Below are 72,089 nucleotides of genomic sequence, written 5' to 3' on the forward strand. Positions count from 1 at the left end.
CTGCAAACCCCCTGTCCCAGCTAGGTCTGTCACACTTCCCCCTTGAAAAGTTGACTAACAAGGTCCCAGACCTCCAACTAGTTTTTGACCTGCATTAGTCAGGCAAAGTGAACTTAAATAGTCAGGGCCAGATTCACAAAGAGATACGACGATGTATCTACAGATACACCATCGTATCTCTGACTTAGACAGGTCCTATCTATGCGCCTGATTCATAGAAGCAGTTACGCATAGATAGGGCGAAGATCTGACAGGTGTAACTGTGTTACACTGTCGGATCTTGTTTTTGAATTAAAAATGGCGCCGGGGGCGTTCCCGCTGATTTACACTGAATAATATGTAAATCAGCGAGATACGCAAATTCACGAACGTACACGGACCCGACGCTGTGTTCTTACGTCGTTTCCGTAGCGCGGTACCCGTCGTATACTTACCCTTTCTAAAAGCAGGCGCAGCCAATGTTAAGTATGGCCGTCGTTCCCGCGTCGAATTTGATTTTTTTTTACGTAGTTTCCGTAAGTCGTTCTCGAATACGGAACTACGTAGTTTACGTACGCGTCGCAACCACTGACGTCCTAGCGACGTCAGTGGGAGCAATGCACGCCGGGAAATTTCGCGGACGGCGCCTGCGCATTTAAATCGGCGCGGGAACGCGCCTGATTTAAATATGACACTCCCCTAGCCGCGGAATTTGAATTCCGCTGGGGGATTTAGGATCCGCCGTCGCAAGTTTGGAGGTAAGTGGTTTGTGAATTAGCCACTCGCCTCCTAAACTTGCGGGAGCGGATCTTAATTCACGTAGATCGAGCGGATCTATAGATCCGCTGAGCTACGTGAATCTGGCCCTCAGTCTGCATTATCGCCATTCACCATGAAAAATAAGCAATACATGTTGATAATTCTGTAAAATATGGCAGCCATGGATTTTGTATTCCCAACCCCCAAACTTTGAAAAAATGATTGCTAGGCCACAGCTTCCCTCACCCCTTCTCTACTTTTAAACTTCTTTTACATCCACAGCATCTAAATTGACCATTGTGCCCTCTAATTTGGGGAACCTTACTCAGTCTACATCAGGGGTGTCAAACTCAATTTCATCACGGGCTGCATCAGCATTATGATTGCCCTCAAAAGGGCCGGTTGTATCTGTAAGATTAGATGTCCAGCATATCCCCTCCCCTTACATTAGCTGTCAAGAGCCCCCCACTATCAGAAGTTGAGTCTCCCACTCTCTCTTATATCACAGTGCACCCCCTTACCTTATGCTGCTGCTGGGAAGAAGCTGGATTCATTGCTGGAAAGCAAAAAGTAAGGGTCTGGAGGAGGAACAGAGGAGGGCTGGAACTCTCTGGCAGCTGCAGAAGAGGTGTGAGGGCCACATGAAATGACCTGAAGGGCCGGATTCGGCCCTCGGGCCTTGTGTTTGTCACCTGTGGTCTACACACTGCATTCACGTTTATATGATATAACTTCTTCTCTACTGTCGAACTGTAGAGATAATATTTCATGTTCAGTCTAAAAATTGCTACATTTAACAAACTTTTATAATATCAATTTTTTCCCCCTGTACGATTTGTTCGCATAATCTGTGCAATAAACCTACTTATAAAAGAAAATTAGATTCACACATTTAGTTGAAAAAATATTTAATTGCAGTTACAAATATTTAATCAAATCTACAAAATGAAACCTTAGCATACCAAATTGTGCCCTACTGTTTTAGGTTAACTTCCAACTGCTTCTTTTTACAACGTAAAAAGAATAATTCATACATAATTCATTTTTAAAACAGTGTATTTCATGGCCCCATTAAGGTTGGACATTGCACTTTAGTCCCTTTCATCTGTTAGCAGCCAGTATTTTCAGGTATCTGTATTATTATAGAGCCAAATATGATAAAATTGTCTCTCCAATACAAAATTTGTTGCAAAAGTTTAAACAGGGAGTCCTTCCTGGGCACTTTTCATTGTGCTCTATGGGTATCAGGGCAAAAACTGCAGCAGAAGCTATTTTTTTTTCTGCAAAAAACATAAAGCATGTTGCAAAGTAATCAGCAACACATTACTCAGTGTACCTTATATTATATGGGTTTTCCCATGTGGATCAAAGCACATAGGGGTTGATTTACTAAAAATTTGAGTGTGCAAAATCTGGTCTAGCTGTGTGTGGTATCCAATCAGCTTCTAACGTCAGCTTGTTCCATAAAGCTTTGACAAAAAAAAAAAAAAAAAACCGAAAGGTGATTGGTTTCTATGCAGAGCTGCACCAGATTTTGCACTCTACAGTTTTTGTAAATCAATTTCATAGATTTACACAAGGCTTTATGGTTCTGCAGCATTTCCTTCCCCCATGTGCCCCAACAAAATAGACACTGCAGGGATTCCTCAATTAAACTGCTTTGTCACAAAAAAATAAAAAATTATTAATCCGCCTTTTTAGCCGTATTATTAAGGATTTGGTGTCGTAACCTCATAAGGTCGAAAAAGAGATTTCGTCCCAGGACTTCTGATGCACATAAGACTGCTCCATTGAGCGCTCCGGCAAATCCACAGCATAAGACATCTTGACCTGATACAGAAAACAGAGGGTGAACTTAGAGCCAAATATATACAGTATACATACACACCCCATCTTTTTTTGGATATACTGTATCTCTTCTAGAATAAAATTTTACAGTTTTATTGTTGTCTTGGGCCTTGTACGCACTAGACAAAAGTCATTCCTGCTAAACCGGCTGACGTTTGGCATTTGTGTACAGCTAGCAAATTTAGGATTTAGGCTGAATCTGGAACTCAAACTCATGACGAGGTGTTTGTAGACACATCCCCTTACATGCTACATCACTGAGTGAGTGGATGAGGGACCCCTTTAAAACAAACAGTACAAGTCAGCGGCTGGATTTGATCCTCTGCATTCTTAGCACTGTGATATTACCAGCTTTTGCACCACAAGGAGGCTAAGGCAGGCCATAGATTGTGCAATTTTCTTTCCTTCCACCACAGGTTACTGTTGGTGGGTAATCTCTCCTGCAGCGCAATTGTGTTCTGCCAGTGGGGAGCCATCCCTGCCAGCAGAAAATAATGATTAGTGTTGCTGGCTATATTAAATCGATTGACATAAGGTGTTTCAGGCCCCCTCTTGACTTAACAACCTCTCTGCACAACTTCACATATATAGGAGTTGGTCACATACAGAGAGGATATCTACATATATCTAAGCGGATCATATGGGTGAGCCAACGCTTTGAGACTCTATCCAATTATCTTTTGGTGATTAGATGTGGGCTTTATTTTGAAACCTTTTATCTTTTGATTATAGGCCCTCTATCGCCTACTGGGTATTTTCTGTCAGAACCCTTAGAAAACAGGCCTCCCTAATAGGGATATCTGCTACATCCAAACATTTTAGGTTGGTATGTGTGAACAGCCTACTAATATAATCTTTTAACTGACTCATACCGGTACTTAGTAGGTTTTTTGTTTCCCTCTCAGTTGGGAGAAACGCTCCTTTATGACATCTAGTCATAGCACTTCAGGATCAGGCCTACAGTATATGCACTTGGTAAGTGTTACTTACATACAGAGTGGCGTATACTCAAAACTATAGATCTTTGAATGTTTGTTCAGTCTTGTGGAGTCTCCCATATCCTTGGACCTACCAGGCAAGCCTATATGTGTCCGTGTACGTGTTTTGTTTGTTGTGGTCTGTCTCTCTTGGATATGTAATAAAATAAAATTACTCGTATCTATATAAATATATACCGCATGTAATACTTATACACAATTCTTTGTTTCTGTTTTTAAATAAACCAGCACCTACCCAGTATTTGTCCTGAGGAAGCTAATATCTAGTGAAATGCGTTGACAATCAAATGTGAAGGGGTTATTGGATCAAATTCTTCTACTTTAATATGATATGAGATATCTTTGTACTTAGATCCAACCTTCATAACTGCATTATTGGGTAACTGGTAACCTGTGTCCATATGGGGTGTTGAATGTATGTTTTTTTTTCAATTTTTTTAATCATGTTGTATTAAAATTATATGTTTGACTAAATTCTCCTCTCATGTGTGCCCACAAAGTCCACTTTTTTAACAGATCAACTTCAAATCTTTGATCCATGAATGGCTGGATTTTACAATTGTTGCCAATACAAATATCGCAAAAGATAAGAAATAAAGAGCAAAAAAAATATATTATATATGGAGCCAGCATCATCTTCTTTCTCCTGACAGTATGGGCGGCTTTAATTAACATGAATAAAGCTTGGGTCACAGAGAGCTTCTGTACACCATCTGCGGATGTCACTAATTGACCAATGTGTGCTTACACTTTTGTTGTTGCAGGTGCTGCTTACACCCATGTAAAAATGAATGCTGCCACAAAGACCTGACACTGCATTTTTCCTGGCACCTCTCCACCTTCCTATAGCAGATGAGGGTGGTGATGAGGGAAGGAGTGGCCAGTAGGTGGTGATTCTGTGGGTAAGCGCTAATGTCAACCTTGCCATTACACTACCCACAACACATCTACCATGTTTTAGTGGTCAGCGATAGTCTCATTACCATCTACACCCATCACCATCATTTCCATTACCTCCCCAGGCCAAGGCTCTATTGCTGACCTTACCTACAACACCACCTTCATCTTGTAATGAGCTATTGCCAGCTACATTGTAGTACCCCTTGCCCTCAACACCACTGACAACATGCCAGGAATTGGTCAGTGGCCAACCTTCCTTTAATTCTCCTCTACCTGGAAACCCTCATACTGACAACTGACTGGTTCACAAAGCTGGTGTATTATTCCTTCTCCCAAGACAGAATAGATTGTTTTACTCAAAGTGATTTAGGCTTGGATCCCAGACTTGGATTTGGTTGCCATTTTTTATAGGGTTGTAGATAATTTTTTTTTCCAGAAGGGTGATTGGCTGTGCCATGTATTACCACATTTAGACCTTATCACTGCTGATAACACTGGCTAATGTTTACCCACCCCTACATACAAGATGTAGATAACATTTTTGGACCAGTGTTGAGGGCAAGAGTGGCCAGAAGAGGGTGGTCCTGTGGGCAAGGCTAACCAGAGGTGGGTTGGGTACAGGCAGCGCTGTGGGTAAGGATGGCAAGCTGGAGGTGGTGTAGTAGGACTATGTGGCCAGATGGGGCTGGTGTTGTGGGTAAGGATGGCCAGTTGGGGATTGTTTTAGAAGTCATTTTTTAATTTGAAAGTGTTCACGACTGTCAAAGGAGTGTGATATATGGGTAAGGATGGTCACAGAGCCTTGGCAGGTGATGGTGTTGACTACTTTTCCAAATGTGGGTGATAGATGAGGGTAAGGCTGGAAAAAGGTTTGAGTGGTGTTGGGGCTAAGGTTGGCCACGAACCCTGGCAAGTGAAGGGCTTTGCCATGTGATATTTATTTTGATGATAAAGTTGGTCATAAGAGTGGGGGGTATTGCTGCAAGGGTGGATGCAGGGCCCAGGTAGGTGAGTGTGCAGAGGGCCTTGTCATATATATTTTTGGGGTTGACCAGACAATTAATCCAGTCACAGCAAAGTTCATAATTGGCTCATGAAACCTGCATGATTTTCCGTCTGCAAAGGCAGCATGGGCTACTTTACAAAAAGAGGATCAGGTATGGATCACAGAGAACTTCCATACACCCACTGCACTTTGATTAGCTGGCATATGCTCACTTCACTTATAGATATACTTTTTCTGGTTGTCGCTGCTGTTACCTACACTCATATAAAAAGCTAATGCTGTAAAGTCCTGCTCTTTCCTGGTAACTCTTCTCCTACCCTTACCAAAAAAAAAACAAAAAAACTCTGCTATCGCTGGCTAAATTTACCCACTTAAAATGAATTTCTGCAGCTCTCATTTTTACATACTTTATTTAAAAAAACGTTGCCTATGCTTAGTGCCTGATACACCGATCAATGGATTAGGCCAATTACATCACCCTTATGAATATAATCAGTGAGCATAATGGGTACAGGTTTTAAAAAAAAAAAAAAAAAGACAAGAAAATAAGAGGCATCTCCTGAACTTACCAGTGAGGTAAAGTCCCTTTATTGGGGTTTTGGGTCTCAAGGTTGCTACAACTTCAGGGTCCATCCTGGCAATATCGTGTTCTACCCCATAGAATTCTCCCCGTGAGGCACCAAGGTAGTGGTCATTAGTGATGGGAGAACCACTAGCATAGCAATCAATCTATAAGACAAGAAGATTGTCATTAGTGAGGGGAATCGCCAATAAAGAAATCAACCTGTAAGGTGGAGGTATGGTCAGTGAGAGGGTAGGCACACAGCAATCAATAATGTACTTTTAGATCAGGCTGGCATAACAAATATACGGGTGTATTACAGGTGTACTTTGCAATTAAAAAAAAAAATTACCGTCATGCACTGTGGTGTCAACTGTCTGGTAGTGCAATACAGAAAAGGTGTTTGGGAATCATAAGACTCACTGAGCAGAAAAAGAAATGTTTTGACAAGAAAAATTGTTTACAAAGATGTAGCCAGGGGTGGACAGACAACTCATGGGGCCCCCCGGGCAATAGAAGATTATGGGGCTCCCGGGCTTACAGATGGCCACCACGCAAAGAGGCAGTGCAGAGGCGGAGCAGATAAAATCTCTGGATTTTCACATCAAAAGCATGTCGGTTTCGGACATATCAGGGACAGATGTAAAAAAAAAAACACAGATTTTTACATACTGTCCCTGGTTTTACTGAGCCTGGCAACCCTGATGGGGCCCCCTAGTGGCATGGGGCCCTCGGGCAGTGCCTGAGTGACTCAATGGTCAGTCCGCCCCTGGATGTAGCTCAACTATGTATTTAGTGGTTTCTCCGGAATTCCATTTTAAAGGACCATTCATATTGGCACATAATGTTCAAAAAGACAGAGGTCACTCACCTAAAAGTGTGAGGTGGTGAAGTCTCTTTGGTCCACATATATGTATTAAACAAGGAGACATGATGATGGCTTTTCAGTAAAACAGGATTGTTATTTTGTCAGCATAATCAAATTTACGGTAGATGTTCAATGGTTGCTTGCCCTTGTCAATTTAAATTTAATTGTCATTAAAGGACTACAGAGGGCTCTTTAATCTTAAAATACATCTAAAACCAAAGCACTTTCCATTTTAGAGAGAACACAGGTCAGGTTTTTCTTTCTGTTGGTGTCCCCGTTAGAGAGATTCACCCTCTCTTTGTCCTGGTGGCTGTTATCACCAACAGTGAAGTAAACAAAAAAAAAAAAAAAGTCGCAAAACTTTGGGTTGTCGCCAGAACAGAAATAGTGGGGAACATTTTCCAATGAGGACTAGGGATGAGCCGAACACCCCCCTGTTCGGTTCGCACCAGAACCTGCGAACACACCAAACAATTGTGTGAACTTTAGAACCCCGTTAAAGTCTATGGGACGCGAACGTTTGAAATCTAAAGTGCTAATTTTAAAGGCTAATATGCAAGTTATTGTCCTAAAAAGTGTTTGGGGACCTGGGTCCTGCCCCAGGGGACATGTATCAATGAATTTTTTTTTTTTTAAAACGGCCGTATTTTCGGGAGCAGTGAATTTAATAATGCTTAAAGTGAAACAATAAAAGTGAAATATTCCTTTAAATTTCGTACCTGGGGGGGGGGGGTGTAAAGTTAGCATGTGAAATAGCGCATGTTTCCCGTACTTAGAACTGTCTCTGCACAAAGTGTAATTTCTGAAAGAAAAAAAGTAATTTAAAAATGACTCACGGCTATAAAAAATTGTCGGCTGTACAAAAAAAAGTGTGGGGTCCCCCCAAATTCAATTACCAGGCCCTTCAGGTCGTCAAGTTCCCCCAAAAATCCACACCAGACCCCCTATCCGAGCACGTTATCTGGCCGGCTGCAGAAAAGAGGGGGGGACAGAGAGCGCCCCCCCTGAACGTACCAGGCCACATGCCCTCAACATGGGGAGGATGTCCCCATGTTGATGGCGACAAGGGCCTCATCCCCACAACCCTTGCCTGGTGGTTGTGGGGATCTGCGGGCGGGGGGCTTATCAGAATCTGGAAGACCCCTTTAACAAAGGGAACCCCCAGATTCTGGCCCCCCCTATGTGAATTGGTAATGGGGTACATTGTACCCCTACCATTTCACAAAGGAAGTGTAAATAGTTGTAAAAAAAAATACACACCAAGTCCTTTATTAAAAATAAAAATAAAAAAAATCCAGCGGTGGTAATCCACTCTCGGTCCCGGCTCCCCGCTCCAACGTTGTCGGTATCCAGCGACGGGTGATCTCCTCTCCGGTCCAGCGATGAGAAGATCGTCCGGGATCCAAAACGCAGCATTGCCGGCCGCCTGTCTCCACCAGAGACAGCCCGGCGAATGACGCTGCTGAAGCTAGTGACATTTCTTATATTGATGAGGCGAGGCCAACCGTCACGTGACCCCGCCCCCTCTGACGCAAGGGGGAAGCCTGGGTTTCACCAGTGATGTGTTTAGAAGAAAAAAAATTGCGCTAACCAAAACAACGTGATTAAATAAGTGAATATGAAAAAAGGCCGCAATAACGTGTCATAACACAAACAGTATAAGGAAAAAGAAAAATCGCGCCAATCTATTAGAAGACACTCAAAACTTTGTGTAGACACAAATAATGTAGTGAATAAATGTCCAAAAGAGAAATAATGTCCCTGTAACATATGAGATATAACACATTGGCCTGTGTGAGAGACATTCAAATCCTTAATGAAATAAACATAGTAGTGTGATATATTTAAAGTCCAAATAACTTTGAAGGTTCTTGGGACAAACAACACCCGGTGCACAAATGGTTAAGTGGGCCGCCACCACATGGACTGGGGCTTACCAGAACACATATAAATAACAGCGTTATTTAGAGATTACAGCAGGATATCCTAGGAGTATGGTCACAACACAGGATCAATAGATGTACAGCGTGTATCCTTCAATAGTAACTCCACGGAGGGATATGGTAAACTCGTACTGACAAAACTCATTCATACAATAAGACACCATCGCCACCAGCTTGTTCTCATCTCGGCCTCATCACCAGATTTCTCTTTTGGACATTTATTCACTACATTATTTGTGTCTACACAAAGTTTTGAGTGTCTTCTAATAGATTGGCGCGATTTTTATTTTTCACCAGTGATGTAGCAGAGGGTGCGTCAGAGGGGGACGGGGTCATGTGACGCATTATTAAATTCACTGCTCCCTAAAAAACATTAGTTTTTAAAACTTTTTTTTGCATTGATACATGTCCCCTGGTGCAGGACCCAGGTCCCCAAACACTTTTTAGGACAATAATTTGCATATTAGCCTTTAAAATTAGCACTTTAGATTTCTCCCATAGACTTTAACAGGGTGTTACCGCGGCTTTTCGAATTTGCCGCAAACACCCCAAATTATTCGTTGTTCGCCGAACAGGCAATGTTCGAGTCGAACATGAGTTCGACTCGAACTCGAAGCTCATCCCTATTGAGGACACGAGTTCTACTGACAACCAGGAATTCCCTCACTACCTATGCACTCACCTCCCCATAAGACCCAAATTGGATCTAGTCATGTCTTCCCTCAGGGGTGCAAATCCTTCTGGGTTCCAGCTTTTCAGGTGCTCATAGGGCTCTCACACACCTCAGACCAGGATAATCCTGATAATCACATGTGGATGGAAGCGTTTATTAAAAGAAAGTAACAACACTCACATTTAAATGTGCACAACCTCCGATGCACTCGGTCAATGCGTTTGGTATATCAGGGGTGCAAAACCTCATAGAAACCACCTAGATGTCTGTATAGCCTCAGCTGCAAATCACCATCAGATCCCAGTCTCCTTCCTGGTGGTGCGGTCACAGGCTCCGTCAGATGTGTTTTGTCACTAATCACATGACTTTCTCAAAGGATAAATCCCTTGAGAAAGTCGAGTGATTAGTGACGAAACACGTCATGGATGGACATCTAGGTGGTTCCTATTGGGTTTTCATGTACCAAACTCAGTGCCCGAGTGCACTGGAGGTTGTGCACATTCAAAGGTGAGTGTTGTTACTTTCTTTTAATAAACGCCAAGTTTATAAACAGTCGCATTCACATGTGATTATGGCCTGAGGCGTGTGAGAGCCCTATGAGCACATGAACAGCTGACACCCAGAAGGATTTGCACCCCTGAGGGGAAGGTGAGACTAGACCCAAGTTGGGACCCTATGGGGAGGTGAGCGCATAGGTTGACTGGTGGAGGGTATGTGTCACTTTGAAGTTTACCCATTTAGATACTGGAGGACTTCCCTATTGACACAGAATGAAAAGTGGGCATTAGTTAGTGCCCACAACATGGGATTGTGGCTGTCAAAAAAAACAAAAAACATTTTTTTTAGTACTATCACTTTAAGGCAGGTGTACCTTAAGCAGGAAAAACGTGTTTTCGAGCGGGAAAAACACGTTGGTTCCAGGAGTGGTACACGTGCGGGGGGCTATATAAGCCCACCGCTCTGAGGCTCAGGTCATATTTAAATTTTAAAACAAGTGTGGTGTGCTCCCGCTGAGCGAAGTTTCCCCTACCCTTCCTCATGAAGTCTCTCATCAGGAAGGTCCTAGAGAAAGCAGCATCTGAAGGCGGCGAAGAGTGGCTAAGAAGATGCCTAGCTGAACTGGAAGAGAAGCCAGCTCTCGTTCCAGAGGAAGAGGACACCACTGCGGGTCCATCAGCGTCTGAGGCAGCCTGTGTCCCACCTCAATTGCAGCCGTCTCCATCCGTGCGCCCTCAAGCCCGCAGGTCCCTCAGAAGCCAGCCGCCTGAGCGTCCGTCTGAGGAAGAGGAGGCCGATGACGTCATGACACACCCGCGCAGCCAGCGTATCAGCAAGAAGAAGAGGCCGGAATCCCCATCTTCAGTGCGCGTCACTACAGGGCGGGGAAGGTCCCGTCAATCTCCAATATTAGAAAGGCAGTGTCTTTTTCCTTTTCAGGTGTCTGCAGCGTCAGAGGAGCCCACAGCGTCACTTGTCTCCAGGCAGTCTCTGCTGGATTCTGTGACAGTGACTTGTCGTTATGGTTCCCCTATCCAGATGGTTCCTGTAAGGACTGCGCAGGCGCAATCCTTGCAGACGGAAATCTCCGAACCTCGGCCGGCATCCAGGCTCATTCCTTAACATCCCGTGGATTGGAGGATGTTAAAAAAAAGAGCCAGGAGGCCGAGCGAGCGGAGCGAGCCGTCCGAGCGAAGCAAGGACATGAGGCCGACTGGCCACTTTCCGCAAATTCCACGTCGCCCTGGATGCCGGCCGAGGTTCGGAGATTTCCGTCGGCCAGGATTGCGCCTGCGCAGTCCTTACAGGAACCATCTGGATAGCCTGAACCATATTGGCAGATCAACGGCTCAACAGCAGAAGGAATCCCCTACCAGACCAGCGATGTTACAGGACAAGATACAGAGTAGCAGGGACCCAGTGCTTCAGGCTATTGCAGGTACATCACAGGATGGTGAGTCTGCAAATCAGTCTTTATTAAATCAATTGCTAAGCTCTTTAAAGGGTCACTAAAGGAAAACATATTTTTTGCTGAAATGATTGTTTATTGGGTATAGAGACATAAAAGTTAACTGATTCCTTTTAAAAATGATTAAAAATTGAATTTAACCTATCATATAATGTGCCTCTAGTTTCACTTTCGGTTTTAAAGGTACATACATGAAGTTCCGGGTGAGAGGTGAGTCAGGAAGACTCACAGAACAAAAACAAACAAATCCAGGGCAGTGTTTTGTTTTTAAAATGAATCTGATTGGTTTTGAGGAGTTTTAGACACATAGTAATGACAGCTTAGACCACCGTGAAAATCTCCCAGTACCATGGTTATAAGGAAACAGGCAACCAGGAAGTGTGGAGATTACAGCATAATTACAGCTACTTCAAAGCAAAAACGAACAATGAGGACATGAAACCAGTACTGCAGTAAGGTAAAGGAAGCTATTTAGCTAAAAAAAAAATTTCCTTTAGTGACCCTTTAAGTAAATTAAACAAGTCTCTAAATAGCCAGAAGCAAATTCCTTTATCATCTCCAGCTAATGTATGGTCAGCTCAGATTTTGCCTGTTGTTTCTCATGCTGCAGTAAGTTCAGGGAATGTTAACTCTTTGCAGGAATCTGTTAACACTTTACCTAGTTTTTCTCAGGTTCCTGAAATTTGCTTTAAAGAGCCCCTGCCTTGCGAAATCTCTCCTTTGAGTTTTCACTTATCATCCAGTATAAAAGATAAAATATGGAAAGGCGATTTTATTGATTTATTAACTCTTCTCCGTGGGAAAGAATTTTCTGGTAAAAGTGAAAAGAGAATGGAGGGGGTTTCGGAGGACAGGCGTCGCACAGCTCCAAGGTCTTTTTATAATTGGTTACAGGCTTTTTGTATTTATTATGCGTTTATGGGCGAAAAATTTCCCGAAAAATGTAGCGGTCTATTTCAACACCTTGAGAATATCCTGGAAGCATACAGAACTTTTGGCGGTTTCGGTTGGTATAATTACGATGAATCATTCCACCAAAAAATGTCTGTTTACCCTATCCTGAAATGGGGAATGAAAGACGTGGGTTTATGGTTAAACCTCATTCTACCCCAAAATACAGTCTTTTCAAGACAACCACCGGTAAATCAAAATAGTTCATCTGTCTATAAGAAAGGTATCTGTTATGCTTTTAATGTGTACACCCAACCCACCGCGTATATACTTCAAGGCTTATTGAGTATGTGAGCATGTGTGGAGGGGTTTTACAGTGACTATTATGCATTGGATATGAGCTTCCCATGAATTGTTAAACAATTCCCCTTTTTGACCATTAGGGGGAGCGATGCTCCTAAGTACCTATGTGCAATACGCAGGAAATACTATTTGTTCACATATTAGTAGCCATATCCCTCCAGCCACCAGGAATATATTCTTTGGGTGGTTTGGGGGAAAGAAATGTGGCTATTGAGCGCCTGCATTTTGCGGCAAGAATATGTGCTTCACCTTATGCGCATGCGCGGAAGTGACGTTCCGGCCCCTCTGACAGTGAGTGCTGGAACGCATTCACTTCCTGTTTAACGATGGCATGTGTTTCAGCGCACGATTATGAAGATAGAGGGCTGGGGATAGGAATATCTCTGGATTCAGATCTATCGAGCTCTGAGGGGAGCCACTGCCTGCCTGGTAAGGATAAACTATATGTATATTAATCCTATTCACTGGTGTGTCGCTTGCCTCTGAGTTTTTGGGAAAGCGCAAAGTGTGAGCGTTTATGTGTGTATATACCGATCTACATATTTAATCTATTATATCAATGCTCACATAACTAACGAGACTGGCCCCTGAAACTTACTTCCACTTGGTGGGGAGATTCTCTGGCCACACCCCTCAAGACAAAATGACTGAGGGGTTACTGGGTGGGTCTGGCCGATCGGGGCGGGCCTGTGGCTGGGCATCTCCGCACATGCTCACTTGTGTGCATGTATATTTGTGTGTATATATATATATATATATATATATATATATATATATATATACACATACACACACACACACACACACACACACACATACTCGGGATCTTCTTGTATGAGGGAGCAACTACTGACCATTAAGGCTCTGATAAAGGAGGTTCGCCTCTGAAACGCGTATGCCGGTTTGATGTCATTTGATCCATGTTGTCACTGTGTTCGTTAGGCGATACTGTGTTACCAGATCTATTGTCTGATAAGCGCTGTCCTTAACTCATATTGTGAGTATGACTATTGTTTTAATTCATTTAATAAAGTTCCTTTAAGTGGTAATGCACTAGGTCGGTGAGCCCTCCTTTTTCTTTTCTTTTGTTAATGTACCCAGACAGGGAGAAGGCGGAACTACTAATTGAAGGTTTCTCCTTGGGTTTTAGGTTGCCAGTTTTTTCTGGGTATGGTTGTAACATGGCAAGTAACAAAGTCAGTTTTTATACATAACCAGGTGGTAAGACAAAAATTGATAAAAGAAATTGCAGCTAGTCGTGTTGCCGGTCCCTTTGTCTCGCCTCCTTTCAAAAATTTCTGTGTTTCCCCTTTAGGTGTTGTCCCAAAGAAGGAGCCCAACTCTTATCGTTTGATACACCATCTCTCCTTCCCTAAGGGTGGTTCATTAAACGATGAGATTGATAATTTATTATTATCCGTATCTTACGCTAGTTTCGACGATGCAATAAAATTAATAAAAAAATATGGTACAGGTGCCTTATTAGCGAAATCAGACAACAAGTCTACTTTTAGGTTGTTACCTATCGCCCCCGAATCATTTAATTCATTAGGTTTTTGCTTTGAAGAAAACAATTTCTATGACATGTGTTTACCAATGGGCTGTTCTCTGTCATGTCAGTATTTTGAAACCTTTGCAACTTTTTTGCAGTGGGTTATTTCTTATGAATCGGGCTACGATGGAATCATTCATTATTTGGATGATTTTCTTTTTATTGGCCCCCCAAATTCTCCTATTTGTTTTTACTATTAAAGTTGTTTTTAGCCATCGCTCAAACTTTCGGGGTACCTATTGCTTATGAGAAAACAGTTCTTCCTGTTACAGTCCTTGAATTTTTGGGCATTAGCATTGATGCCAATTTATGCCAATACCAGCTTCCATTGTTAAAAATAACTAGGATTCAGAATTTAATTTGTCTCTTTTTACGCAGAAAAAAGATCTTGTTAAAAGGACTTCAGTCCTTTTTAGGTTTACTGGCTTTTGCTTCAAGAGTTATGCCAGTTGGCAGAATATTTTCTAGGAGACTGTCCATGGCAATGTCTGGTTTTAAGTCCCCTTTTTCTCACATTTGCCTTACTTCAGAGCTAAAAGATGACCTTTTAGTTTGGTCTTAATTTTTTATGGATTACAATGGCCAGACTTTCTTTCAGGAGGAATTTGTTTTCTCAGCAGAAATTGATTTATACAAGGATTCGGCAGGCTCTCTTGGTTTTGCAGCAATTTGGCGTACCCATTGGTGTTGTGGCTCTTGGCCTCCGTTTTGGGTTGCCAATAAGGCAACCAAAAACATTGTATTGCTGGAGCTATTCCCTATAGTAGTAGCTTTTGAATTATGGGGGGAATTCTTTGTTAACAAACAAATTTTGGTCCATTCAGATAATAAAGGTGTAATTTTTGCGCTAAATTGTCTTTCTTCAAAATCCATTTTCATGATAAAAATTTTAAGATATTCTGTGTTACTATGCCTAAAAATAAATATTTGGATGAAAGCGAAATATGTTGCTGGTAAACTTAACGTTATAGCTGACACATTATCTCGTTTCTAGATGGCTCGTTTCAGGCAGCTTTTCCCCGAAGCGGACCTAGTTTGTTACACTTGCCCGAGTCATCTATGGGACTTGATATAACCCCAGTTATTTCGGCTATTTAATGCTCTATTGCTCCAAAAACATGGATCGAATATTCGGTCGCATGGAAAAAGTGGCTCTTGTTTACCGTAGAACTAGGGTTATCTGGTTTCTCACCGACTGATAATCCGTCTTAGCCTTTCTTTGTTCTCTCATGCAAATGAAATTGTCCTTCAATCACATTAATGCCGCGTACACACAGTCGTTTTATGTGATGAAAAAAAATGACGTTTTTAAAAACGTCACTTTAATTGACCGTGTGTGGGGGAAAACGTCGTTTTATGTCTTCTAAAAAACGACCAAAAAAAATTGAAGCATGCTTCAATTTTATGTGTCTTTCAAAACGTCAACTTTTACTTCACAGAAATTGACCGTGTGTAGCAAAAACGTAGTTTAAAACGACGTTTTTTCATCCGCGCATGCCCAGAAGCTACTTATGAAGCGAGCTTCAATGGAAAAACGTGGTGAACGTAACCTCGCTTTGCTAGAACATTGTGAGAAAAACGATGGTGTGTAGGCAACTTCGTCTTTGAAAATTGAAGTTTCAAAAACGTCGTTTTTTACTTCACAGAAAATGTTGTTTTTTTTCTTCACATAAAGTGATGGTGTGTATGCGGCATAAGAGCTTAGCTGGGATCTCCTTTTTCCTTAAACTTCATAATTTACCAATTTGCAATAGGTTTATTTTCTGTACTTCAAGCCCTAAAGGGATATAGAAGACAGACATTTACTCCGGATATGCGTAGACCAGTATCAATAGAACTTTTGAAAAATATTTGTTTGACTGCTACTAAGGTATGCCGTTCAGAATATGAGGCGTTGCTTTTTCATGCAGCTTTTGTGCCGATTTTCTTTGCAGCTCTGCGTATTTCTGAACTAGTACCAAACCAAACAACAAAAAAGGTGATTCCGGATTAAAATGTAGTGAAGTTTGTATTTCTCAAGGAAAAGTTTTTATTAGAAAGTCCAAAACAGACTTGGTTGGTAGAGGTCATTGGCTCACTCTGCATGCCTGTGGCGACTCCATTATCTGTCCTTTCATTATTCTCTCCAGATATATTGCAGTTAGGCCTTCCTGTTCGGGAAAAATATAAATTCTCATCTATATTCCATCGTTGTTTAGTATTATTGGGTCTTTCCCACTTAAAATTTTCTTCTCATTCCTTCCGTATTGGAGCCACCACCGAGGCAGCTAGATTGGGCCTCAATGATTCCATTATTAAGAGTTTAGGTAGATGGGAGTCTAAGAGGTTTAACTTATATATCCGTCCTAATTTATCTCTCCGATTATAGGGCCAAAATCTTCCGTCTGGATTATTGGACATTCATTTGTTCACTGGGCTCACAAATGAGCTTGCCAACGTTGCTATACTTCTAACTTATCTTTATCTCCTGATTCTTTTCAGGGTTTTTTTGGAAGGGTATTCGTGGACTTCGGTGGAACAATCTTTCTTCCTTTTCTCAGCTTTGGCCTATCCAGATATTTTGATAATCCATCTTGGACGAAATGATGTAGGAAATAGTACAACGTTGGATCTAATTTTTATGATGAAGCGCGATTTACATCGCATTCAACTTTCTTTTCCTGGTACTAAGGTAATTTTCTCTGAGATGGTTCCACGTCTGGCTTGGTTGTCTTTTTTAGAGAATAAATCTTTGGAAAAGCTACAGAGACGTGTTAACCACTCTATTGAGAAGTTTATGCCTATTTTGAATAGTTTCTTCTTCCGGCACATTGATCTAGAGGGAGGTTTTGCTGGCCTCTATAGATAGGATGGAGTTTACTTGTCTGATATTGGATTAGATATTTTTAATCTGGATCTCCAAAATATGATAGAAATGGCCGTGGTGGTGGGGTAGTTCTATGACTGAGCGAGATCTTGAGAGATAAGTTTAAAGTTTTGAAAGTTTTATTAATTAATGGTTTAAATAATAATATATGAAATATTTATGCTTATTTATACCAATGAAAGGTGCCGCGGCCAATTTTATTACCAAAAAAAATAAAATAACATAGGGCCAGATTCTCAGTCAGCGGCGTATTTCTGCGGCGGCGTAACGTATCCGATTTACGTTACGCCTCCGCAACTTAGACGGGCAAGTGCTGTATTCTCAAAGCACTTGCTCTGTAAGTTGCGGCGGCGTAGCGTAAATCGGCCGGCGTAAGCCCGCCTAATTCAAATTTGGATCAGGGGGGCGTGTTTTATGTAAAACTAATGTGACCCGACGTGATTGACGTTTTTGCGGAACGGCGCATGCACCGTCCGTGGAATTTCCCAGTGTGCATTGATCCAAAGTACGCCACAAGGATGTCATTGGTTTCGACGTGAACATAAATGACGTCCAGCCCCATTCACGGACGAGTTACCCAAACGACGTAACTTGTTCAAATTTCGACGCGGGAACGACGGCCATACTTAACATTGTTACGCCGCACTTATGCCTCATATAGCAGGGGCAACTATACGCCGGGAAAAGCCTAACGTAAACGTCATAACTTTACTGCGTCGGCCACGCGTACTTTCGGGAATACGCGAATCTAGCTAATTTGCATACTCGACGCGGAATTCGACGGAAGCACCACCTAGCGGTCAAAAAAAAAAAATGCAGTTAAGATCAGACTTACGCCTGTCGGATCTAATGGATATCTATGCGTAACTTATTCTAAGAATCAGTCGCATAGATACGACGGGTCGGATTAGGACTTACGACAGCGCACATGGCGCTGCGCTGCCGTAAGTCATTTCAGAATCTGGCCCATAGTGTTTAATAAAGTTCATTGAATTTATTTGGTGTGTTGTGAGTTTTATTTATTGATATATTTATCTAATGTTTATTTGTACGGCCTACTCTCCCATGGATTTGGCATGTTCTCTTTGAATGGACTTTAATACTTTGGTTTTTATTTGCACTATCACCACTAGATGTCAACGCCCACCGTGATTAATTCATATAGTTTGTCTATATGTATTTTGATTATTAGGAGTGTGTTTTGTATGTATAGGAGGTTTTTTATTATTAGGGTTATACACATAAGTTTAATGTCATTTTCAAGTAGCCACTGGGTGGCACTGTTCACATTGACATAGCACATATTATTTATACGTTTTAGGTATATATTTTGTCATTGTTTATTTGGGAACACTGTGTGTTAAGCAGCTACCACAGTACACATGCAAATCATTTTAACCACTTTATTTGTATACAGTAATTTCTATTGTAGCGCAGAAGTTCCCTATATTGTTTAAACAGGGGTTATAACCATCCCTCCTTAGAGCCGGTGATCTGACGATATAGTTCCTCCTATCGATATGGTTCCCATCTTGACTGCGCAGGCGCAATCCGAGCCGACGGAAATCGCCGAACCTAAGCAGCTGTAGCAAGAGGTCCAGGGCGACGTGGAATTTGCTGTAAGTGGCCAGTCGGCCTCCTGGCTTTTTTTTTTTAACATACTCCAATCCACGGGAATTTTAAGGAATGAGCCTGGATGCCGCCCGAGGTTCGGAGATTTCCGTCGGCTATGTCTGCGCCTGCGCAGTCAAGCATCTCGATAGGGGAACTAGATTGACAAGACACCGGTTCACACACAGGCGGCACAAATTTGGGGGCAACTCGGCAAGGCGATCTCAAGGCGACTTGAGAGGCAACTTGCAAAATGACTTCTGTATTGAAGTCAATGCAAGTCGCCCAGAGTCGCCCCCAAAGTCGTACAGGAACCTTTTTCTAAGTCGGAGAGACTTGCGACGCTCCTATTAGAACGGTTCCATTGACTACTGCCGACCACAACATGTCAGGCGGCTGAATCGCCTTACAGGTTGCCCCTGTGTGAACCCTTTCTTACCCTATACAAAATTAAAAAAGGAAACAAAGCCAAAACTATGAAAAAGTGTTAGCTACTGTATAGGCACATTTTAGGCAGGACATTTAGATGTCAATCAGTAGAAGTAATACACTGTGATTTGGAGTCAGTCTGTTTAGGGGTGTTACGGTCAGTTGGGGATACTTTATCTCTGCTTAATAAAACCTTTTCAAGTCTTTTCTTCATTTCCTATTTATGTGATATTCATTGTGTCATCTGGTCTCTTCCTGCTTCGCTATATTCTCTCTCATTCAGCCCTGTTACTCTCACCTTGTCGCGGATCTGTGGGAAGATCTGCATGGTGGTCTCCAGCATGGCCTCAGCAAATGCATTCTTCACTTGTTCATAGTCCTGACCACGTTTCTGCACCTTCTTGTTTTTCCACTCCTCAAACCACTCGTAGGGGGTGAAGGAGAGTGCAGTGAGTGTGGATTTTCCTGGGATATCAATAAAAAGGAGCAGTCAGTATTATAGTAGGTGTGAATGCAGGTGTGAATGCAGCCTTACAGCCAAGGAAGCTGCTTTTGTTTGATCTGCAACTGCCATGCACATGTGATCAGTTATGACACCAGCCATTTGATAGTTTGACATTGTGGTTAAGGACACAAGCAAATGTGACAGTTAGTAATCCCAACATTCCAGGAATGTAATGTTTTCTTGAAACCGTTAAAGGGGTTGAAAAGCCTCGTGTTTCACCTTAATGCATCCTACTGCACGGGGGGGGGGGGGGGGGGGCGGCCAAGTCATACATTTGGCAGCTATGTACGCCGTGTGTATGACACGGGAGCGAGCCCGCAAGGTAACCCCCTTGGGAGAGGGCTTCCCAGAGGGGGTTATCTATTGCGGGGAGGAGCCGAGAGAGCAGCCGTGGGACCCCAGAAGAGGACGATCGGGGCCACTCTGTGCAAAACGAACTGCACAGTGGAGGTAAGCAAGACATGTTTGTTATTTTTTAAATGCAAACCCTGAGAGCCGGTTCACACAGGGTCGTTGTGGTGCACGCTCAGGTTGTGTTCAGGTCGCCTCACAATGTCGCGGTCAGAGCCGTGTCACCCATGTGTGAACCGGCTCCAGGGCCGGCCTTAGGTGTTCAGGCGCCCTGTGCGAGCTAATCCTGTGGAGGGGGGGTGACAGAGAGAGAGGAGGGGGGTGACAGAGAGAGAGGAGTGTGACAGAGAGAGAGGAGGGGGGTGACAGAGAGAGAGGAGTGTGACAGAGAGAGAGGAGGGGGGGTGACAGAGAGAGAGGAGGGGGGGTGACAGAGAGAGAGGAGGGGGGGTGACAGAGAGAGAGGAGGGGGGTGATAGAGAGAGAGGAGGGGGGTGACAGAGAGAGAGGAGGGGGGGGGTGACAGAGAGAGAGGAGTGGGGTGACAGAGAGAGGAGGGGGGTGACAGAGAGAGGAGGGGGTGACAGAGAGAGGAGGGGGTGACAGAGAGAGAGGAGGGGGTGATTGACAGGAAGGGGGCTGACAGAGCAGATAAGAGCGACCTTAGGGAGACACACAGCATGAGGCTGGACTCCAGCCAGCCCCGCCTCCACATGTGACCATCAGCCGACGCCGGTCCAATGGCAGACCCTCATGTTATGAGCCGTTCGGCCAATCACAGGGCACCCGCTTGGCTCAGACCGCAACGCCACTGTGTGACACTGATACTGTAGCGGGCACGGGATGCACGGCGCCACTCCAGATGTTTCAGCCGGGGGCCAGAGATCCGCTGCCACTGACCACATGACGGAATGTGTGCCCGGGTTGTCAGTGGGTGGAAACCCGGGCACATGTGTCAAAATCCAGACTTCCGGGGTCAAAACCGGACAGATGGCAACCCTACGCATGGCGCCTCTGTTGCCCATGGCGCCCTGTGCGGCCGCACGGCTCGCACACCCCAAAGGCCGGCCCTGACCGGCTCTATGTATCACTTTAAATTAATGGGTTTCGTTCTGACTTATGATTTACTTCTGCCCAGGGGCTCTGGGCTTCAGAAAAATGGCAGCCTCCAGCAAGAAGAAACAGGAGCAATGTTGGAGGCAATTTACAGCACACATCAATTTTGTTAGCATAATTATTAATGTGTAATGTAGTTCCTTGCTAAAGAACATTATTTTTTTTCAAGTTGTTGTGGGTAAAGTTCTGCTTTAAGAAGAGGTAAGCAATCAGAGCTTGAATATTTCCCCAAGTACAGGTTTCCTTTAACTAATGGTGCAAGAAATATGGTTGGTTGATATGGGCTACTGAAGTTTTCATATCATTGACCTTCATGTTGCCTCTTGTGTGTAAATGCATTTCTTTAGGTTTTTGATAGAGTATGGTATGGTTTAAAGGAGAAGTCCAGCCTGAGCTCCTATGGGTCACAGGGGTGCTATTTGTTTTGCACTCATGTGACCAGTTTTCATGACGTCACCAAGATCAGTCCAGTCACCGCGTCATCCCGACAAATAAAGTCTGGATCCGTCAGGTGACTATACTGATACCTGTCTCAGTGAGCCGCAGAGAGCTGCTGATTGACAGTCAGCATCGCTCTGCGCGGGGAGCTGTGAGAACTGAACCATTGGTGATGTTCGGTGGCTCGGTTCTCAGTTAACAGGTTAGCGGGGGACAGATGCAGCACGGGACCGATGCTGCATCCTCCTAGGCAAGCAAAAGACCTCCTGCACACTGGACATTTTTACAGCAGCTGTTTTTGGCTTCAGACGTTATTTTCTACAGTCAATAAACTCTATTATGTTATCCTGTGTGTCCATGCACACATACACTGTTATCAACTGTTTTTGGCTGGGTTGTTTTTTTGGCTGTAAACAAACCCCCAAAACTAGTGGATTCTGAGAGGAGTTTTTCAGCTGTAAAAACGCTCTAAATGTAAAAAAATGCCTAAAAACGTGGATTAACACTCAAAAAACGTGTCTCACCAGCGTTAACATTTTTGATACCAAAAAAAAAAGTTTAACACTTAACTGCAAAGCTACTTGCGTTTTTATAACGTTATTTTAGCATTCAGTGTGCATGGACTGTGTGCATAACATTTTTTTAAATTACTTGTCAACTCTGTCAACTTTTTATTGCTCTGTATTCCTGCTGAGGAGAATAGACTATGTTTGTCCTGGTAACCATAGTCATCCAGACAAAGTAAGAGGAAATCCAAAAGTCTGAGTTGTTACCAGAAGAGAATTCAGTGGCGATACCTGACAATTATCTGAGATCTATTCTCATTTCCTGTTGCTTTTCCAGGGCAGGAAGTGAATGGAAAGGACTCTGGCGGGACACAGGCAGTGAAAATAAATGTGATAGGGGTTTTAACCCTTCCCCATGCAAAACCAAATAAAATATTAAATAATCCCATACAATCTAGAGAAGTCTTACCTGGACAGCGCTCCTCATGGGTGGGATCTTTGGCAGAAGGGGAAGAAATATACAACATTGGCATGTGATTTGGAGCATCATCTGCAGAACTAGACAGATATTTTTTCTCCCTGTATTAGTAATGGATATACATGTTAGGGCCCAGAAATTTGTTTAAGAAAAAAAAAAGAAATCTAGCTTCATGTACCATGTACCGTTTTTGAAAAGAAAATTTCCAATTGCAATCACTTATATCCATCTATCCCCAGTGTAATTGGGCATAATAAGGTCTTAGTCCAGCCATAGACGGAGCAAATTTCTTTCCTGCAACCACAGACAGTGTTGACTCTTCTGCAGAGCCATTGTGTTCCCATGCCAGGGGAGCACTGGGGAAGCCATCCCTGGCAGGAGAACACAGCGATTATTGCTAGCCGCAATAATCACATGTAAAATCCGGCAGGCTGGTTGTACCCAAGTTGATTGAGCGATCAACTTGTGTACATTCAGCCTGCCCATACATGGTTCGAACCAGCTGAGATTCAAATCGTCTATGGCCAGCTTTACAAATTGCTTTGTGTACAAGTTGTAGTTGGCAGCAGTAGCTCTTCTCCGCTCAATAGGCGTTGGCTAATAATACCGTTAACGAGACTATTACTGCATGTCATGACTGAAGTGGCAATGTATAAAATAGAGGTTGTCTGAATTCTACCGCACTTAACATTCTTGGGTAAATCATACAAAATAATGCCCTGCAGAAACACATTACTCAAATGATACCATTACTAGTCAGATAAAATATGACATGCACCTAAATTCAACATGACTCAGTGTCACCAAGTTCTTACAGTTAGAGCAACTGTCTATGTAGCAGTTACATTCACATACCTTCCAGGGGGCGCTAAGTACAGAGTCCTCAGGCTGATCCAGCTATACTCATACATATGACCCTTTGTATTTTTGTAAATCAATAAAAAAAACTAAAAGGCATTTTTTACATTTTAGTTGGATAAAATCTCTGCCTAAATGAATTATCTTTTATCTCAATTTAAATAGAGGATATGAAAAATGTATCAGGCAGTGAAAACTCTATGTGAAAAGATCAGTAGATGCAGGCAGCTGGGGTTGCATGCAAATCACGACTTTCCCTGTAAAAGTCAAGATTAATTCCATACAATATTGGACCTTAGCTGCAGTTAGAAAGGCTCAATCACTGATAGCTAGGGAAGCTTGAGAGGTGAAAATGTGAGAATTTAACCACTTAAGACCCGGACCAAAATACAGGTAAAGAACCCGGCCAGTTTTTGCGATTCAGCACTGCGTCGCTTTAACTGACAATTGCGCGGTCGTGCGACGTGGCTCCCAAACAAAATTGGTGTCCTTTTTTCCCCCACAAATAGAGCTTTCTTTTGGTGGTATTTGATCACCTCTGCAGTTTTTATTTTTTGCGCTATAAACAAAAATAGAGCAACAATTTTGAAAAAAAAAAAATGCAATATTTTTTACTTTTTGCTATAATAATTATCCCCCAAAAATATATTAAAAAAAGTATTGTTTTCCTCAGTTTAGGCCGATACGTATTCTTCTACCTATTTTTGGTATAAAAAAATAAATAAATCGCAATAAGCGTTTATCGATTGGTTTGCGCAAAATTTATAGCGTTTACAAAATAGGGGATAGTTTTATTGCATTTTTATTAATGATTATTTTTTTACTACTAATGGCGGCGATCAGCGATTTTTTTTCATGACTGCGACATTATGGCGGACACATCAGACAGTTTTGACACATTTTTGGGACCATTGTCATTTTCACAGCAAAAAATGCAATAAAAATGCATTGTTTACTGTGAAAATGACAATTGCAGTTTGGGAGTTAACCACTAGGGGGCACTGAAGGGGTTAAGTGTGACCTCATATGTGTTTCTAACTGTAGGGGGGCGGGGATGGACGTGTGACGTCATTGATCGTCTTTCCCTATATCAGGGAACAGACAATCAATGACAGCGCTACAGTGAAGAACGGGGAAGCTGTGTTTACACACAGCTCTCCCCGTTCTTCAGCTCCGGGGACCGATCGCGGGACTCCGGCGGTGATCGGGTACGCGGGTCCCGCGGGCGCGGAGCTTCGGACCGGGTCGCGGGCGAAAGAGGACATACAGGTACGTGCTTGTGCCCAGCCGTACCATTCTGCCGACGTATATGTGCAGGAGGCGGTCCTTAAGTGGTTAAGCTCAGATTTGTATTTAACGTCAGTCACCAATACCTCTGGATCTAAGGATCATTTTGCTTTTTGCTGAAGGTAACCTGATTTTGCAGTCATATGCTCAAAGCTTTACATGCAACTTGTAGCTAGCCATTTAAATAGTTTGTTGATAGTTTTCTGCTTAGAATCCATAAAACATAGTTGTATGTAATGAATCTGAAACTCACAGTTTCTTCAGGTCGTTGTCTGGCAAGTAGATATAATTAGAAGCGGGAAGGCTGAGATCTTCTTTTGAGCCTCGAATGCCAATAAAAAGGCTGAAGCCTCCTGAGCCATGCTTTACCATACTCAGCTGGGACTGGATCTCTAGAGGGAAATTGTAGTCACAAAGAAACGTTAATTAAAGTGGACTTTCAGTCACTTTTTCTTCTGCCCTTGTTATTTTAACTTTAGATAGTAAAACATTTTTTTTCTACCAGTAAATACCTTATACAGCCCACGTCCTGTGTTTTGTCTGGTCATTAGCCTAGGCTTATGACATCATGCACAGCTCTCTCTAACTCTAGTGAGAGTTGGCCAGGAATGGAAGGGGGGGGGGGTGAGTCATAGGAGGGCAAATCAGAGCTGCAGAGCTGGAGGTGTGCTTCTGTGTAAATCCAGGAAGTGAACGTGCAGCAGCTTCAGCTGCCCACAGTTAAAATAGAAACAGCTAGACTCAGTGGAGAGAGATGTCTGCAGCATATTTGGCAAGTACAGAATGACAGTATATATAAAATAAAATGCAAAGTGGTTGGAGGGAAGCTTCAGAATGTATTTATTACAAATTATGTGAGCAGACTGCAGTTCCTCTTTAACCACTTCCATACCAGGCACTTATACACCTTCCTGCCCAAGCCAATTTTCAACTTTCAGCGCTGTCGCAATTTGAATGATAATTGTGCGGTCATGCTACACTGTACCCAAACAAATGTTTTTATCATTTTGTTCCCAAAAATAGAGCTTTCTTTTGGTGGTCTTTGATCACCTCTGCAATTTTTATTTTTGAAAAAAAATATTTTTTTCTTTGTTTCGGTTAATTTATTTTGTAAATAAGTACCTTTTCTTCTTCAATGACGGGCACTGATATGGCTGCACTGACGGGCACCGATAAGGCAGCACTAATGGGCACCGATAAGGCAGCACTGATGGGCACCGATAAGGCAGCACTGATGGGCACCGATAAGGCAGCACCGATAAGGCGGCACTCATAGGCAGGACTGATGGGTACTTATGGGTGGCACTGATGGGAGTTGCAAAGAACGCTTGTCAAGCAATCAGACTGGTATACGGCACCGCCAGGAATACCCTACTGTAATTCCTCCTGGGTGGCGATGAGTCCATAGTCAGGGATGCTTCTAGTGGGTCTGATGTCTCCTTGCTCTCCACGCTCATCGCATGATTTTATCTAATAAAACCTTTTAAACGATAATACACTAGGTCGGTGCACCCTCCTTTTTCTTTTCTTTTTTCTTTTCTTTTTTAGTTGCATGAATTCCCATGGTTCTGAGGAGGGCTGAAAGATCCTAGACTTTGCCTTAAAATTGGATTACGTTACCCCCTAGCGGAAAAAACAGAGCGCAGGAGATTTTTTGTGTGCTATTGGCACTGATAGATGGCATGGACGGGCACTGATGGGCACGGATGAGCACTGATAGGTGGCACTGATGACACCTGTGGGTGGCACTGCTGGGCATCACAAATTTTGTTTGTGCCATGATGGTGCCAGTCAGTGCCCATTTAAGGGCACTGATTGGCATATGTTATGTATACATTTGTACATGTGGATGACCATGGGGACTGACCTGGCCATCCACATGTTGGGTGCTTCCCTGGTGGTCCTGGGCAGCATCCTGGTGGTCCAGTGTGGGCATCCGAGGGGGGGTTGCGCTGATAAACAAGCCGCATCAAACGGCTGAAGAAACACTGGATTCCATAAACACAGCCCTATTACAGTCAGCCGACTTAATAGCGCCGAAACGTAAAACCCGCATCCGGAAAAATACATTACTGAAGCAAGAGCGCAGAAGGGCGGAAGCCGCCTGGAAAAGAAGCTCTTCAGATGAGAACCTCACCATCTACAAAGCAACAACAAGAAAATACCACAAAGAAATCACAAAGCCAAGAAAAACTATTTTTCCGAGGCTATCAACAGCGCCCTGAATCGCCCACGCGAACTCTTCAAGTTGGTCACTCAGACCATGAATCCAGGATGCCTTGAAGCCCCCAATTCGGACTCACAAGAATTTTGCAGTGAATTGTCGGATTACTTTATTAATAAAATCGAGGGGATCCGACAAAGCATTCAGCAAAATAATTCCCCCCTCAACCCTCCCCGTAATGATTTACACAATACCTGCAGTAATTCACCACAACCAGGTAAGTTCACAGTTCACGCTGGAACCTATCTCTATCCATGCCACAAAAAATATCATCGGTACTCTGCGTAACAGCACCGCGCCGAATGATATCATCCCCACTAAACTGCTGAAGGAATGCGCCGACATCCTGGCACCTCCTATCACGCAGCTTATCAACCAATCCTTCAGGGAAGGCATAGTGCCCTCCCAGTTGAAGGAGGGTATAATTCGACCCATCTTGAAGAAACCCAACCTGGACCCCAAGGACCCACTCCACCGTCATCCAATAACAGGCCTAAATGTACTCTCAAAGGTAATGGAAAAAGTAGTGGTACAACAGCTGCAACAGCATCTAGATACCCACAACCTACTTGATCCATTTCAATCGGGATTCCGGCCTGGACACGGGACAGAAACCGCATTGCTCAAAATATGGGACGACGCTCTCGAGGCCGCAGACGAAGGAGAATCTTGTCTTCTGGTTCTGTTGGACCTAAGCGCAGCCTTCGACACTGTAGACCACAAGCTTTTATTGACTCGGCTAGCTGAAGTAGCCAGAGTCGCAGAAGGCGATTTATCTTGGTTCTCCTCTTTTTTGGAAAACCGATCGCAAATAGTGAAGTTAGGACCTTTCACTTCTGAGAAACGCACATTATCGTGCGGAGTCCCTCAAGGATCCCCCCTGTCGCCGGTGTTATTCAACATCTATCTTCGCCCTCTTTTTGAGATTATTAGCAGTCAAAAACTGCTCTACCACTCATATGCAGACGACACGCAACTATATTTCCGCATTTGCAATAAAAAGGATCATCACCTCAATCTAGAGACATGCCTCTCTTTGATAGAGGACTGGATGACAAAGAGTTATCTTAAACTCAACGGAGCGAAAACAGAACTTCTCCTGTTTCACGCCAAACGTATGAATAGTCCTGCAACAACTTGGACCCCCCCGCCCATTCTGGGCAAAATCATCACCCCTAGCGCCAAAGTCAAAAGTCTTGGGGTCATCTTTGACTCCTACATGACAATGGATGCACAAATAGGGTCAGTAGTCAGCGGATCTCACCATCTGCTTCGCCTACTACGCAGACTTACTCCTTTTATTCCCAAGGAAGACATATCGGTCGTGGTGGGAGCTATTGTAAACTCAAGATTGGATTATGCAAATGCCCTTTACCTCGGACTCCCCAAGTACCAAATCGCTCGTCTACAAGTCGTTCAAAATACGGCCGCTAGACTTGTGACTGGGGAAAAAACCTTGGGAATCAATCTCACCCTCACTGAGAACCCTTCACTGGTTACCAGTAAAAGACAGGATTGCTTTTAAAGCACTCTGTCTAACGCATAGATGTATCCATGGGAATGCTCCCCATTATCTATGCGAAAAAATAAAAGCTCATAATCCCAATCGCGTTCTGCTATCCACCAATCAAAATCTCCTCCAGATACCGAAAGCCAACTACAAGTCCAAAGGAGAAAGGAGATTCGCGGTCCAAGGGCCTAGACTATGGAACGCTTTACCAACCAGCATTCGGTTGGAGGAGAACCACTTGGCGTTCAGGAGAAAGATCAAAACTCATCTCTTTTGATACCAAAGGAGACAGGAACAACAAGCGCCCAGAGGCGATTAAGTTCGCATGTGTTGCGCTATATAAGTTTTCATTCATACATTCATTCAGCGCAAACCCCCTTGTCCGGAGAGCTGCCGATCGGCTCTCCTCTACTTGCGTCTGTCATACGTGAGTGAGGAAGGGCCGTTGATCGTCTCTTCCTGTTTACATCGTGATCAGCCGTGATTGGACACGGCTGATCACATGGTAAAGAGCCTCCGCCGGACTGACACACCACACCACCGATCGCTGCGATGCGCGCCCGCACGGGGCGGCTGTTATCCTGCAAGACGTTAATAGACGTCCAATCAGGATAACACAACCATTACCCGGACGTCAATATGCTATTGACCAGGCGGGAAGTGATTAAAGAGGAATGCATGGTTCACCAGTCATGGGAGTGCAATACAGCGTGATCCTTCACACGTGTAGGCATGTGCAATTAGCCACTTGGCCACTAGGTGGCTCTGTTCCCATTATAGCCTGTATAAAAGAAAGTTATAGCAAGTGATAGCTTCTCTTTTAGCTAGAGCAGGGGTCTCCAAACTATGGTTCTCCAGTTGTTCAGGAACTACAGTTGCCATCATGCCTAGTCATGTCTGTGAATGTCAGAGTTTTACAATGCCTCATGGGACATGTAGTTCCCCAACAAGCTGGAGGGTCGTAATTTGTAGATTCCCGAGAGCCCTCCTGTATTGATGTCATGGGTGAGTCAGTGGCCATTTATAAGGCAGGTTGCTAGGAGTCTGAGGGCACAGGAGGTGCACACCCCACGGCTGTGAGGATGTAACCAGCACGTGTCGGCCCTGGAGAGGGCAGGAGACTAGGAGGAGTGGACCTGTACTCAAGAAAATCATTTTTTTTTCAGAAGCTGGTTTTATAGAATTAGAAGAGTATGCATGCTTATGCTTATCAAGAAGGAGTGAAGTACCGCTAGACATCCCTGATGCTGGCGAGGGACAAAAAATACGAATAGGGTAAAAAAATTAATACAAATCTAACCCCATTGATTATTTGCCCCAGAAGAATCAAGCTGGGAGGTCTAGAGAGGTCAGGAATGCAATCACTCATCACTGCCAACCAGAAAGTATATAGGCCATTGTGCGTCTGTGCTCATATCTGTATGTGAATTCTCATTGATTCCCTTTATTGCCCAAAAATGCCAAACCCTAGTGAAAAAAAATAAAAAATAAAAAAATAAAAGCTATGAATGTGCAAATATTTCTGATTTCATTTGTTAAACATTATAATGTCAGGGCCTGAAAAATGAATGGTTAATTTTTCACTATCATACAAGGTGAGGCACAGATTGGACAGATTAATGATTAACAAGAACCTCTGCCAACACTAGAATTCTACAGGTCTGGTATCTGCAGACATTTTATCCTCACATGAACTTTGGATCCTTAGTTCTAATTTAAATAGTTTGTATAGGGAACCATTGGGGGGGGGGGGGGGTGTCACTGCTTAACCCCCCCCCCCCCCCCTCCCCCTTATTGCCTCCTATTCTTTGCTTCCCTCCTTTCCCTCTATTATTCTTTCCACCATCACCTACAGAATTTTGTATTTCCGAATTTCATCTAATCCATTGAACTGTTCAGTGTTATCAGGTCCCCAAGCATGCATGAATACCTGTACTTGGCTTTTGGTGTTACGAGTTATTCCTAGAATACGGATATTCTATTTACTGGACAAATACCAGTAGTTATAAAGTAACCCAGCAGGAAATCTTGGCCACTTGCGTTTTTTTGTGCATACATACAGTGGCGTAGCGTAGGGGGTGCGAGGTGGGCCACCGCCCCGGGCACAAAATTTAGAGGGGCGCTGTCACGAGTGTGGAGAGGAGGGAGCGCCAACAGATGGGACATAGGAACATATACATGATGCCACCACTCCAGGCTTTACCAGTCATTATCAAGCACGCTCTCCACTTCCCTACAGCCACTGCTGTCTCACACAGTGGATCATGTGACCAGACTGGAGCTAGCTGAAAACAGGTAAGTCCATGGGTCGGGGGGGGGGGGGGGCAAATTACTTGCCTTGCCCCAGGTGCTGACAACCCACGCTACGCCACTGCATACATATACTTACTGATCTTATTCATTCTTTGTACTTTACAAAGTCCGAAATTAAATTAAAATAGCAACCAGAGTTCAGCTTGTAAATGATTTAAGAATTCCTATTGGTTGCCATGTACTTTTTTTTTACAGTTAGTTCCTATTAGGTAGATTCAGGTAGACTGGATTAAATTTAGGGCGGCGTAGCCTAGCCTGTTTAGGCTACCCTGCCGTAAATTAGCTAGGCTAGTAGTGATTTTCAATCTACTTACCTGCTAATCTACGGCGGCGTAGCCTCAAACGAGCAGGTGTAAGGGCACCTAATTCAAATTGGTTGGAGGGGGCGTGTTGTATGGCAATGTGGCTTGACCTCACGTTTGACGTTTTTTGCTACTGCACATGCGCCGGGCGCCTACATTTCCCAGTGCGCATTGCGGCTAAGGACGCCGTACGGGCCTATTGATTTTGACGTGGACGTAAACGACGCAACTCCCAATTCGCGGACGACTTGCGCAAATGACGTAAAAAATTCGAACCTCGCGGCGGGAACGGCGGCCATACTTTAACATTGTTATTCCACCTCATAGGTGGAATAACTTTAGGCCGCCTAAGGCCTTACGGAAACAACGTAATTCGACTGCGGCGGCCGCGCGTACGTTCGTGAATCGGCGTACAAGCTCATTTACATAATCTACGCCGGCCGCAATGGAAGCGCCATCTAGCGGCCATCAGCAACATTGCAATCTAAGATAGGACAGCGCAAGCCGTCCTATCTTAGATATGTTTAAGTGTATCTCTGTTAGAGAATACACTTAAACATAGGTCGGTGCAGATTCAGAGTTAGGTCGGCTTATCTGAAGATAAACCGGCCTAACTCTTTCTGAATCTACCTACATGTGATTTGTATTTGAAGGAGATGCCATGTGTAAGCAGAATGTAGATGACACTTTTGTGCAGCACAAAAAAAAAAAAGAGAAAAAGAAAAAAAAAAAAAAACTTTATGACTTGACTACCTTTTTCTTTCCTCGTATTCTGATTAACCCGGGTTAATCACCGCCAGGTTAAACCGCTAGGTACACCTTTGTAATACACATGTAGAAGCTGTTCAACCTGCTCATCCAGTCTTGAGATTTACACAGCCCTGCCAGACAGCAGAGCCAAGCTGGTTACATGACTTTTCTTTACTGCAGTTACATAATAGACCTAGACCACCTTCTTTTCTCTAAATCATAAAGGAGCAGCAAACTGATTAGGTCATTTCTTTGCCCTTTCTCGTCCTGTTAGCATGTTCCTTATTAACACAAAGTATGCTGCACCCCTAATTGCCCCGTACTACTACCCCTTCCTCATGATGTCCAAGCCCATCTGTCCAGGGATATCAAGATGCTCATGCCATGTCAAATTCAGGGATTTACATTAGTCCCATTTAATCTAAGTTTAAAGATTTTTCCTGAATACGTATAGAACTGTACTAAAGGGTATTTAAGGCAAAATTTCGGGAAGATATTAAACTGACTCTCCATCTATGGAGTTGCAAGAAAACATAAATGTGACAATAGAACCAAGGCTGGCTCAGCACTAAACAACCAAAAGCTTGAAGTCTGTTAATTCATGTATTTTATATTCATATCTCGTATTTCTGGTATACACAGCGTTAGCACCCTGCACTTACCTGGGAGTGATCTGGCCTCCGGCGGTAGAAGTTTTTCATATGTATTAAAAATTCCAGCATCAGAAATGATAACAGGAGCAAAAATATTCACTGGATCCATGCCTTTTCCTCTGACAGAGACACCTGCAATGAATGACAGCAATCATGACTTGTGATACTTCTACTGAATGTATCCAAACTTAAAACAACATTGTTTATAAATTGCAGCAAACCATTCTTTTGATGTGGTGGCTACATTAGTCTTCTTTTTACTTGATTTTTGCCAGTAATGCCTTAGTGCAGGGGTGTTAAACTCAATTTCTTCATGGGCCGCATCGGCATTATGATTACCCTCAAATGGGCCGGTTGTATCTGTAAGATTAGATGTCCAGCGTGTCCCCTCCCCTTACTTTAGATGTCAAGAGCCACCCCACCATCAGAAGTTGTGTCCCCCACTCTCCCAAACATCACAGTTCACCCTCCTTTCCTTTTGCTGCTGCTGGGAAGAAGCTGGATGCATTGCTTTAAAGCAGAAAGTACAGGGTCAGGAGGAGGACCAGAGGAGGGCTGGAGCTCTCCGGCAGCTGCAGGAGAGGTGTGAGGGCCACATGAAATGGCCTGGAGGGCCAGATTTGGCCCGCGGGCCTTGTGTGTGACACCTGTGCCCTAGGGTGACAACACTTGCACACTGTACTGCGTTTTTAGACGAGAAATGTTGTCACCCTAGAGCAGTGATTGCGACCCTTGGCATCCCAGATGTTGTGGAAAAAAGGGATATCACCGCTTTAGGCAGGTCAAATGAAAGTAAAAGCCTCTCCTCCAGAGTAGAAGCCCCAGGTGGCAATGCATGTAACAATGCAAATGGAAAGAAATTCTGGACAGCCGCACTCTCAAAAACGATTTTTGCCTTTATTCAAAAAATTGATTAAAAAATACATGCCACAGCAGATCAGAACGGACAGAAGTGCCGACGCATTTCACACTAGCAGTGCTTAGTCATAGCTAGTCATCAGCTATGACTATGCACTGTTTGTTAGTGTGAAACGCGTCAGATCTTCTGTCCATTCTGATCTGCTGTGGCATGTATTTTTGAATTAATTTTTTGAATAAAGGCAAAAACGTTTTGGGGAGTGCGGCTGTCCAGAATTTCTTCCCATTTGCATTGTTAAATGCATTGCCAGCACACAGCTCCTTTCTCTATCTGTAAAGTAGAGCGTGTCCTGACCCTCTGGCTCGCCGCCCCCCCCCCCCCCCCCCCAAGAGGCTTTCGCCACACCAGGGAGAAAGCCTTGCATTATTGTGTGGAGTTACAGACAGAAGAACAGGAAGTGAGGATTTCTCAGAAGAAATAAGGACATTTAAAAGCAAAATTGAAGGATGAGGTAAGTGAAGGAGGACTGCACTAAGGTAAAGGAAGCTATTTAGGGATTTTTTTTTTTTATCTTTACAACCCCTTTAAGGCTTACCTATAGGTAGTGTTTAGGAGAGATTTACTTTATATGCAGCAGGTGATGTCACCCGTGCTGTTCCTTCAGAGATCTGTGCTGTAAACGGCGGCTCCTGCGTGCATGCGCGGGAGTGACGTCATCACGGCTCCAGTCACTTACTTGGAGGAAGACTGGGTGAAGATGGAAGCGCCTTCAATGGCGACAGCATGCCGCTGGAGGGCTTCGATCCAAGGTAAGCTTCACATAATGTGCTAGTAGGTTACGCCTACTAGCACATTATGACATTGCCTCGCATGTTTACTACCGCCCAAGTAATTGTGAGTATTGGACAGTTTAGGCCTGACAGCTGAAAACCATGAGGCAAGTTTGGTTACCTGGCATCTGGTTACCTTGTGCCTGTGCACAACTTCTGGTATCGAGGTAAAGCCTCTTACACACAATCAGATTTTGACGGGAATTGTGTGAAGACAGGCTGTTGTCGGAAAATCTGACCGTTTGTACACTCCAGCGGACAATTGTTGTCGGATTTTCCACAGACAGATGTGGGATGGCATACTTTAAAATTGATCAGCACACCACTTTATGATTGCAGCTGTTATAATTTATTCATGTGTTGTTGTTGTTTTTCTTCTATTTGAATGTGCACCATACTAGCGTTTTAGTACCATTTTTAATATATGCTTTAAAATTGTCCGCCAACAAATGTGTGTTGTCATATTATCTGATCGTGTGTTCACAAGTCCATCGGACAAAACTCCAAAGTACAAACACACATGCTCGAAAGCAATGCTCACTATAACACAACATTAGCAGAAGTTGCCCAAAGGGTGGTCCTAAAGAGCTGAAAAAAAACATGTAGTTTCGTGTTTGATGGCCAACAATTCTTTGCCTTTTGTATGCAATACAAGTTCACGGCCAAAGCCCTTAGGACAAAAGTCCTACGCTTTGTCCGATGAAAATCCGATCGTGTGTACGAGGCTTAACTTTTACAAGACATACTATAATCTGGATACATAGGAACCATCACAGTTGTATTGGAGAAATAGGTTTTTGTTTTATTTTTGGCATACGTAGATTTTACACCGCAGTATCAGAGCACGCTGGGCGCTGCCAAGAGACTATAGGACAATGAAACTTCCACAGGCCTCGCCATAGAAAGCCCCGGGGCTGGCAGACGTGACATGATTAGATGTACATCAGCAACTCTGACATGTCAATTCATGAAAAGAAAGAACACGTTCATGCAGACATAATCACGCCTATTCAATAACACATTCTGTAATCCAGGTGAACCATTTAGAATTGATCTCACTCTCATCAAACTTAAAAAAAAAAAAAAAAAAAACGTGGCGATTGGCTGCTGCTGGTTACCGCACTGCTTTATGGAATAGGAATAAACAGACTTGATGTCTATAATCTTTTTTCAAATACTGCAAGAAAAAAACAGCATGATGTATAAGAATTACCACTGAAAAACGGTTTATAGTTTCACCTCCCTATCTAAAGCCGGCCATACTTGTACATGTATGGGCAGAATGATTGTACCAACGTCAATCCATCGATCAACATTCGATTACTGCTGGTGGCTATAGCAGCTAGCAGTAATCATTGTGTTCTGCTGGCCCGGGAAGCCCCTTCACCCCCCCCCCCCCCCCGGGCCAGCAAGTCTTCGTGTGGTGAACTGCATTACCAGCCTGTTCAAAGTTAATGGGCTGCAATGCTCCTCAAAGAAATACACTATATTACCAAAAGTATTGTGACACCTGCCTTTACAGGCACATGGACTTTAATGGCCTCCCAGTCTTATAGGTGGATTCAGAAAGACTTAGGCTGACGTATCAGTAGATACGCCAGCCTAAGTCTGAATGTGCGCCGGTGCTAATTTAAGCGTATTCTGGTAACCAGATACGCTTAAATTAGGCTCAGATACGAGCGGCGTAAGTGTCTTACACCGTCGTATCCTAAAGTGTAATTTTTAGGCTGACCGCTAGGTGGCGCTTCAATTGCGGTCGGCGTAGAATATGTAAATCACTAGATACGCCTATTCACGAACGTACGCCCGGCCGACACAGTACAGATACGCCGTTTACGTAACGCATTATCAGGCCTAAAGTTATTCCATCAAATAGCTGGAATAGTAATGTTAAGTATGGCCGTCGTTCCCGCGTCGAAATTTGAAAATTTTACGTCGTTTGCGTAAGTCGTCCGTGAATAGGGATTTACGTCATTTACGTCCACGTCAAAACCAATAGGACCGTGCGGCGTACTTAGCCGCAATGCACACTGGGATATGTACATGGACGGCGCATGCGCCGTTCCAAAAAAACAATCACGTCAGCTCAACCCAAATTAACATAAAACACGCCCCCTCAGCCTATTTTGAATTAGGCGCGCTTACGCCCGCCGCATTTACGCTATGCCGCCGTAACTTAGCAGGCAAGTACTTTATGAATCATGTACTTGCCTCGCTAATTTACAGCGGCGTAGTGTAAACACGATACACTACGCCGCTGCAAGGATAAGCCTGCCTACCTGAATCTAGCTATTAGTCTGTAGTGTTCAATATTGAATTAGCCCCCTTTTGCAGCTATAAAAGCTTTAACTCTTCCGGGAAGGCTGTCCACAAGGTTTAGGAATGTGTCTATGGGAATGTTTGATCATTCTTCCAAAAGCGCATTTGTGAGGTCAGGCACTGATGTGGATGAGAAGGCCTGGCTCTCAGACTACACTCTAATTCATCCCAAAGTTGTTCTATTGGCTTGAGGGCAGGACTCTGTGCAGGCCAGTCAAGTTCCTCCACCACAAACTCTCGCATTCATGTCTTAATGGACCTTGCTTTGTGCACTGGTCCAAATCATTTGGTGGAGGGGGATTATGGTATGGGGTTGGACTTGGCCCCTTAGTTCCAGTGAAGGGAAATCTTAAGGTGTCAGCATACCAAGACATATTGGACAATTTCATGCTCCCAACTTTGTGGGAACAGTTTGGGGATGGTCCCTTCCACTTCCAACATGACTGAGCGCCAGTGCACAAAGCAAGGTCCATAAAGACATGGATGAGCGAGTTTGGGGTGGCTGAACTTGACGGGCCTGCACAGAGTCCTGACCTCAACCTGATAGAACACTTTTGGATGAATTAGAGCGGAGACTGCGAGCCAGGCCTTCTTATCCACATCAGTGCCTGACCTCATGAATGCGCTTCTGGAGGAACGATCAAACATTCCCATAGACACACACATCATTTAACAAAGCATGTATGGCCACCATCATACATATACCCTCATCATGCTTACCACATGCTCTTCCGTCTCCATTGAGCAGGATCTTTTCCACTGTAGCTCTTGAGAGCACCGCGCCCCCAGCCTTTGCAATCGTTGGCGCGAGGTGGTACGTGATTTCACTGGCACCTCCGGTGGGGTACCAGGCTCCACGCATGTAGTGGTCAATCAATACAGAATGTAGAGCAAAGCTGGCTTTATCTGGGAAAACACCTGTCAAAGGGAAAAAAAAAGTCACTGCAGTTAAATTTATTAAAATGCTTTATCTAAAGAAGAAAAAGTCCCAATTACATTCATACATACATAAAAAAGATGAACTGAACTTCATCGAAACATTGACAATAAAATGCTGTCGTTTTGATCCATCTCCTCTGCAAGACCTGTTAGTGCCCCCATACTAAAAAATGTCCAGAGATTATCACATGGATTATTTTTAAGACAAAAGCCAAAACTTTTTGTAGGTTTCAGATGGAAGGGGGAAGTATTAGAACCTCCCATATATTTATGGTTGCCTGTGTCGCTGTTGGAGAGTCATCCGCCCAGATTCAGAGAGCAGGCGCACATTACGCCGCCGTAGAGTAACCAATGTACGCTATGCCAACGCAGCGCAGAGAGGCAAGCAATGCATTCAGCAAGCTATTGCTCCCAACGCTGCGCCAGTGTGGTGTGGGATTCGAAGGCGTATGTGGAAGTGGGCGTGACCCATGCAAATGAGGCGTGAACCCATGCAAATGATGGGCCGAGCGCCAGACATATACCTATCACGAACGGCGCATGCGCCATGACGTGGACGCATCCCCCTGCGCATGCTCACAACCACATCGGAACAACTGCCTAAAGTACGCCGGATCACTGCCTATGGCGTGAACGTAACCTACGCCCAGTCAGACACACGTCCAACGTAAAATACGCCGGCTTGTGTTCCCTGGTGCAGACCTTTGCATGTCTGCTGCTGGGTTGCACCTCCTTTATGGGGAATAACTTTACGCCAGACGTACAACGTACGCGCACCTCGCGTCGGGCGCACGCAGGTTCGTGAATCGCCGTATTTCACTCATTTGCATGTTTGAATGGCTAATCAATGGGAGCGGCACCATGCTCCCAGCCTAAATGTACGCCCACCCTACGCCGGCATAAGCAAGATACGTCGGCGGGGTGTAGCCTGGTTTTAGGCGCATATCTGTTTGTGGGTCTGGCGCAGAGATACGACGGCGCACATTTGCACTTACGTCGGTGTAACTTGTTATACGTCAGCATAAGTGCTTTGTGAATCTGGGCCATCCTTTTCAGTTAGTCCCAGCGAGTGTTGTCACTGGGACAGAAAGTGATGGGAAATCCAACATTACCACTGTTCGCAAAATAAGACTTGAAGGGAAATCTACATGATCCAGTGACAACTGTATAAGATCGAATCTTCCCTAATTTTGGAGAGATTTTCTCTCACTTTGTTGTATTTGTGGACAGGAAGTGAAGAGAAATCTCCTCAAAGGGTCACAGACAGCTACCCCCCCCCAAATTTCAAGTAAAAAGCCGCGTATACACAACCATTTTTAATAAAATTTAATAAAATTTGACGTGATTCTTGTCAAGCCTGCCTTGCATATACACAATCATGAAAAAAAAATGCTGGAGCAAAGCGTGGTGACGTACAACACGTACGACGGCACTATAAAGGGGAAGTTCCATTTGGATGGCTCCACCCTTTGGGGCGGCTTTTGCTGATTTCGTGTTAGTAAAAGTTTGGTGAGAGATGATTCGCGCTTTTCAGTCTTCGTGCTTTTCAGTCTGTTACAGCGTGACGAATGTGCCATCTCCATTACAAACGCTAGTTTTACCAGAATGAGCGCTCCCGTCTCATAACTTGCTTCTGAGAATGCGTGTTTTTTTCACGTTGTTAAAGCCTACACACACGACGTGAAAGAGACAGAAAATATTCAGCCAAACAGCAGTTGCATCCTTTCAGATGCAAACCCGGTTTGGGTATTCAGGCGGCAATAGGCGCAGCTAGAGAATTGACCATCGTGCTGTATAGTGTGGACAGAGAAATCAGGCTGAAGGAAAACGATCTAAGTTTATGACCAGCGCTATTTTGTATTAGCAGAGATGAACAGCAAATCGGATAAACAATATGACAGGTTGGACGATGTGCTGCTCAGATGAAGGCCTCCTAAAGACAGAAGATTTGCCATCATTCATGTCAGGCCTATTTGACCTTGGAAGTAATGTGTTAATCAGATCTATCCACTCATCCCACCTCAGGCAAATATCTAGATTCACCCTGGTGGATAATCAGTGTGACAAGATGAGAACTACACCTATCCTCACCTGCCAGGATGCAGCCTATCACTGATCAGTGCAGCGCTCACCACCAGCCGCACCTTAATACCAATTCAGCTTCTAACTTCAAACTCAAACAGCCTATGGTCAAATGCGCGCGTTACATCTTACACCTTACGAAGGGAAACTCCAAAGCACCAAACGTGATCCAGTCAGGGTCGGGTCATCATCAGGATGAAAAATAAAAAGTATACACCCATAAAAAAACTTTTGTTTAAAAAAATAACAAGTACAATTTGCAAAGGGACTCACACTAAGCAAATCCTTGGGCAATAGGTTTAAAAAAACTTGCATACACTTATGTCACGTACACATGACGTTTTTAAGGGTCTAGAAAAAACAAAGGGACAGATCCACAGTGAGAGTACGCCGGCGTATCTACTGATACGCCGGCGTACTTTCAAATTTCCCGCGTCGTATCTTTAGTTTGGATCCTCAAACCAAGATATGACGGCATCTGGGTTTGATCCGACAGGCGTACGGCTTCGTACGCCTTCGGATCGTAGATGCAATACTCCGCTGGGTGGAGTTTGCGTCGTTTTCCGCGTCGGGTATGCAAATTAGCTTTTTCCAACGATCCACGAACGTACGCACGGCCGTCGCATTCTCTTACGTCGTCTCTAGTCGGCTTTTTCCGGCGTATAGTTAAACCTGGTATTTTGCGGCGTATAGATAGACTTGCCATGTTAAGTATGGCCGTCATTCCCACGTCGAAATTTGAAATTATTTTTTTTGGCGTAAGTTTTTGCGTTAAAAAATGACATTGTGCTTACTCCATTACGAACGCTAGTTTTACCAGAACGAGCGCTCCCGTCTCATAACTTGCTTCTGAGCATGCGTGTTATTTTCACGTCGTTAAAGCCCACACGACCATTTTTTTACAACCTTAAAAACGACAACGTTCAATTGTATTCCATATTCTTTATACAATGTCTTCATTTATTTGTCAAATTGTTATCTGAATGTAACGATACTTAATTGCTTACTTGTTTTGTTACTTATTTTGAAAAACCAATAAATATTTCGAACCTAAAAATGACAACGTTATAAACGTCGTGAAAAAATAGAGCATGTTCGAAATTTTTAATGCCCATTTTTTTAGATCGTGAAAAATGCTCTGAAGCCCACACCCGATAGTTTTTAATGACATTAAAAAAAAAAATACTTAATTTTTTAGAACCCGAAAAACGGTCGTGTGGACGCGGCATTAGATTTTCTGCAGATTTCTGTCTTCATATTTACCAAAACCATATAATATGAGATCAAACCTTAAAAGTTTCAATTTGTAGGCAAAAATCTGCAGAAAATCTAATAGTGATACAGTATGGGGTCTTATTAATTACCACAGCCGTTTGATCCTAGGGAAATCCTGAAAACATCACCTGTTGGGGGTATTTGAGGACTCGCATTGAGAAACATTTCTCTAAACCCCTAGACAAAAACAAGCAGTTAACCCATGCAGTGTGGCCACAGCTCCAACGCATGAGAACAAAATTGTCTGGAGTTCCGCTTTAACCGGTTCCTTACCGAGTCATTGTAAAATGACGTCGGCAGGAACCTTCCCTCCCTCCGGGTGGACGTCATATGACATCCTGGGTTTCCTGGCCGTCTAGGGGGCACCCACGATCACAGCAGGATCATGGATATGTGTGTGTAAACACACAGATCCACGTCCGGTCAGAGGAGAGGAGACCGATGTGTGTTCCCAGTACAGAGGAACACAGATCGGTCCCCTCCCCCTACAGTTAGAATCACTCCCTAGGGAACATATTAACCCCTTTATCGTCCACTAGTGTTAACCCCTTCCTTGCCAGTCACATTTACACAGTAATCAGTGCAGTTGTATAGCACTAATCGCTGTATAAATGTGAATGGTCCCAAAAATGTGTCAAAAGTGTCCGATATGTCCGTCACAATGTCACAGTCACAAAAAATAAATAAAAAAAAGCAGATCGCCGCCATTACTAGTAAGAAAATAAATAAAAATGCCATAAATCTATCCCCTATTTTGTAGATGCTATAACTTTTGCTCAAACTAATCAATATACGCTTATTTTACACGTTATACGCATTTTTTTTACCAAAAATATGTAGATCATACATCAGCCTAAAAAATTGTGATATTTATTAAATCAAAAAGTAAAATAATAGTGTTTTTTTTTTAAAAATTGTCGCTCTTTTTTTGTTTATAGCGCAAAAAATAAAAACCGCACAGGTGATCAAATAGATTTCATTTGGGTACAGTGTGGCATGACAGCGCAATTGGCATTCAAAGTGCGACAGCACTGAAAACTAAAAATTGGTTCAACAGCTGAACCTGCCCCAAACCTGAGCCCAGGCACATAAGCTATGGCAGCGTTTCTCAAATCCAGTCCTCAAGGCGCTCCAACAGGTCATGTTTCAAAGCCTTCCATTATTTTGCACAGGTGATTTGTTAAGTTTCAATGCCTAAGGCCGGGTTCACACTTGTCAGACAAACGCTCCGACATTGGGAGCTCATGTAGCATGACGTGTGAAAATCAATGTTTCCCTATGAGAGCTGTCTTAACTGGTCCTACACAAGTCGGTTCGACTTTGAAAATGCTCCCTGTACTACTTTGGTCCGACATTGATCCTACTTCAGCCCATTGAATATCATTGAAGTCGGATCAAAGTAGGAGCCTTGTCCTTACCACTTTTGACATCTGACATTGTGATTACAGCAGCAGTAAAAGGAATTTATCTCACTCTGGGATTGTTTTGATTGGTCAAAGAACAAGTCAGACTATCACAAAGTCGGATCAAAGTAGTATCCTGTTCATGAAAGGGATGGATGTAGGACCAATGTAGGACTGATGTCCCAGAGCAAAGTAGGATGAAAATCCTACTAATGTTGTGTAGTATCAGTGTGAACCCAGCCTTCACAGGCTGGAGGGGGGACAACATCTGCAAGTAAAAGTGAAACTGCAGGAGAGAGAAATTAAATCTCCTGCCCTACCAGACAGGGCTGTGAGGCAGAGCTGCGTAAATCTCAGGACTGGATGGAGAGAAATCCTTTGGCGGGTGAAACCGCACCCTTATATTTAATCTGTGTATTCAGCAGGTATAGTGAGTTTAGCTTTAACCTCCTACTATTTAATGATACAGATTAAAAATTAAATCACTACCAATACACACACACACACATTGTCCTTTCCTCCATTTTTGTTATAAATGAAGCTTATTGTATTTCAAACTTCTTAGCACAATTATCATATCAGACATTTTCACCTTTGTCAATCGCTGATATGCTTTATAGGCAAATATGACTCATGTGTCTATACAGATATTGCGCTGTAGTGTGTGTTTTCTCAAGCACTGAAGAACAATGTAGTGCATGTTTTTTTCCCCTTCAGGTACTAAAGAACAGTCAAGATCCATGGAAAGGGCATATCTTCTAGGCACATCTTGCATACCCCCAAACAGTCCTGCAATTCTGTGGGACTGTCCCAGATTTTCATACAATTACCACAACACCCTATTGCCCACGGTCGATATTCTGCACAGCAGGCTCAGGGCAGAAAAAAAATAAGTCAATTACCAGCAGCTGGTCCACAGTTTAGTAAGTGTTTCTAGTCTTTAAGGCCCATACACATGATCGGACTTTTTGACAACAAATGTCAGACGGACCTGTTTTAGAGGAAAATCCGACCGTGTGTACGCTCCATCGGACAAATGTTCACTGTGAACAGACAAGCTTTCTGGCAACAGATGTCCTACGTGAGCTAATCCGATCATGTGTACACAAGTCCATCAGACTAAAGTCCAAACACGCATGCTCAGAACCAATGCCCCAGAGCACCTACCTCCCCATGTTGAGGGCATGCGGCCTGGCACGGTTAAGGAGGGGGGGCGCTCGCTCGTCCCCACCCCCTTTCCTGACCAACCGGGCTGCTGCTCAGATACGGGTCTGGTATTTTACGGGTCTGTTTTTTCGGCGTAGGGGGTTCCCCTTTAAATCCGCACCAGACCCATGGGCCTGGTATGCTCTTGGAGGGGAACCCATGCTGTTTTTTTTAGTTAAAATTTGGCATGGAGTTTCCACCTCTAGATCAGCAGAGTACAAGTCGCATGCCAAAGTTGGAGCGTGCAAGACTGCATTCCGACTTTGATCTGACTTCAATGATATTCAATGGAGTGAAGTAGGATCAAAGTCGGACCAAAGTAGTACAGGGAGCATTTGCAAAGTCGCTCTGACATGTGTTGGACCAGTTAAGACAGGTCCCATAGGGAAACATTCATTTTCACACGTCATGCTACATGAGCTCCCAATGTCGGAGCGTTTGTCGGACTAGTGTGAACCCGGCCTTAAAACACTTTCTAAACTACTCACAAGCTGCTGATTAATGATTCCAGCCGTCATTTATGGGGAGAGGAGGGAGAATTGTTGGAGGAGGTGGCAACACAGCAAAGAGGGTAGGAAGGAACACAACTTTCACACCAAGCATTTGTATATTAGCAACAGTGTTGTACAGTCCTTGGCTCTGCATGGTGATTCTGGATCTGAGTGTACAGTACATACATAGCAGAACACTATACTCTGTCACTCTGGATATGTGTATACAGTAAAACTTTGGTTTGAGAGCATTTTGAAAGACAAGCAAAATGTTTTAATACATTTTGCCTTGATGTACAAGCGATGTCTTGATATAAGAGTAGCGTCATGTCACAACTGAGTATAAAATAGAAGAGGAGCCTCTAATTGGGTGTTTCCATTATGAAAGTGTGCCATAAAACCGAACCGTACCAGACCATTCTGGGTCGTGCTTCAGATGTGGGGCCATAGAAAATGGAACGGTTCCATTAGGGCGGAGATGCAATACATTCCACTGATTGGTGGACGTCCTAGGCATTTTTTCTAAATCCTGTATGGTCCCGACGGTCCGATTTGCAGTGGAAACGCTCACGAGAATAGACCGGTCCATTCTAAACCGTTCCTAATCTACTGACCCGAACCGTTCAGTGGAAACAAGGCATTAGTGTAGCAATATGGTTACATTTAATGAAGGTATAACATTTAGCAACATATTGCTACACTTAGAGGTGCCTCTCTTCTCTTTTATACCCTAAAAAAAAAAAATGCTTTGATATACATGTGCTTTGGATTACAACAGGGCTGGCCCTATGATGGGACCGGGTGGTGCCATGGGTACCAGGCAGCACTTTTAGGGGGGCAGCATTCTGCCGCCCGCCAGACAGCCCACTCCGCTGCCTGTGAGGACACTCACAGCCGGAGGGGAGCAGTCTGCGAGTGAGAAAGGCAGGCGCCGCTCCCTTTGAGGAACCTGTTGTGCCGAGAATGGTTGCCCGTCGGAATCTGTTCCCCCTAGCTCTTGGCTCCGATCGGAACTCCGCCTCTCCAGCCCTCTGCATTGCCGCTCCCTCCTACTCTACCCACAAATTCTTATGATCCTAATACCGCCCCATCCCTGTGCATGTCCCCAGTACAATGTTATTACTCATTATGGCAGATTGGATAGCAGCGTTTTCCCCCGGGAGAAAGCCTGTGTACAGGATATATCTATGCCTATGTGGTTCGGATGACTTTGACTATTTTCCTCTGTCTGTCCTGAAGAAGCCTCATGGCGAAACGCGTAGACGCACAGGGGACATTTATAGGCAACATACATACCCGACATCTTGTATGGTTTTCTTTTTAATGTTGTTTTATGTAACTACTTTGTAATAAAATGATATATTTTTTGCTATTCCTGTCTGTGTTGCCTATAAAGTCCGACCATTGGTTGCTTTACTTAAGCAATTTTGTCTTTATCACATGAATAGAGCTATGACAGGTCCTCTTTATACATGTATAGAGCCATGACGTGATTTTTTTTTGGGGGGGAGGGGCAGCATTTCATTCTTGGTCCCAGGCAGCACAATGTCTTGGGCCGGCACTGGATTACAAGCATGTTTCTGGAACGAATTATGCTCGCAAACCAAGGTTTTACTGTAGTTCACACATAGCATTACGCTGTACTCTCACTCTGGATCTGTGTCTTTGCACATGGCAGCATTTTTCATTTATCCTTTAGATTTATTCAAATGAAACTCTCATTCATAGCACAGCAATCATGGAGTATGCACACCGCATTCAGTGCATACCTTATAGAGGCTGAGGCCTGGTTCACACTATTGCGTCTCTGCCAACCACGTTTGCGCAGGCACGGCAGCCCATTCACTTGAAAAGCTGCTGTGTTTGCATTTCTTGCAGGAAAAAGATCTCTGCACCATTTTTGAAATGCAGCGACTGGAAATCACATGGTGCTTTTGCACTATGCAATTTCCTGGGGGTTCCCACACACCACGCTGCATTTTTTAGATACATTGAGGTGGCATTAAGAATGAATGGCAGCCCCACGCATTTTTAAAGAGCAGTGCGTTTTTGGCTTTGGGTGGTTTTCCACAACAGTGTGAACCTAGACTTGGACTATTTAACTATGCACCTTTAATCCACCCCTAATATTTAGCCACTCCCATTTTCACTATGACATGCTCCATGTACCACATATCTTTTCTGTCCCTCCTTCTTAAACAAAGCTCGGAGGTGTGCATCTTGTGTCATGTATATTTTTTTTGTAAAAATAACTGCTACAATGTAATATTAAACAAAACATGTCATCTACTTTGTATGCAGAGCTACATCAGGGTGGTTCAAACTACCAAATAAAAACATTTTTATTTATTTTATCTGTCCTAAAAAGAGACTTCTGACTCCCCTTAGCATCCTTTGCAGCCACCAACACATGTCCAAAGATAGACAAAAATAAAAAGGGAAAAAAAAAAAATATAGAAAGATAAAACAATTTTGTACATTGGACTGTTGGTGCTGGCCCCTCTTTCCCTGCTGCCTCAGACAAGTAGCGTTATCAGCAATACACCCCTGTCTATGGAATTCTTTAGAGTGCTTTGACACTGAAAGCGTCCAGGCATCGGCGGTAAAGCGCGGCTATTTTTAGTGGCGTTTTACCGTCGTTTTTGCTGCGCTTTTCAGCCGCTAGCGGGGCGCTTTTAACCCCTGCTAGCGGGCGAAAAAGTGTTAAATGCGCCCGCAGATTTGCCAGAGCTGCCCATCGATTTCAATGGGCAGGGGTGGTGTGTTCACCGCTCCTAAAGCACTGCAAGGAAGCTGATGGCAGGACTTTTGATGCCCTGCCAGCGCAGTGCCCCTGTGTGAAAGCACTCAGGCTTTCACACTGGGATTGCAGTTGAGGCTTTTTTCAGGTGCTATTTTTTAGCGCTAAAGCGCCTGAAAAAACGCCTCCAGTGTGAAAGGGGTCTTAGGGCCTAAATACAATGCCTTCCTAATCTCTATGTTGACTGTTTCAGTTTTTTGTTGCAGACATACCATAGGTGCCAAAGAGGTAGCTTAATACAGTTTGCAGCTCCTTATTTTTGGTGAACTCGCTGACAACCTCAGTTACACTGCGAGAAGCGTAGCGGAAAAATGGGGAAAACAACTTCACCAGACCAGTTCTGCACAAGAAACGGGAAATCGGCAAAGGCAAGTACTTCAGGACACCCATGTCACTAACACGATGAGAGACTTTCTGCAATGAGAAAACGTCATTAATATTCCCTTTCTGCATTGGCATTTGTGAAGGCATACTCAGAAAACATCAGACATAGTTACCCACATAGGACTGTAATATTATTCAGCAGAGAAAGCAAAATAAATCACAAAATGATGATTTTACAATTACTGTGAGGAATAGGCTCTTTGGTATTCAAGCAAATGTGGTTCTGGTTTTATAATCCTACAGTATGTCAGACGCACAAACGGTCAGTTGCATAGTCACATATTTTTTAGAATCGAGCTGATGTAATTTTATATTAGCCTCTGACAAGTTATGCCCCGTACACATGTTTGGGCTTTTGCCCAGCCAAACTAAGATCGGAATTCCGACGGAGTAAAAGAGAACATGTTCTCTATCTAAACTCCGATGGAATTCCTCGGGAAAATGTCCGATGGGGCATACACACGGTCGGAATTTCCGATGGAAAAAGTCCGACTTTTTCCATCGGAAATTACGAGCGTGTGTACGGGGCTTTACACCTAATCAAAGTTCCCATCAATGCTGACCTTTTAATTTCTAAGAGTGGTCAGGGCTAAGAAGGCCCAACAGGAACCTAGGCCTAATCATGGGGGCAGCCAGGCTCAGTCTAAGGTAAGATGGAGGCCTCAAAGTTAGCAAGATCGTATCCATACTCCTACTGTTCCTATGTAATAATAGTATTTTACATTTCCGGATATAAACTATGGGCATTGAACATTTACTGACATCTGAGATTACCAATGTATTTCTTTTTTGTGATTCTTGAAACATAGGGCCAGATTCACATAGGTTAGCGGCTCTTTAGATCCGCGTAACCTATGTGATCTAAGATCCGCCGCCGCAAGTTTTTGAGGCAAGTGGGTAATTCACAAAACACTTACCTCAAAACTTGCAGCGGCGTATCGTAAATCCCCCGGCGGAATTCAAATTCCGCGGCTAGGGGGAGTGTACTATTCAAATCAGGCGCGCCGATCGAATAGCGCATGCGCCGTCCAGGAAATTTTCCCAGCGTGCATTGCTCCAAATGACATCGCAAGGACATCATTGGTTTCGACGTTTACGTAAATTACGTCCATCCGTATTCGCGATCCACTTACGCAAACGGCGTAAAAAATTCACATTTTGTCGCGGGAACGACGGCCATACTTAACATTGGCTGCGCCTCATAGAAGCAGGGGTAACTATACGCCGGGAAAACCCTTACGTAAACGGCGTAAAGTGACTGCGTCGGGCCCGCATACGTTCGTGAATTGGCGTATGCCGCTGATTTACATATTCTCGGCGTAAATCAGCGAGAACGCCCCCAGCGGCCATTTTAAAATTGCAGTTAAGATCCGACGGTGTAACACAGTTACACCTGTTGGATCTTAGGCATATCTATGCTTAACTGATTCTATGAATCAGTCGCATAGATACGACCGACGCAACTCTGAGATACGACGGTGTATCAGGAGATACACTGTCGTATCTCTATGTGAATCTGGCCCATACAGTGTAAATTTGGGTACATTATATACATTTGCCCTTGGGCCCCCATTTTATGGGACTGTTCTTGGTACGACCTGGCCAATAAACACATAATGTATCTTACGCACACAGCGTCTTGTTCACAAACAACTATAGATTAGTCCATTTTCTCGGTCACGGGGCGGCACTCAGTATGTGGAATTTTACCACTGAACTTTATCTAGAAACTGTTGATAAAAGTCTATAGCAGGACGTTTCCACACATCCTGTGGGAATTACAGCACATAGTCATCTAAAGAAGGCGTGGACCTCATTTATCAGCAATCTTCATTGTATTTCTCCAGAACAGCCACATTGACATTTTTATTCCCAGTTATTCCCTACAGAAAGTTTTAGGTAAGCATTAACAGCAATTCTCATTAAAAGTACTGATATAAGCTAGGACTAAGATAGGTCAGATGAACATCTTCTGGTTATGACAGTGCTAGGCCCTGCTGTGGTGTTAGAAGAGGTAAATGACACACTGGGTTCTCTCAGATGCAGATTGAGGGGCTCCAGATTACCTCTAAGGTAAAATAATTGGGTTTTTATTTTGCTCTGGGTTTTGTAACTCCCAGATTTGGGTTCTGGAGGCCAGAGACTTCAATGAGCTTTTGGAGGAAGTCTCTAACCTTGTGTCCATGTCTTTAAAGAGGACAGGAAGTTGGGTGTGCACAGCCGTTTTAATCAAGGACCTAGCAGGTCTTCTCCCGAGACACAGGGGTCCCCTGCACAAAAGTTAGGATGTGAGTCAGAGCAGCAAGGAACTGCAATAAAGAATGCATGTGAGGTAAAAAGTGTTGTAAATGAGCACATCAAAGCTGTAGGATAGTCTGGGGGGGCCAGACAAAGGCCTAAGCTTGATACCTGAGCAGTGGTACTCCAAGGAGAAGCCAGGAAGGTTAATAATGATATGCTTTTGTGTTTTGAAGTGGAAGCCCCTGCAAGAGTAATGCTGAAGTTATTTTGAACTTTTCCTTAAAGGGGTTGTAAAGACAAAAATATTTTCCTCTTAAATTAAAGTCTGACAGTAGCTGATAAAGTAAAAAGTAATGTTTTGCATTATAACTAGTTTGATACCTGTTGAAATCGAGCTGTTTTATTCACCTCCAGCACTCCTGAATCGTTATTCTCACTGACTTCCTGGTTTGCGGTGCGCATTCATTCTTGCTACATCACGGCCTAATGGGAACTACAGTTCCCATTAGGCTTAGCCTCCATGCCTGTGAGGGATAAGAGAGCATCTTCACGCAGGTCTGTAGTCATAGGGAGGGGGTGAGCACATTCTGCTTTCCACCATGCAAAACGGCTCAGATGCTGGTGGAAAGCAAGAAGAGGAGTGACAGGAAATGGCATTTTCAAACCTGGATTACTGTATTTTGGAGGTCAAAAGGAAAAACGAGGTAAGTGATATTTAAATGCTCTTGCTTACAGCAATCAATTGATCTAATAAAAAAAACTAACCTTTAGTGTTCCTTTAAAGTTAAAGTGGGCCATCAAGCTCTGAAACAGTATTTCCTGGCTGGTTTGATCCCACTGGAAAGAACTACACTTTGAACCAAACGATGCAATATCACCTCATCTACATTTTATAGATTCACCTTTCTTAGCAGGATTGCCCCACGTGAAGAGAGTGTTGATTTACGTTTCCTTAAAGAGCTATGGATATAAAGCTCTGCATATTTTTAGCTGTTAGACCTGCTCTGTCACCTACAACCTTCCATGACTAAGCACTAACAGAAATGCTGAGTCATATATAGTGTGTGTGTGTGTGTATATATATATATATATAATGTGTGTGTACGTGAGGTCACAGCACATTAGCATGGACACTGGAAACAAATTGGGTCTTAGGACACTTACTCTGACGAGCTTCAAAAAATTTTCAATGGCTTTTTCCTCTCCTGGAAACGCTTTCTTCAGCTCATTCGCATAAGTCTGCATGCCAGCACGCATATTATAGCGACGGCCATTTGTTACATCCCCAATCAGTACCACGTCGAATGGGTCGTCCATTAGTGACCACTGCAGCTGCCCATCTGTCAGCTGATCCACCAATATCCGAAATGGTGAGCGATCATTGAGCTGACCAATGTAGTGTATTCCTGAGGGATAGAAAAACAGCATCAGACATTACAAAACTTTTACCTAGAACATCAAAAGTTCTAAAAAGTGCTTTACCACATGGTCACCAAGCATACTGTACATAAGAGCTGACATTTCTGGCCTTTGTTGACTGATTCTTTTGAGATTTGAGCATGTATTATCCCTTGGCGTATACAGTTTACATCAGGGGTAGGCAACCTGGGGCCCTCCAGGTTTTGCAAAACTACAAGTCCCATCATTCCTCTGAGAGTAATTGTAACTGCCAGCCTTGTAATGCCTCATGGGAAATGTAGTTCCACAACAGCTGGAGGGCTCCAGGTTGCCTACCTGTGGTTTACATAATGATAACACAAGCAAATCCTTAAAAATTCAGATCCTGGTCCCTTAAAGCACATTAAACAGCACAGTGCTTGTGCTGTGTAACCTGCCCCCCTCTAAACTGTAAAAAACAACAAAAAAAACTTGATCCTGCCACTCCCTCTATCCCCTCTCTGTATTAACCACGAAAATCAGGGCTGATGTGCCTTAACCACCATGGTCAGAGTGCGTCCCTCCATCATACACAGCTCTCCCCTCTCCCCCTCCTCCTTGCCTGTCAGCTCCCTCTCTGTCCCTGCCTCCCCCTGCCGCTTTACAGCTCCGACACAGGGCTTCTGCGAGAGGCCACATGATCTTCCAGTCTGATATCAGAGGGAGATCTCGGCCCCTCCCGCAGAAGCCATGTATCGGAGCTGTAAATCAGCCGCGAGTCACGTGACCAGCCTGAAGACAAGTCTAAATAGGTATTTTTCAAGCTCGTCTTTAGAAATGACTTGCATAGTGTGGTATGCCAGGCTCTAATAGAGGGGCTGGCATTGACCAAGAATTTAGAATTAACAAACACTTTAAAGTCGTTTACAGCAGGATTGAGCAATGATCCCAGGGTCTTCTGTAGACCGCAGCAGCCACCGTCTGGAGAGATCTACCGTGTTTCCCCAAAAATAAGACCTACCCCGAAAATAGGACCTAGCGCTATTTTCCAAGAGGGCTGCAATATAAGCCTCACCCCGAAAATAAGCCCTAGTTCGAGGTGATTGTGTGATTTTTGAGGAAACGTGGTATAATTCTGTTATGGCGGTGTGCAGTGTGCTGTGTGTCTCTAGCGGTGTCAGGTGCCTTTGATACAGAGCGGCACTCAGCTGATCTCCCCGCTGGTCTTCTCTTCTCCCGCCTGTCTGCGTGGGATATTGGCCCCCCCCCCTTCCTTCACAGAGCTTCAGCGGGTCACTGGAAGTACCGTATGGTGCCTCTGCAATCAGCGTGTGCGGTATGCAGCATGGATATTCCGGTCTCTTCTCCTGCCTGTCTGCGGGAAGCTTGGTCCCCCTCCCTTCACAGAGCTTCGGCGGGTCACTGAATCCACGGTGCAGAGCCTCTCCAATCAACATGTGTGTGTTGTCTCCACAAGGTATTAACAGGTTTAAAGGTTTTTTTTTTCCTCACATGCTGGTGTGCCCTCTTCCCTGCTTCGAGCATTGCAGAGGGATGGGGGCTGGGGTCCCTCACTGGTGGCTGGGAGAGGTGTTTAGCACTGTTGGATTGTAGGGGCACACACATTCTGCATTGTGTGCTACTGTAAAAGAAAGAATTTGGGCATTTTAAGTTTGTTCAAACTGGGGATTCCTGACAGGCAGGGAGAGAGCAAATATATTAAGACCTACCCCGAAAATAAGCCCTACTGGGTCTTTTGTTGCCAAAATTAATATAAGACCCGGGCTTATTTTCGGGGAAACACGGTAATAAGCCAGTTAGTAAACCAATTACATTTGTTACCATTCCTCTCTTCAGCAGCATCCTCTATGTTCTGTATCCAAATAAATAAATTAGCATGCAGAGTCACGCAGGTTTATGGCTCCATGTGGCTGCTAAACCAGACAACCCCATCCTCACACTCACCCACGTCAAACTCATAGCCTTTCTCATTGAAGGTATGGCAGCACCCGCCTAGTTTTCCTAGCTGTTCCAAGACCAGTACCCGTTTTCCAACCCTGGCAAGTAGAGCGGCCACTCCTTGTCCTCCAATTCCACTTCCGATAACAATGGCATCCAGCTTCTCTGGGACTTTGTCAGTAGAGAAAACTGCAACAAGGAAAACAAAACAAAATTTAACTCCAAATTTGCGTATGGGAAGGACAGAAATGACAAAGAGTGACAACAGATGTGTGTCCTATTCCAATCCCCCACCACTCAGATGAAAAAATGCAAACACCACCAAAAATATGACACAAATAAAAATAAAGAACCTATACCCCAGCTTCCAACATGCTCACCTAGCTGGGTTTGACATCTTGGTCTTTACATGATTCTTGCAAAACTGATGAGCCCAAATAACACAAGGATGTCCTCCTGCACCCTTAATTTTTTCTGCAAACGTTGTTGTTTTTATGTTAAAATTAGAGAAGCCATTCTGCACATAACACTTCTTGTGTGGCTACAATCACTTTCATTGTATCAATGGAGGGAGCCATGATGGTCACTAGGAATGAGCTCAGGCGAAAACCTGCATGAGCTATCCTGTTGGCAAGCCAATCATAGGCGGTGGAGGCAATCCCCACCCGCACCAATGTGAGGGGTGCATGATTGGCTGTCAACTTTGACAGGTTCCTGGCCGGATAGCTCACGCAGGTTTGGACTTTGTAAGAACATGTCTAACATTATTCCTAGTCAGTGGTGGCTGATGCTAAAAAAAGCAGGGGCACAATCAAACCCCTCCAGGTCCGCACTGTCCACAGGAAGAGAAGCTGGAAGTGACGCAATGACAAATATTCATTTGCTAAAATCAAAAGTGGGAGGAAGCACTGCGCCCAAGGTCAACTTTAAAACAATCCAATTAGAGCCTCAGCCTCAAATCACATGCTAGTCAAAAATTCACAGACCTGATAGACACCCATTAGTCCGGTGCCCCGCACAGTGCAGTGAGTGCACACACATAGAATGATTTATTTTTAAATAAATAATAATATGAAATTTTTTAACATCTTAACCCAGGCGTGTGTCAAACTCAATTTAACCGTGGGCTGCATCAGCATTATGATTGTCCTCAAAAGGGCCGCTTGTATCTGTAATATTAGATGTCCAGCGTATCCCCTCCCCTTACATTAGATGTCAAGAGCCACCCCACCATCAGAAGTTTAGTCCCCCACTCTCCCAAACATCACGGTGCACCCCCCTTTTCTAATGCTGCTGCTGGGAAGAAGCTGGATAGCAGAAAGTAAGGGTCTGGAGGAGGACCAGAGGAGGGCTGGAGCTTTCCTGCAGCTGCAGGAGAGGTGCAAGGGCCACATGAAATGGCCTGGAGGGCCGGATTTGGCCCGTGGGCCTTGTGTTTGACACCTGTGTCTTAACCACTTCAGCCCCGGGAAGATTTTCCCCCTTAATGACCAGGCAATTTTTTGCGATACGGCACTGTGTCACTTTAACTAACAATTGCGCGGTTGTGCGACGTTGTACCCAAACAAAATTGACATCCTTTTTTGTCTACAAATAGAGCTTTCTTTTGGTGGTATTTGGTTTTTATGCTATAAACAAAAAAAAGGCAGACAATTTTGAAAAAAAAAATATATTTTTTACTTTTGCTATAATAAATATCCAAAATAAATAAAAATCAGTTTAGGCCAAATGTGTATTCTTCTATATATTTTTGTTAAAAAAAAAAAAATCAAAAGAAAATCGCAATAAGCATATGTTGCTTGGTTTGCGCAAAAGTTATAGGGCCAGATTGACATATAACTGCGGCGGCGTAACGTATCGTCTATACGTTACACCGCCGCAAGTTTTCAGCGCAAGTTCCTGATTCACCAAGCACTTGCGTGTAAACTTACGGCGGTGTAACATAAAGGCGTCCGGCGCAAGCCCGCCTAATACAAATGGGGCGACTAGCGATGACGTAACAAACGCGAAAACCTTCGTGGATCGCCGTAAAAGCTCATTTGCATACCCAACGCTGGAAAACGACGCAAACTCCACCCAGCGGCGGCCGAAGTATTGCAGCCTAAGATCCAAAGGCGTACGAAGCCGTACGCCTGTCGGATCTTAGCCAAAAGCCGTCGTATCTTGTTTGTGAATCACAAATTAAGATACGACGTGGCAAATTTGAAAATACTTCTGTATTTCTTCTGTGAATCTGGCCCATAGCGTCTACAAAATAGGGGATAGATTTAGGCATTTTTATTATATTTTTTTACTAGTAATGGCAGTGATCCGCGATTTTTAACCAGACTGTGACATTGCGTCAGACAGATCGGACACTTTTTTTGACCAGTGACATTTATACAGCAATCAGTGCTATAAAAATGCACTGATTACTGTATAAATGACATTGGCAGGGAAGGTGTTAACACTAGGGAGCGGTCAAGGGGTTAAATGTGTTCCCTGGGAGGTGTTTCCAACTGTGGGTACACAGAGATCGCTGTTCCTAATCACTAGGAACAGACGATGATCACTCTGTACTTCCCTGTCAGAACAGGTATCTGTTTGTTTACATTGACAGATCCCCGTTCTGGCTCTCTGTGAAACAATCGTGGGTGGCCAGCGGTCATCGCGGCCGCCGGCCACCCGCACCATCTTCCCTGCCGTGCAGCGGGTGCGTGGCCCTAACCCACGGAAAGCTTTCCCCAAGTCCCTTCCACTCGTACAGTATTAAAACCCCTTAGGCCTCGTACACACGATCGAACATATCTGCTGAAACTGGTCCGCGGACCAGTTTCAGCAGACATGTTCGGTCGTGTGTACGGCCGACCGGACAATTTTCAGGTGGATCAGACAGGTTTCCAGCGGACTGTACGACTTACCGGACATGTCCGCTCGGCCGAAAGCCCTCGCATGCGTCGAAGTAATTCGACGGATGCGTGGAAGCATTGACCTTCCAGGGTCGCGCACGTCGTCGCGTCATCGTCGTCGTGGCGACGGTGTGGCCACGTCACCGCGTATCCTGTCCGCGCGGATTTCGGTTTGATGGTGTGTACAACCATCAGACCGAAATCTCAGAGCGGACATGTCCGATGAAAATGTCCCCTCGTGTGTACGAGGCCTTACGATACATTTAAGGATGTACCATCCTTTGTTCTCCTTTCTTTCCCTTTTATCTCTCTTTATTCTAATTTCTTGTCCCCCCCCCCCCCCATCCCTCTTTCTTATTCTTTCTCCCACTTTTCCTTTGTTCCTCCACCTCTTTTCCTCTCCCTGTCATATATTTTCTATTTTTTTTTTTCGTTTTCTTACTCATTGGTGGGGGAATGGGATGAGTGGCAGTGCTGGTGGGGGGTGGGATCAATGGCAGTGCTGAGAAAGTTCTGATCAGCCAACTTTGGTGCTCTTGATCAAGGTCATCTGCTGATCTGAGAACTGTAGTGGGGACTTTTAATGGCAACTCTAATCACAGGTAGTGTTACTCACTGTGTCTCCAGCTTCAAGGTGTCTCCAGCTCTGTGGCGTCTCCAAGTGACACCTATGCCAAAATCAGGATATAGGGTCTCCTCCAGCCCCTCCCACTTCACATTCCTCACCAGTCAGCTGACCTCTAGTCCTTGCCCCTCAGTCATGCCATGAACTGAATGGGCGGCAGCAAAGAGTCTGAGTGGGCGGCCGCATGCTCCAGGACAAGCCCAGCTGGGCGGCCACAGGCTCCAGGGACAGCACTGCTGGGTGGTCATGAAAGGGCTGGGAAAGCAGTGCGGGCTTCAGGAACAGCCCAGGATTTGGTGACCCCTGGCAAATAGTCATTCGACCCCCAGGTTGAGAACCACTGTGTTAAAGCGACCGATGTACAGCTACGACGATTTGCGTGAACAAGCCGACCTGCCGCCGTATAATGACGGCGGCTGGTCGGCAAGCGGTTGAAGAAGCTTTCTTCTTTGGCAAACTATTCCTAGTGGTCACCTAGGCTGGACTTCGGTGATTGCCTCCATTCACCATGCAGAATTCCAAAGGACAAAACAGAGAATAGGAAAAATCTCATCGGTGATCTGCGAAGCAATCATTAATGAGTTTTACATAACAGGTTCTTGGTCTTAAAGTGGTATGAAACCCAAAAATAGAATATGTTACAGCTTAAAAGGTTCACCTTTCGTAACATGTTACGCCCATATTTATGGTGGAACATGTTATGAACGGACCCCCCCCCCCCCCCCCTCCGTCTGACAGCTACCAGGGATCTTCTCCCCCCGCTAGCTGTCACAATAAAAAAAAAAGAAGAAAAACACAGACGAGTGAAATGCTGTGGTACTTTATTTAGTCTTCCTGTCAGATTGTATAGGAACACAGACACACTGACAATCTGCAGGAGACCTGCATGGCACCAGTGATCTGCTGTTTGCAGGTGCCATGCTTTAGAGGCTCCAGAAATAAAACAAACAAAAAAAATGTACATGTTTTTACCTGCAAAAAAACATCTGCATTTATTTTTTGTTTAAAAGGTGAACTTATCCTTTAATTAGACGTGGTGGCTGCATTTGTTTTCTTGTTTAGGCTTTTGTCCCTCTCTTTTCACTCTGGATGAAGGAGCACAGGGGGCACCTTTGGACAGCAACATTGTCAGTCGGAGGGGACGGTAGTGTTGGATGCACTAGCAGCTTTAGATACAATAACAAATTGAAGCCAGATTCCAGCTAATACTTTCTAAGCAATTATACCAATATTTGTTTTCTTTTTGGGATAAAAGTGTTACTGAATATATAAAATCTGATCATTGTAGGCACCCCTGTCAGTGCTTTATAGCTTGTCTCAAACCTCTAACTACTACGCCTGCAGGACAATGTCTGTTAAAAACGGCAAACATACGGGCCAGATCACCAGGTGAAAATAAAGCCTAAAGAAAATGAATGCAGCCACCACATTTTTGGTAAGCTTCAATATAATAAATGTTTGCTTTTGAGTATTTAGCTGAAGGAGAAGAAGAATGTGGTTAAGGTTCACCAGTTTATAATTCTGCTGTCCTTGTGTCCCCACTGGTCACATGGTTGGGACATGTGCCAGACTATTCTGTACACACCAACCCCCATAGAAAAGCATCTACTGTAACACATGTAACAATCTGTGTAATAGTATTCATAATACAGGAAGTCATTCATTTGCAGCTGATGCTCTGATTATCTGACAACAACCAATGGGGACTATCTGGGTTCTAGTACTAAAACCGGTCCAATTGATGGTTAAGGTCTGCTCAACAATACATTACAAAGATAAACGGATTAAACTATTCCTCTTCCTAGTTGTCCTTACCATTCTTGATCACCTTTCTCTTCGCAGCTTTATCAAACACCACCGGTCCTGGGGGTCTCCTGGTGTCCTTAGCCAAGGGATTGGGTCCTCGGCTCCCCAGCCAGAACTTAAGGATGAGGAGGATGACAGCGATGCCAAGGATCACATAGAGCCACATGTCTGCTGAATATCTGCTGTATGCAGCTGAGATCTGTCTTTTGTACACACACAGAATGGGCTGGACTTCCTCCTGCTGTGACTCCGCCTGTGCCTGACAGCAACAGAGGCCACAGGGCACTGGGTGTAGAGAACACATTAACTGCTTGATGACAGGTGCCAGATGAGGCAGAAAGGGTTCCCATTCATTCTCACAGGCAGTAGCAGAGTATTGTGTACTGTGTTAGCCATCTATTAGGCTTCATGCACAAAGGTGTATTGAAAAATTCCTCTAAACACGGGTAGCCAGATTCAGAGAGAGTTACGCCGGCGTATAAGTAGATACGGCGACGTAACTCGGAATCTGCGCCGTCGTAAGTTTAAGTGTATTCTCAAACTGAGATACACTTAAACCTAGCTAAGATACGACAGCCTGCGCCGTCGTATCTTAGGGTGCAATTTTTCAGCTGGCCGCTAGGTGGCGCTTCCGTTGAGTTCGTCGTAGAATATGTAAATGCCTAGATACGCCGATTCACGAACGTACGTGCGCCCGTCGCAGTAAAGATACGCCGTTTACGTAAGGCGATTCCCGGCATAAAGTTAGTCGAACAAATAGCTGGCCTAGTCAATGTTAAGTATGGCCGTTGTTCCCGCGTCGAAATTTGAAAAATTTACGTCGTTTGCGTAAGTTGTCCGTGAATGGGGCTGGACGTAATTTACAAATACGTCCTTGCAGCGTACTTTGGAGCAATGCATACTGGGATATGTACATGGACGGCGCATGCGCCGTTCGTAAAAAACGTCAATCACATCGGGTCACCAAACATTAACATAAAACACGCCCCCCCCATCCTCATTTGAATTAGGAGTGCTTACGCCGGCCCCATTTACACTACACCGCCGTAAGTTAGGAGGCAAGTGCTTTGTGAATACAGTACTTGCCTCTCTGACTTAAGGCGGCGTAGCGTAAATACGATACGCTACGATGCCTTAAAAATGCGCGCCCCTACCTGAATCTAGCTAGGGATCTTTCTAACAGGAGCTGGCCGAAAATCCAGCTTAAAAATGACACTTTTGGCGCATTATTACATGCGTTTTATATGCGCATAGAAGTTTATGCACGTAAAATGACACTTATAGCCCATTCACACAGGGGCAACACGACTTTCAGCACGACTTTGGGAGGCAACTTGGACACGACTTGAGTATAAATCACAGCGCGACCTGGGGCGACTTCAGCGCGACTTGAAGTCGCCTCCAGGAGGGGGAACTTCATGCCAAATTTTAAATAAAAAAACGGCATGGGGTCCTCCTCCAAGAGCATACCAGGCCCTTAGGTCTGGTATGGATTTCAAGGGGAACCCCCTACGCCGAAAAAACGGAGTGGGGTCCCCCCCAAATCCATACCAGACCCTTATCCAAGCACGCAGCCCGGCCGGTCAGGAAAGGGGGTGGGGACGAGCGTACCAGGCGGCATGCCCTCAACATGGGGGGTGGGTGCTTTGGGGCGGGGGCGCCCTGCGGCCCCCCCACCCCAAAGCACCTTGTCCCCATGTTGATGGGGACAAGGGCCTTTTCCCAACAACCCTGGCAGTTGGTTGTCGGGGTCTGTGGGCGGGGGGCTTATCGGAATCTGGGAGCCCCCTTTAATAAGGGGGCCCCCAGATCTCGGCCCCCCACCCTATGTGAATGAGTATGGGGTACATCGTATCCCTACCCATTCACCTGGTGGAAGAAAAATGTCAATAAAATAATTAAAAACAATAAAAAAAAAAAGGGAGAAGAGAGTGGAGAAGTCGGAAGAAGACCCCCCGAAGTTGAAAGAAGGGAGAAGACCGGGCCCCTGCTAGTAAAAGAGCTGTAAGAAGATAGCGGTGGTGCCTGGCAGAAGGGAGAAAGAAGCGAAGAAGTCGGAAGACCCCCGCAGTCGGAAGAAGACCCCCGGAGCTGCCTAATAAATTACTTTAAAAACCTGTATAGTGTGTTTTTGTTGACATTTTTCTTCCACCAGGTGAATGGGTAGGGGTACGATACGGTACCCCATACTCATTCACATAGGGTGGGGGGCCGGGATCAGATTCCGATAAGCCCCAGCCCGCAGACCCCGACAACCAATGGCCCGAATAGGCTAGTGTCCCCATCAACATAGGGACAAGGTGCTTTGGGGTGGGGGGCCACAGGGTGCCCCCCCGCCCCAAAGCACCCACCCCCCCATGTAAAAGGCATTCTGCCTGGTACGGTTCAGGAGGGGGGCGCTCTCTCGACCCCACCCCCTTTCCTGACCGGCTGGGCTGCGTGGTCGGATAAGGGTCTGGTATGGATTTGGGGGGACCCCACGCCGTTTTTTCAGCGTAGAGGGTTCTCCTTGAAATCCATACCAGACCTAAGGGCCTGGTATGCTCCTGGAGGGGAACCCATGCCGTTTTTTTGTTTAAAATTTGGTGTGGAGTTCCCCTGTGGGAGGGAGGTGTTTGCCTTAGAACAGGTTCACACTGGGGCACTTCCTGTAAAGTTACCTCACTGTGAACGGGGATCCGACTTGGAGGTGACTTCCATTGAAATCAATGGGTACAAGTCGCCTACAAGTCGGATTGAAGTAGTATAGGAACCTTTTTCCAAGTCGGAGCGACTGCAGTAGAGTGCATTAAGACGGCTCTATTCACTTACATTGATTTCTTCATGCAGCGCGACTAGGGGCGACCTGAAGTCGGATCCAAAGTCGAACCTGTGTGAATGGGCTAAAGGTTCTATTTTTAATTTTTTAAATAACAAACATGTCATACTTACCTCCCCGCATTAAATTACCACCTTGGAGAAGCGCTCTCCCGAGGGGGTTACCTTGCCGGCGCGTTCCTGAGTCATTCATTTAGCGTAAATAGATGCAGAGTGTATGACTCGGCACCGCCCCCGGCGCCCGCATCATTGGATTTGATTGACAGCAGCGGGAGCCAATGGCTGCACTGCTACCAATCTATCCAATCAAAGCCGGGACTCCGTGGAGTGGAGGATGGCGAGGATGCGCTGAGGAGATAAATGGGCTCAGGTAAGTAAAACGGGGGGGGGGGGGGGGGGGGGGGCTGGAGGGGCCGGTAATCGTAAGTAGTTTTTTTCACCTTAATGCAGAGGATGCATTAAGGTGAAAAAACACGAACCTTTACAAACCCTCAAAATAACTCACACACAGCCATTAATGTCTAAACCGCTGGCAACAAAAGTGAGTACACCCCTAAGTGAAAATTTTGCCCAATTAGCCATTTTCCCTCCCCGGTGTCATGTGACTCGTTAGTGTTACAAGGTCTCAGGTGTGAATGGGGAGCAGGTGTGTAAAATTTGGTGTTATCGCTCTCACACTGGTCACTGGAAGTTCAACAAGGCACCTCATGGCAAAGAACTCTCTGAGGCTCTGAAAAAAAGGATTGTTGCTCTACATAAAGATGGTCTAGGCCAGTGATGGTGAACCTTGGCACCCAAGATGTTTTGGAACTACATTTCCCATGTTGCTCATGTGTCCTCCTCGTCGGGTCCGGGGTCCGGCGTCCGTCTGCGGCTTCGGTGGTGTCCTCCTTGTCCAGTCCGGCGTCCATCTGCGGCTTCGGTGGTGTACTCCCAGCTTCTCCCGCGTTGTTACTCGTCGAATCGTCGCTTCCCGCGCTCAGTTTGAATGCCTGCGCCGACATATACCGTCGTGCAGTACACGCGACTACATTCGGCCAGGCTCGCCTTCGCTCGTGCTCACGCTCTGTGACGTTTATGCGTGAGCACGAGCGAAGCCGAGCCTGGCCGAATGTAGCCGAGTGTACTGCACTCGGTATATGTCAGCGCAGGCATTCAAACTGAGCGCGGGAGGCGGGTATCGGCGCATATCGTGCACCCACCATTTTCCCCTTATTTTAAGGGGGAAAAAGTGTGCGGTATACACCGATAAATACGGTATTTAGATGCAGCATTCATTATTTCGGATAATTAGTAACTTCGGACAAATTTGTATTTGATACATTCACTAACAGCCAAATTTGAAAGGAAATTCCAATACCTATAATTTAATAGTTAGTAATAGTTATTATTATTAGTTAGTTATTATTTGGGATTTTCGTTCTTTTGAATTTTAGGATTTTCATTGTTGTTTTCGGATTTTCGAATTTTAGTTTTTGTAAAAATGTGTTAAACAGGTTTTCTTTAATTCAAATTTTTTTGATTTAACGAATTTGTCAAATTTTGTCAAAACTAATTTGGAGCAAAACGAATTTCACATGTCTACTGCTCCCTGCCAGATATTTGGCAGGATTTCCTCACATGCACACACAGTGCAGTATCTACAAGTTGCATTCATCTCAGCACATTGGCACTGTGCCCAAATGTAAACAGAGCTGCGAATGCATGGCTCAGTGTGCATTCTACAGAAGATGGTAAGCAGGCAGGCAGATTTACATTGCATGGCTCTTCTGCAATAAAAAAAACTGTCTGCTTGCAGGTTTATTATTTCAAACTTTAGTTCTGCTTTAGGAAGATTCAGGCCTGTAGTTCCACTTTAAGAAGATTTATGCTGTGTTTTGCCTGCACAGGATCCACAGGTGTTGCCAACCTCCTGCAATTTTTTTTTACTGGCAACCTGAAAAAAAAAAAAAATACTATAAGAAACTAAAACAACCGATATTTAACAATATAAACACTGACAATACACAGGGAATTGGCATGGTTTACATTTAAAAAGTCAACACATCAAGGCAAATTATCAGCCTCCCTGGAATATGCTAAAGAGAGAAATGGGCATGACCATATTGCTTCTAAAAATTGAAGTGGCTTAAAAGAGGATGAATAAAGCTCTTGCCAATGGCCTCACATAGAAGTATGAGTGGCTCTCCTGTGCTGGATCACATATATAATAAGTGATTAAAAGTGCCAGTTAGTGTCAGATTGCCCGCCATACTATTGCAGTCCCGCTATAATTTGCTGATTGCTGCCATTGCTACAACTAGGGTTGTCCCGATACCGATACTAGTATCGCTCCCGATGCTTCACCCGATACGTGTACTGTCAGGGGTGATCAGTGCATGGGGAAGTTACAGGCACCAATCACCGCTATATAGTGTATTCCTCCGTGTATTCCTCCGTGTATCCCGCCGTGTTTCTCTCCCCTTCCATGCTCCTCCTCCACCCCCTGGAACTGTCAGGATGGAGAGCGGGATAGGAGTCAGAAAATCCAGCTCCTTACTGCTCCGAATGGACAGAGTCAGTGATCACTGACTCTGTCTATTCACATAACTGTGATTACAATGTTTCAGTCTATGAATGAAGAGAAGACGCTGTCATGCTGCTGAGAAAGGGACTGGGGAACATGTGTCCCTAATCTCTTTCTCTGTCTCAAAGGGAAGATGTCAGAGGTCTGTTAATACCCCTGATATCTCACCAAGCCCCCCAACAGGGCTGAAAAAAAAAAAAAATAAAGAATAAAAATAAAAAATAAAAAAAATAATAAAATAAAAAACACACTGACACGGTCCACCCCCCCCCCCCTTAAAAAGAAAGCATTATAAATAAAAAAAATATTGTAAAAAAAAATATTGTAAAAGATTAAAAACAAATTGTTAAAGATTGCTGCTGTCACATGAGATTAAAAAAAAGTATTGGTATTCGGTATCGGCGAGTACTTGAAAAAAAGTATCGGTACTTGTACTCGGTCTTAAAAAAGTGGTATCGGGACAACCCTAGCTACAACCCCTGGCAAAAAGTATGGAACCACTTTTGGAAAATGTTTATTCAATTGTTTAATTGTGTAAAAAAAAAAACATACTAGCACATTATGCGGTTTGTCTTGCAGGTTTTTTTTTTTATTACCGCTTTAAAAAAAAGAAAACTGTAGTCAATTGCACTGTTTTTGAAGATCAGGGGTGCATTACATGCAGTGTAGTGTAGCTGCCCGGGCACTTGGGGCCATGGGCACAGGCTTCAGAAGCTGTTGCTGTTATTGGTCATTTTATTGTGTTTTTGTCTCTTGCTATGTTCATTGTGTTCATTATTGTGACCTTGTGTTTTGTTTGTTGAATGTAACTGTATCATAATAATTTCTTTTTATTTTGAATCTGAACTGGGAGGAGGAGGCATTTTAGGATACACTACATATGTCCTTCAGTCTTTCCTAAAGTCTCCCTAAAAAGGTATTTATAATGTTTTTTTTTACATCTTTACACAAATGTTTTGCCTTTCATTTCTACTGTATTTTAAACTGAATGGGTTGTTTTACAGGGTGATCATTTACAATCAATTTAATATAGAGTGAGGGAACAAACTATTTAATTCTCTGCTGATTTTGTATGTTTGCCCACTGACAAATAAATGATCAGTCTATAATTGTATTGTAGGTTTATTTTAACAGATAAAAAAAATCCAGAAAAACGCATTTCAAAAAAGTTTTATAAATTGATTTGCATTTTAATGAGTGAAATAAGTATTTGATTCCCTATCAATCAGCAAGATTTCTGGCTCCCAGGTGTCTTCTATACAGTTAACAAGCTGAGATTTGGAGCACTCTCTTAACGGGAGTGCTCCGAATCTCAGCTTGTTACCTGTATAAAAGACACCTTTCCACAGAAGCAATCAATCAGATGTCAATCTCTCCACTATGGCCAAGACCAAAGAGTTGTCCAAGGATGTGAAATCGCATCTCAAATCGGCGGCATTTGCCGGCAATTGTCGGCAATGACACTGTCCTAATCGGTGCGATGCCGCATCTGCGGCGCTGCACCGATTTCAAAAAGTAGTTCCTGTACTACTTTTTGCGATTTCTGGCCGCGATTTACATTGACATCTGTGCAGAAACCTGCACAGATGTCTCTTAAATCGCGGACGAAATCGGGACTGCCAGCAGGAGTGAACTCGCACGGCTTCACTCGCGCAGCCCAGTGTGAACCAGGGCTTAATCTGGTTATGTGTAAAGCCGGCCCTGTCGTTTATTCCCGATGGAAGTGATGATTTCTCTCCCCCCTTCAGTCGTGACTAATTTGAATCCCTGGTATGGTTAATAGAGGATGATCCGGCTTCTTTTGATGAACATTATTTCTCTTGTCCCCAGCAGAAGTTGTCTGATTGTATTAGTTCAGTGCAGTCTCTGATTAGACAGGGTGTGTGTGAACCAGCTTTTGTTCAACCTGTGCTGCAGGCATGGTCAGATCTCCTGAATTTAGCCAAGCCACTACATTCCAACCCTACCATTAATCACCTGCTTTCCCAAGAATCAATCGGCCCATCGCCTATGGCAACCCTAGCTACAGCCCAGTTTACCCAGCTTCCTACCAAATATTATTACCCAGTCTCTACTGGTTGCACCTACCCCGCCTTCAATCTATATGTTTTTCCCTTTCACCTGTAACAATTCCACAAAAACCTCCTCCGGCTACTGTTCCTGTGTCTCTGCCGCATTCCAGTCCTTCCCCTTACTCAATTCCATCCTTTTCATACATCCCTCCCGTTATTTACAAATCTGCAGTGACTAAGCCTAAAAAGAAGCGGAAGTACTTCCCGACTCACACCATCTTGACAGTAAACCAACCTGCCTCCACACCGACCAACCTGCTCCAGCCTGCGTTCATGTCAGTTGAACCTGATGACCCACCAAAGTCTACCAAATATTTGCCTGTTACCCAGCCTGACGTCCCAGTGCCTGTTACCCAGCCTGACGTCCCAGTGCCTGTTACCCCGCCTGACGTCCCAGTTCCTGTTACCCAGCCTGACAACCCAGTGCCTGTTACCCAGCCTGACGTTCCAGTGCCAGCTGCCCAGCCTGACGTTCCAGTGCCAGCTACCCAGCCTGAGGTCCTAGTGTTGCAGCCCGGGGGTGCCCGTTTCCCAGCCTGATGAGCCACTGTCTGCTGCCCAGCCTGATGAGCCACTGTCTGCTGCCCAGCCTGATGAGCCACTGTTTGCTGAACAGCCTGATGAGCCACTGTCTGCTGAACAGCCTGATGAGCCACTGTCTGCTGAACAGCCTGATGAGCCACCGTCTGCTGCCAAGCCTGATAAACCACCATCTGCTGCCCAGCCTGATGAGCCACCGTCTGCTGCCCAGCCTGATGAGCCACCATCTGCTGCACAGCCTGATGAGCCACCGTCCGCTGCCCAGCCTGATGTGTTTCTGTCTGCTGCCCAGCCTGAGGTGTTCCTGTCTGCTGCCCAGCCTGAGGTGTTCCTGTCTGCTGCCCAGCCTGGTGTCCCGGTGCCTGTTTTCCAGCCTGGTGTCCCGGTGCCTGCCTTCTAGCCTGGTGTCCCGGTGCCTGCCTTCCAGCCTGGTGTACCTGCCTTCCAGCCCGATGTGCCCGCTTTCCAGTCTGAGGAGCTTGGATTCCAGTCTGATAGGTATATCAGCAAGAAGCTTAGTGAGAAGGAGACAACTGTTGGAGCAATTATTTGCAAATGGAGGAAATACAAAATAACCATCAATCACTCTCAACCTGAAGCTTCATGCAAGATTTTGCCTCATGGGGTAAAGATGATCATGAGAAAAGGCGGGGATCAGCCCAAAACTATACGTGAGGAGCTTGTAAATGATCTCAAGGCAGTTGGGACCACAGTAACCAAACAAACCATAAGTAACACAATACGCCGCCAAGGATTTAAATCCTGTAGTGCCTGCAGGGTCCCACCCCTCAAGAAGGCACAGGTACAGGCCCGTCTGAAGTTTGCCAATGAACATCTAAATGATTCACAGAAGCATTAGGAGAATGTGCTGTAGTCAGATGAGACCAAAATTGAGCTCTTTAACATTAACTCGAATCGCCGTGTTTGGAGGAAGAAAGGTGCTGTCTATGACCCTAAGAACATCATCCCTACAGTCAAGCCCCGAGTTGGAAACATTATGCTTGGGGCCTTTTCTCTGCTAAATATACAGGCTGACTTTACTACACTGAGGGGCCAATGGAAGTAGCCATGTATTGTAAAATCTTGGATGAGAAACTTTTTTCCTCAGCCAGAACACTGAAGAAGGGTCATGGATGGGTTTTTCAGCATGACAATGATCCAAAACATACCGCCAAGACAACAAAGATGTGGCTCAAAAAGAAGCACATCAAGGTCATGCAGTGGCCTAGCCAGCTTCCAAAGTTTAATCCTATAGAAAGTTTATGGAGGGAGCTGAAACTTAAAGTTGACAGGTAACAGCCAAGAAACCTTAAAGTGTCACTAGACTCAAAAATAAATTTCTAATAAAATAACAAACATGTCATACTTACCCGCTCTGTGCAGTGGTATTGCTCAGAGCGGCCTCGATCTGCCTCTTATGGAGTCCCCAACGGCGATCTTGGATCCTCCTCTTCTTCTGCGGGACAACCATAGCTAGCCGCTGACTATTGGAGAGATAGTCCACGCACACCCCCCAAACTGGACAAACGTACAAAATCTGCAGGGGATCAAATAATTATTTTCCCCACTGTATATGCTTGAAGTTTGCATGTTCTCCCTGTGCCTTTTTTTGGTTTCCTCCCACACTCCAAAGACAAGCTGGCAGGTTAACTGGGTGTGCCCAAGATGTCTGCCTCACCTACTTTTACACTAGATCTGGCACTGATTCAGGAACCCAACAAATGCTTTGGGATATCCAATAAAATCGTGAGGCAGTGGAATTCATGATGTGGAGTGGGCCACAGCAGTGAGTGCTGGGGCAAAGGACGATTGAACAGTAGCTCTCAGAAAAGTCTACAATTGATCTAGAGATAAAGCCTGTTGAACCTACATGTCCTTTTGCACGCCCACCTGTTGAGTCAAACATTACAGGGGAACAAGGTACAGTGGATCCACAATGTCTTCAACAATAAATCAGACAGAGAATGATAATATGTGGTTGAAAAGTTATTAGTCTTTGTCAAGGATAGTGACACCAGGTAACATGGCCTTTGTACAGTAACACATTTGAGTAGCATTATTAGAGGATGATACTGTCACCAGATTAGGACACTATGTCCATAGTTGCCATTCTGAAAAAATGTATAGGGACACTTTTTTGTCTGTAGGCGGAGTCTTATTATAATTTGGGACGGGGCATTTGTCTGTAGGCGTTGTGTAGCGGGTGGTGGGAAACAGCTGCACGTGTAGCGGGCCGCGGCGAAAAAGGGGCGTGGATCAGAAGAGGAAACAAGAAAAGCAAGGAGATGAAGAGGAAGAGAAGAATGCAGGGAATGGAAGGGAGAGGGGAAGAAGGTCAAGAAATGGAAAAGGAAGAAGAAGAAAAGCTAAGAAAGTGTTATACAAGTGTGGAAATTGAAGGCAAGGGACAGGAAACAGGAGACAGGAGAAATTGAAGGCAAGGGACAGGAATGCAGGGAATGGGAGGGAGGAGGGTAGGAAGACAAGGATTGGAAGGGGAAGGAAGAAAAGAATTGGGAGAGGAAAGAAAGAAGACAAGAATTGATAAGGTGGGGTGGGAGAAAAAAGATATGGAACGATGGAGGAAAGCTGTGGGGAGAGTAGAAAGTACAAAAGGAAGGTACAAAAACTGGAAGAAGAAAGAAAGAAAAGGTAGGAAGAGGAAAATAGTAAGACAAGGAAGAAAAGAAGGCAGGAGGAAGGGGGGGGGGGGTATGTAAAGAAAGCAAACAGATGAGAAAATGGCAAAAAATGGAAGAGGAAGGAGACAAAAGGCAGGGAAGGGGGGGAGGAAAGGGAGTGGATAAAGAAAAGCAAGGAAAGAAAAGATAAAAAAGGAGGACAATAAAGGGGGAAAAGTCACGGAAGAGGAGGGAGAAGAAGAAAAGCAAGGAAGGGATTTGAGAGAAAGATAAGGTATCATGTACCTGGTAGAGGCCGAACTGATGACAGGGATCTCACTTACACCTCCTGTTTGTCCCCTGAGATTGATGACAGGGTAGAACAGGAAACAGAATGGCATGGGCACCTGTAGTAATTTATGGCCAGCAAAAGAACTGGATCTTGCAATGAAGTAGAAGCTGAGGAACAGGAACGTTTGCTAGATATCCCCATACAACTTGCAGAAGGTAGAAACGTGGCCAAACAGGCAGAAGTTGACAAAGGGCAAGCAGCAGAGATACAGATTCGGAATAGAAAAGCGTAAACAGGAGTCAGGCCGAGGTCAGTATTAGATGAGCAGAAAATGAGCCAAAGGGACCAGCAAGTTGTGGAGTCAAGAAGCAAACCAATAGTTAGGTACTGGAGGGCTTGAGATCAGGTGTAGTCAGAAAGAAAAACAGGTATGTCACAAGAACAAGGTCGAAACATGGGTCCACTCAGCAATGATCTTGAGACTTGCACTACTTTAAAGAGGCCACTGGGCGCCAAAGTCAATTCGAACGTGCATGCTCATGCTTACCCTCACATGAATGCACATGTGTTCTGTGAAAGGAAAAAAAAAGAAGGAAGAGAATGAAGGCAAGGAATGGAGGGGAAAAGTGATGAGTTGGAAGTAAGAAAGGTTGGAAAAGTAAGAAGAGATGAAAAAGGAAGGTGAGAGGGAGAAGAAAGCATGAAAACAAAGTAAATTAGCTAAAGCAAGGGAGAAAAGGAAATAAGGAAACAATTGGGAGAGGAAAGAAGTAAGATAGGAAGAGATAAGGCAAGAGAAGAAAAATATAGAATGATGAAGGAAGGCAGTGCGAGGAGAGTAAAAAAACAAGAACGCTAAGGAAGGGTGAGGAGAGGGAAAAAGTATACCAAAGAATGGAGGGGCAAGAAAGCAAGGAAATTCAGTGGGTATAAGGAAAGCAAAGAAAGGAAGGTGCAGAAGACAAACAAGGATCATTGAAGTGAATGTGGTGGAGGGGAGGAAGGAATATGAGGAAAGGAATGGAAGGAAAAGGTAGGCAAAATAGGACAGAAGGAACAAAGAAGGGAATGATGGGGGGAGAAGGGAGGGATGGGGGCAAGGGGCGGAAGGAAGGAAGGAAGGAAGGAAGGAAGGAAGGAAGGAAGGAGAGAGAGAGGGGGAAAGTGATGAGGGTGAAGTAAAAAGGTGGAGGAAGGAAGGCAAGGAAGAAGGAAAGATGAAGAAGGAAGGTAAGAAGGGGAAGAAAGCATGGGAAAGAAGGACGGTATTAGGAAGGCATAAGGGAAGAGAATAGAAAGAATACAAGTAAAGGAATTAGGGTGGAGAAAAGGCGGGGAAGGAATGTAGGGGCAAGATACGCATTGGTGGGGTACAAGGAAAAAAGGGACATGGGAGAAAGAAATTAAAGTGTAACTAAAGGCAACGGAAAACGTCAATGACGCCGACGTGAGCGTCATTGACGTAAAGTCGTATTTGCGGACGACTTAGGAAAACGACGTAACCGACGGAAAAAGCCGACGAGGACCCGATGCCATACTTAACATGGCATACAGCGGACTGGCGTAAGGTTACCCCTCATATAGCAGGGGTAACCTTACGCTTACGGAAACGACGTAAGCGACGGCTACGCGACGCAAATTCGTTTGGGAATCGGCGTATCAGGCTCATTTGCATAAACAAATGAGACCTGAACGTAAACGCCACCTAGCGGTCGGCGTTGTATTGCATTTAGGATCCGACGGTGTAAGTGATTTACACCAGTCGGATCCTAGCCTAATTCCGTTGTATCTTTTTTTTTTAATACAAAATAATGATACGCCGGCGGGAAATTCGAATTACGCCGGTGTATCAGTAGATACACCGGCGTAACTCTTCTGAGAATCTGGCCCAAAGTTTATTTTTTTTGGGTTGGACAGAGTGGAGAGGGATCAGAACTCTTGCCAAGTTTTTACTGCTGTCTGTGCCCCCATTGGGGAGATTCATCCTCTCTATTTTTCCTAATTGTCATTATCATCTAAAGTGAAAATAAATTCCTACATTTTGGATTGACATTGGAACCTTAAAGGAGTTGTAAAGGAAAAACATTTTTTGCCTAAAATTAATGTCTGCAAGGTAGACAGACAGAATAGTGTAATGATTCTGTTACAAAACACGAGCAAATACCTATTAAATTCCTTCATCTATATCACCTCCGGCATTCTAGTTTCTGTTCTCTCATTCACTTCCTGGTTTGCATTGTTTGTTCATGTAAGAACTACATTTCCCAGTATGAATTGCGGCACGCCCAGTAATTCACACCTCCTTGAAGTCTCTAACACGTAGAGAGCGTTCTGCCACACAGATGTAGTTCCCAGGAGGGGGCGAGCACGTTACTGACCACCGCAGTAAAGCCTCCCATCACGGTGGTGAGTAAAATCAGACAAGCAGGAAGTGAACAGAACAGAGAAGAAATAGAGCAACTTCTGACCAAAATTAACAATGAGGAAGTGAAAAGAGGAATGTCTGCAGGTAAAGGATGCTTATTATGAAAAAAAATAATTTCCTTTACAACCCCTTTAACCACATAAGACCCGGACCAAAATGCAGGTAAAGGACCAGGCCCCTTTTTGTGATTCAACACTGCATCGCTTTAACTGACAATTGCGCGGTCGTGTGACATGGCTCCCAAACAAAATTGGCATCCTTTTTTTCCCACAAAAAGAGCTTTCTTTTGGTGGTATTTGATCACCTCTGCAGTTTTTATTTTTTGCGCTATTAACAAAAATAGAGCGACAATTTTGCTATAATAAATATCCCCCAAAAACATATAAAAAAAAAATTTTTTTCTCAGTTTAGGCCGATACGTATTCTTCTACCTATTTTTGGTAAAAACAAAATCGCAATAAGCGTTTATCGATTGGTTTGCGCAAAATTTATAGTGTTTACAAAATAGGGGATAGTTTTATTGCATTTTTATAAAAAAAAATGTTTTACTACTAATGGCGGCGATCAGCGATTTTTTCCATGACTGTGACATTATGGCGGACACTTCGGACAATTTTGACACATTTTTGGGACCATTGTCATTTTCACAGCAAAAAATGCATTTAAAATGCATTGTTTTACTGTGAAAATGACAATTGCAGTTTGGGAGTTAACCACAGGGGGCGCTGATGGGGTTATGTGTGACCTCATTTGTGTTTACAACTGTA

General features: G+C 44.3%; 1 protein-coding gene across 1 annotated transcript; it reads right to left on the reverse strand.

The window, feature by feature from the left end:
- Window positions 1-2,223: 2,223 nt before the first annotated feature.
- On the reverse strand, window positions 2,224-58,219 carry RETSAT (retinol saturase). The gene is made up of 11 exons (XM_040346066.1): window positions 57,999-58,219; window positions 52,677-52,859; window positions 50,499-50,740; window positions 46,922-47,123; window positions 37,234-37,431; window positions 32,515-32,637; window positions 25,007-25,145; window positions 22,600-22,709; window positions 19,513-19,679; window positions 6,060-6,219; window positions 2,224-2,568 (listed from the first exon to the last, which is right to left on the reverse strand). Exons 1-11 carry the CDS (start codon window positions 58,153-58,155, stop codon window positions 2,423-2,425), a joined length of 1,827 nt encoding a protein of 608 aa, XP_040202000.1. The 5' UTR covers window positions 58,156-58,219; the 3' UTR covers window positions 2,224-2,422.
- Between the last annotated feature and the right edge of the window lie 13,870 nt (window positions 58,220-72,089).

The sequence above is a fragment of the Rana temporaria genome, chromosome 3, assembly GCF_905171775.1.
Source record: "Rana temporaria chromosome 3, aRanTem1.1, whole genome shotgun sequence".
Lineage (NCBI taxonomy): Eukaryota > Metazoa > Chordata > Amphibia > Anura > Ranidae > Rana > Rana temporaria.

Bases quoted from the DNA above. Each gene is read 5' to 3' on its own strand.
- RETSAT (XM_040346066.1), bottom strand. From the start codon at position 58,155: ATGTGGCTCTATGTGATCCTTGGCATCGCTGTCATCCTCCTCATCCTT. The intron at 47,124-50,498 runs GTAAGTGTCCTA...TTCTCATTGCAG, and splicing joins ATTTTTTGAAGCTCGTCAGA to AAAGTCTCTCATCGTGTTAG. The intron at 32,638-37,233 runs GTAAGCATGATG...CATTCATTGCAG, and splicing joins TGGAGACGGAAGAGCATGTG to GTGTCTCTGTCAGAGGAAAA.